Here is a 72,089-nt window from a genome sequence, read left to right as displayed (position 1 = left end):
GCTGTAGATGGAAGATATACGGCTACCACCTGTAGAGGCTGACATTAAATTCTCAACCAGAGATTTTTCTGGTAGTTGAGGGAAACTAGGGAAATGAGTCTTAACGAAATTGCGAAGTTGAAAATACTAGCTGTTGAAAATACCTGAATAAGCCTGTAGTATGTAGGTTAAATTTGGACATAAGATTGGTGAATGTGGCAAAAGAATTATCAATAAAAAGATCTGAAAAACAGGCCATCCCCTTATCTTGCCATCTCTTAAAAGTGTGATCAATAGATGATGGTAAAAACAAGTGATTATTGCAAATAGGACTTAAAACAGATAGTGATTCCAACCGACAATGTTGTCGAAATTGTTTCCAGATTTTTAATGTTGAGAGCACAATAGGATTTCTAGTATAATTGGAGGGACGCATGGATACGGGGGCAAAGATAAAAGCAGATAGAGAAGAAGAAAGACAGCTAGCAGCTTCCAGAGTACACCAGTTAACTTCCGTGGCATTACACCACTGGAAAATCTTAGAAATATTGGCGGACCAATAATAAAAAAGAAAATTTGGCAGAGCTAGACCTCCATCACGTTTGTTTCGTTGCATGATAATTTTACTCACTTTAGGAATTTTGCCAGCCCAGATAAATGAGGAGATGATTTTATCTAAGCTTTTAAAAAAAGATTTAGGTAAAAAAAGAGGGAGAGACTGGAAGAGAAATAAAAGTCGTGGCAAGACATTCATTTTAATGGTCTCCACTCTCCCAACAAGAGAGAGAGGAAGGCTGTCCCACCGTTTTAAGTCTAGCTTAATTTGATCAACCAGGTTTGTAAAGTTATTCTTAAGGAGAGAATTGAAAGAGTGTGAAATGTTTACACCTAAATATCGAAACCCTGAAGGAGAAAAATGAAAAGGTAGGGCGCTTTTCTGAATTTTTTTAGCCACATCATTTATGGGAAAACATTCACTTTTGGTAAAGTTTAATTTGTAACCTGAAAAGGAGCCAAAAGTGTCGAGCAAGTGCATAATCTCGTTGGCACAGCCAACTGGATCCTGCACATACAACAACAAGTCATCGGCATAGAGAGAAACACGATGTTCTGTGCCTGCCCTCTGGATCCCGCGTATAGACGTGGATGCTTTTAAGGCGATGGAGAGTGGCTCAATAGCTAAAGCAAAGAGCAGAGGAGACAGAGGGCAGCCTTGCCGTGTCCCACGTGAGAGGGGAAAGAACGATGAACTATCAGCATTAGTTTTAACACATGCAGAAGGAGCTGAATATAGGAGGCGAATCCATGAAATAATATTGTGTCCAAACCCAAACTTTTCTAATACAGTAAATAAATAATTCCATTCCACGCGATCGAAAGCTTTTTCAGCATCAAGAGAGATTATCATTTCAGCCGTCTTAGACAGAGATGGACTAAAAAGTATATTTAGCAATCGCCGAATATTCCAATCAACTTTTTAATCAAAGTACGCTGTTCTTCTGAGCAATATCTTGAACAACCCATTTTCCTCAGCTTTCAAATGCATGTTCAACAAGTGTTGGCTTCATCCTTAAATAGGGGCCACCTGATTCACACCTGTTTCTTCACAAAATTGATGACTTCAGTGATTGAATGCCACACTGCTATTTTTTTGAACACACCCCTTTCAACTAATTCAACTAATTGCCCAATTGCACAGCCTTAAGAGCGTGCATATCATGAATGCTGGGTCTCATTTGTTTTCTGAGAATCTACTGAACCTACTGGTAACTTGTTTGCCACGTAGCAATAAAAAAAATATACTAAAAACCTTGATTATTCTGGTTAGTCACATTTTACTGCTATTATTTTGAACAAGACTGTAAGAAATAGGTATGGGTGCATTATGTGTGTATTTTACCAATTTGCAATCACGAGAAACACATACAGTACCGCTCAAAAGTTTGGGATTACTTTTTTTAATGGAAACACTCATGAGCTTGTCCTGCATAGAAAATATAGCAAACATACATATAAACCTATCCCCCAATCAAGTGCTGTTCACAAGGTATGGTGTGGGTATGGGCTTTTTGTTTAAAGTATAAAGTCATCATGTCAAATCTGTCGGTACGGTCATGATGGTTTGAAACTATTATTATCGTTTATTATAACATAGTCTTATATTTTTCAGGAATGGACTAAATCAAACGATGCATTAAGGACCCCTCCTTGGAGTCCCTTGTGGTCAACAGGTCCAGCTCATCTGACGGAGACAACTTCTTTTCTAGCTTGCAGGGTTCAAAGACGCAATAAAGCACCAAACAGTTAGATGCATACTTGGCCTGTTCAGCCAATAACATGGACTTGCTCAAGTCTTTTCCAGCTGTATGCAAGTTGTCTGTTAAGCTAAACACACCTCTTCCAGCATCAGCAGCCTGCAAGAGGCTTTTTAGTATCGCAGGTTTAGTCTTTAGCCCTAGAAGAGCAAGACTGGATGCATTAAATTTTGAGAACCAACTACTTTTGAAAATAAACAAAAGATTTCTAACTTCCTAAATATTACTGCTTTATGCATACCAGTTTAAGAAGGGAATAATTTGTGGAGAAAAAGCAGGGAAGAGAGAGGAGGGATGCTTTAACGGGAGAGGGGACATACCTGTTCTGGTTGTTTACAAAGAGTTAAGCCCAGTGTTTTTAGGTGCTGTATTCACTTTTTTTTGCTGTATTTCATTTTTTTACATAAGACATATTTGTATGTGGCCTATTGGCCTTTGAGATCTTGAAGTTGCCTTAATAAGTTGAGAATGAAAAGAAAATGTGTATACTTGATGTAATTGATGTTTACAGAGAGTTCAGCTCCGAGTTTTAAGGTTCTCTTGTACATTCCTGTCTTTGTACTGCTGCTACAGCCAAAGGTATTCTGAGTGTCCTTTAGGCTAAACATTTGAAATAAAAACAATATGATATTCAAACTCATTCAAACTTTTCTTTAATAACTACATAACACAATACTTGTACTTTTACTTTCAGTACTTGAGTAGTACATTTTAAAATAAACTACTTGGAATACTTACAAAACATGTTTAATACTTTAGTACTTCCACTTAAGTATGGTGCTTAAAGAGCACTTCAACTTCTACTCAAGTCACTTTTTTGATAGAGCACTTGTACTTTTACTCAAGTCTGGGTCCCTAGTACTTTATACATCTCTGGTCATGGGGCAAACTTGGACCTGGGTCATGGGGCAGGCTTGGACCTGGGTCATGGGGCAGGCTTGGACCTAGGTCATGGGGCAGGCTTGGACCTGGGTCATGGGGCAGACATGGAACTGGACCATGAGGCAGATGTGGAACTGGGCCATGAGGCAGACATAGAACTGGGCCATGGGGCAGGAATGGACCAGGGTCGTGAGGCAGGCTGGGATCTGGGTACACCTCGGCCTCCTCCTCGGTATTCTCTGCCTCCCTCTTGTGTCTGGGTACTACACTCCCCCAAAAAAACTTGGGGAAGCTTCCGCTGACCAGGGTGGCGCTGGAGGCGCTTTAGACCCTCCAACTGGTGAAGTGGTTTGTTTTAATCCGAATATGGGTATCAAATACTTTACCATTATGTTTATATTTACCATTTTGTTGTTATTGGTTTTATGTTTTTCTATATGGATATAACCAGTTACTTTACCATTAGGTTTTTATGTCTTTCTATATGAATATAACCAGTTCAGTTATATACATTGCAGTTTGATTGCAGTTTGTTCAAAAAGTGCATGGGGTGGGTAGGAACAAAGGACCTACAGTCCCGGGAATGAGATCACCATGTGTTTCTGTATGATATAAACCATATGTTGCTTCATGTTACAAACCCATGGGAATAGGATTGCGTGCGAAGGCAGACTTAAATACTCTAGTACAGGGGAAAGGTTTTCAGTGAGTCTTGGAGATTGTGCAGGACTGCTCGGCTTTTATTAGTCTGGTTAATAAAAGTCTATCTTTTGAAAATGAAACCTACGGTTTGAGTATTTTATTCTTAAAGAACCCAAGAGGAAAACCACAACAATTGGCGCCCAACGTGGGGCTGGAAAAGAGCACAACAATTGGCAACCCAGATGGAACATGAAAAGAGCACAGAACCAGAGACCACAGCTGGCTTCTCGATGGGCAATACAATCAGGTGGCCACCTAAAAGAGGTAAGCGTTTTGCTTATTCAAAGATTGTATTGTTCACCTGAGATTGCTTGTGGTGGTAAGATTAATCACAATTGCTCTTCCAAATTTAAGAATAAAAAGAAGCAATGAATGATTATTAGACAAAATGATAAGAATAAAGGGTTTCATTTTCAAAGGAAATATGTGCATGCACTCATCTGTTTTGTTACTAACAGGACTTGGTAGTAGTAGAACAGATGATTATTTTTATTTTTTGAAATGGCTTTGATGATCGAAGTAAATCGAAGCGAATTTTTATTTTAAGTGAAGAAAACGCGTAAGAGTTATGCAGTGTTGGACAGGAAGTGAATCTGCATGTCTATTGTCTGTTGTGGAAGTGAATGACAATGGAGGTCTATTGTCTGTTGGGGACAATAGATGTCTATTATCTGTGGGGGAGGTGAATGACAATAGAGGCCTATTGTCTGTCGGGGAGGTGAATGACAATAGAAGTCTGTGCCTGTGGAGGAAGTGTAGGGCACAAAGGTCAATTTTGTGTATCAAAATTGACAGTATACCACCTTAAAGTGGTATATTTTATTTTTTTAATTAAGATCCACGTTGAGGAAGTGTAGTGGGTCCGTTGTTTTAGTTGTATAACCATGTTGAGGAAGTGTAGTGGTTGCGTTGTTTTATTTAGCAAGGTACTTTAGGTAAAGTACAGTTTTATTTTGTTTAATTGTATTTGTTTCTGTGTGAGAGTGTGTGTCTGTAATAGCATGAGTCTGTGAGAGCAAGTCTGAGATGAGGAAAAGTGGGGGCTGAGTGAGCAGTGGGTGTGTCTTTCTTCTGTTGCTCTGTAGAGAGCACAGAGAGGTGTTGTGTTACACTAAGTGGAGTGAACGATTGTTTAAAACTGTGGAGAGGGAATACAGTTTGTGAAAGTATGTGAATATGAGTAAAAATATGTATGAATATGAATACGATAGAATAAGAGACAGTTATAAATGCTGGGTACTAAAGATGATATTTGATAATATTGTGGAGTTATTGTAGCTAAAAGTATTGATTATTATAGTTACTAGAATCTGAATAATTCATTTAAATGATTGATTAAAATAAATAAGTGTACTCGATAGGAAAAGTATAGCTTGCACAAAAAAGCACAAAAGTGTGTGATGGAGTTTGACATTATTTGAAAGAATCTTGTTTTAAAGACACTCAGAATCTGATTAACTATTTGGGAAAATATATAAATTGGACAAATAAAAACAATAAGTTTGTGAAGTGGTTAGAATGAGAAATAATTATAAAATATAAGGCTTGTTATATTGCAAGAAAAGATCATGGCAGTCACATTAATGGAAAAATTAGGAATAAACAACTATTGTGTGGAGAAATGGAAGATAAGAAACTTAAATGTTCAAATAAGGAAACATTTGATGTGGCATTGTGTGAGAAAAAATATAACTAAATAAAAATATAAACTAATAGAATGAAAAAGAAGAGTTAATTAACAGACAAAGAAATGCATGAGGAGAGAGAGAGAGAGAGAGAGAGAGAGAGAAGGCGAAAAGTAAAAGGGAGGGGGTACTGATGATCACCAGATGTGAGGCAAAATCTGGCAGAAAAACAGAGGTGAAGCTTTGAAAGAGAAATAACAAATTAGAAAAAAAGAGTAAAGACCAAGTTATTAAAGGTGGAAATAAAGAGAAAAATAAAAAGGACAGAAAAATTATTAAAAGGTAAATGACAGATAAATTATACAAAGATAAATTATTACAAAATGAAGAGGAGTCTTCATCTGATGATGGAAGGTGGTCACAAAATAAATTTTATTTTAATTCAAAAGGCAATATTTTGCATGGGTCAAACTGAAACCTTGTGGGGCTGATCATTCCCATCCTTTGACATTCAAGAAAGTGAATAAAAGCTGGCAAGAAACAGACAATGAAAAACCTGTGTGTGACAAAGTGTTGGAGGAGCAAAGAGGAGGCAACAGTTTTTCAGCTGGACACGTCCTATATGAATGGGACTATATGAAGCAGTGAAGGGGGCACTGCACAGACCATTACAAAAAAGACTGAGTGGAGTCCAGAAGGAGACTCACAAAGACAATATTGTTCTTGGAGACAAGAGAAAAACTGGACTATACTTTTGCTTCTTCATACAAGCCTTTGGGTGAAAAGGTAAAGAGTGAAACAGCCGTCGTTCAATGTTTCGTTAGGACCTTATAACTATAGGGACACATACAATCTTTAGGTGAAAATCAGCTAGACAAATTTAAAGGCTGATAAAGAATTTATGTTGCTAGGTGTGACTACCTTTTCTGAAATCAAATCAGACTCCTAAAAATCTAATATGGCTTTAAAATGTGGTATACTACAGAGGAAGGAAAGGAAAAGGAAAATAAAATAGATTAAATAAATAAATTAAATAACACCAAAGGATATTATAAAAGGTTAACAAGAAAAAGCTGGGAAAATAGAGAAAAGAAAATAACTAATTATTGTGACAAACTTAGCATGACCATAAGTTAAGCAAATAAATCTAAATTGTATCTAGTCTACAGTTTGAGAGCAATTAATGACAAGAAGATTGAGGTTCCAAAAAACCACACTTTGCTGACAAATGGTTCTCCATTTGATAAACATTTTTACTGTGTTTTTGATTTGCATAGGAAATAGATACTTGTTTACATTTACGTATTTACTTATGAAGGAAAACATACAGGTTTAGAATTGATGAAACACCATCCAATATGCTGAAAGGGTAGTCTGGTTGATTGCTGCTAAAATGTAGAGTGATTTGTTTTCATTGAAGTAGGCTCACAGGAGAACATTTGATTTTGCCAGCATGGGCAAATACATAACAGATGTGGAAGCTAAAAGGGCCTCAGAGTGTAAGGAAAAACTATTAGATCATACAGAAGTGAAAATATCTCAGTCATAAATACTGTTATCAGAGATGCACATGGGACAAAGAATTGGAATAAAAATGTGATTATTGGTTTGTGATAAGAACGAAAATTTAATTGGTAATAAGAACGAAAAATTTGATTTGACTATCATAAGAATGAAGAATTGACTATCATCTACAATCACAAGTGATGGTAGACAAAATGGTATATAAAAGAAATCATCCTCAAAGCCATGCTTAACAAAGTGTGTGAAAATACTAAACTTAACTGGATTGATGCTTTACCTCTTGCATTAACAAGCATGTAAACTAACAACAGCACACCTTTAACACTGCATGAAATGTTCGCCGATCAACCTATGCGTATTGTAAAAACCATCTGGAATTAAGTGTTATATGAAGAAACTAATTGTCTATGTATTTGAGTTATTTGTGTACAGAAAAAGCTGAAAGGACGAGGAGGAGAGGAGACAACATGCCTTGTTGTAAGAGATGATCTAGCTTATCTGAGGGTCGAAAGGTCGGAGGGGCTGCAGGCAGTGGCGGCGCCAGGGAGGAGCTAGGTGGTGCTGTAGCTCCGGCTATAATATCAATAGCACCCGACCAGCACCCCCAAGAAATGTCTGTCATTTTTATATTTATATTTTAATGTCATGTTTGAATAGTGTTTTCGTGTTGTTAAAAAAGGGAGTTAAATAATAATTAAAAAATATATATTTAGCTAAAATAACATGACGCCAAAACATGTGATCTTCTTTGGCCAATGGGTGCAGCGCCCGGTGAACTTTTGACCTTAACGCACGGCAGTTTGTTTTTGATAGCGAGTTTAGAAATTTAGCCAAGTAAAATACACCAAAATGGATACACCAAAAACTACCCGAGGAACAGCGGTGGACACACTAGGACCAGTAATCAGGCACTTTTGGCTATAAATATGGAGAGAACGAGGACCCTTGACTGCGTCAACATCATTGATGATGCTGTTTTGATGTGAAGACGTCTATGATAAGTGCTTGATTTTCCCCTCTGTTGGCTATTACAAATTGAATTAATTTGTTGTTTAAAGAACAAATCTTGGCTCTGCATTGTTACATCTATAGGGTGCCCATACGTGTCATTCTTCCCGGACGCGTCCTATCCAGGATTTCGGTGTGTCTTCCGGAAGTCGTATTTGTTGACCGCATACGCCATTCAGTTAAAAACATAAGAGATACAATCGTAGTTTCATTCTTACCTTTAAATGTAACGGTTGCTTTTCTGTAATAATAATAATAATCCTCTATGACGTATGCGGTCGACAAATACGACTTCCAGAAGATGCACCCGAAATCCTGCACGGTGTAGCAGCCGATCCTGGTCCCCTCGGAATGTCTGTTCCCCTTGTCGCATTTTGTACACCCAGCTGTTTTTTCAGAATATTTATTTTATAGTTTTAATTGTTGTAAGCTGTATTAGGTTGTACAAACTCTGTAAATATGCTATACCATAATAAAAAGTTTAAAAAACATAAAAAACATGCAGATATTATTAGGACCTGCGTCTGCGCTGTCGGCAGAAACGCTTTATCGACTGAAGGGGGAACACAAATTCCAAGGGGAACAGGATCGGCTGCTACACCGGTAAGAATGGCACGTATGGTCACCCTATGATGCTCCAACAATAGAAACAATATTGCTGATTCATCACTAGTGTTGGTAACTGGCTGTGTGATTTCGTGATCTGAGCATTTTAAGCCGAAGCGTGCAGAGTGTCTGTTGCTGCGTTTGCTGCTCCGTTGTATCCAGGGCTAGACTGTGACAGATCTGTGAAATATTATTTTCAGAGGTTTACATTGGCAGGCTTATGTATGTTGTAACTATTGCCCTTGTGTTGAATACTTTTACATAGTCGTTGAACGAGTATAGGCTAGTTAATGCAGGCGTGTACGCGTGTATAAAGGGTGGTCCGATGCGACCTCCTTAATGAAATGCCCCAAAATGTAAAGCACCTTCTCTTAAGTGTTGAGCATCCCCATAGCACCTGCATCAGAAAATCTCTGGAGCCGCCACTGGCTGCAGGAGAATGCAGAAGGAGCAAACCTGCCAAAAGGGCCAAACACAGTCAAAGGGGGCTGCAGAGGGATGAGAGCAGCTCTATGCGGAAAGTCCAAGCTGGAGCATCAGAGCTCGTAGAATGGCAGTTGGAGAGGAGGAAATTACACACATGATATGAAAGAAGACACAGCAAAATCATATCAGATCAAATCAAAAGCAATTCAAATATACCGACGGACGGATGAACAAAGTTTTAAGCATCGAGAGGAAAAGTGGAAAAGAGAAATTGTCAACAGAAATTGAAAAGAACGAAGCTGATTACTACAGAAGATTTGCATGGCCACAGTCAATCAAACTTCTCGGCAATGACTGTTGCCTTCAACGAGGCCCAGTGAAAGATCTGTAACAATATCAAAGGAACTTAATCTGAAAGAAAGACTGAAAACATTAAAACTACACAGAGACATTGAACAGAGAACATAAGGTGGACATTTTATGGGAAACATCCCAAAGATAACAAATGATACAAATGGACAATATTTAAAAGAAATAGGTTTACAAAGTTGCTTTTTATGCTCTAAACTAAATCAGATTTTAATAAGGTAATAACATTTTCAAGTCCACATAAATATGATAGAGGTGATAAGTTCAACAAAAATTCTTATGGATTAGAGAAAAAGTTAAAATCAACCTGTCTGGATAAAAATTAAGGTCTTTTTGGGAAATTCTAAGTTGAAAGATATATTTTGTAGGCCACAAGTTGGTAATTTTTGTCAATGTTAGTATGTCAACAAAAACATTAACATAGAAAAAGGAAAGATAGAGATTTCAGAATGATACAGTACAAGAAAATGTAAGCCTTAGACTTAGAAAAATTCAATAAGAAATGCTTTATAACAGAAATTTTCAACTACAAAAACTCTAGATCTATTATGAAGACATCAAAGAGGCTAGCGTAAGGCGTACAAGTGAGAAGAGAAATGGTATTAGAAGAAGACTATAATCAAATCATAGCAACATATACAATGAAGATGTTTGGAGAATTATTTTAGATTTGTAGAAAAAGAAAATGTCGTCATCATTAGGATGGAGAGAAAAAGTATTTAAATATGAGGGAGACATGTAAATCACTACAATAGAAGGGAATTTAAAATCCTCATTACATGATGATCAAAACAATTAATCATAAAATTATATGTAGATTCTGTCGATCAACCAAATGGGTGCCAAATTAGATTAAGGTATGGGATTAAGCTAAATAAGGAATTTAATAAAGTTTGTCAGAATAAAAATACAAAATAAATAAACTATGTAAAGTACTACAATCAAAAGTAGATTATTAAGGTTACCAATAAGGCATTAATTTATCTTAGGATACCAACTAGATGCAGCCAGTAGAAATACATGACAACATATACTGAATCAATTTTTAGAGGTAGAGGTTAGAGGGTAAATAAGTTGTAGGTGTCTTTTTAGAAAACCAAATGGAAGTTAAAATATCAGGATGATGGAGAAATTAACTTGAAATTAACAAGAATGTTATTAAATCTTACGTTACAAAACAATATTGAATTTACAACTGGGAGATGGGTATTCAAGTACTTCTGATGATGATGATGATGAAGACGAGGAATAAGATGTACTTGTATTGAAACAAATATTTCTTATTTGTCATGCTTTCTTTTTGTTTTTATTTTTAGTAATTTTTGTTTTATTTGCTTTTTGGGTTTCTTTGCTTTATTTTGTTTACTTTTAACTTTACAATATATTCTACATAACTGGGACAACCAACAGCAGGTGCAGAACCAATTACACACACATTTTTTAAACTGTTAATAAAGAGGGACTTTAAGTTCTTTTACTTTTACATTCAAAGACAAAATAAGAATGGAAAGATGTTTGCTCTTATTGTCCATAGTTCGAAGTGCAGTGGCATAATTTGGTAATTGGTAATGTACAGTGGCTTTCTTTAGTCACAATAAATAGTAATAATTGAGACACTGAGTTATGAAACGGCACTCCGGATTAAAATAAATAAACAGGAAAACTGAGGCTAAATAAGCCTCAGAGCGGGGAATGAAGTGGTTTGTTTTAATCCGAATATGGGTATCAAATACTTTACCATTATGTTTATATTTACCATTTTGTTGTTATTGGTTTTATGTTTTTCTATATGGATATAACCAGTTACTTTACCATTAGGTTTTTATGTCTTTCTATATGAATATAACCAGTTCAGTTATATACATTGCAGTTTGATTGCAGTTTGTTCAAAAAGTGCATGGGGTGGGTAGGAACAAAGGACCTACAGTCCCGGGAATGAGATCACCATGTGTTTCTGTATGATATAAACCATATGTTGCTTCATGTTACAAACCCATGGGAATAGGATTGCGTGCGAAGGCAGACTTAAATACTCTAGTACAGGGGAAAGGTTTTCAGTGAGTCTTGGAGATTGTGCAGGACTGCTCGGCTTTTAGTCTGGTTAATAAAAGTCTATCTTTTGAAAATGAAACCTACTGCTTGAGTATTTTATTCTTAAAGAACCCAAAAGGAAAACCACAACAATGGAACATGACATGAAGGTGACTCAGGTGAATCAGGTGATCCAGACGACTCAGGTGAATCAGGTGAACCAGACAACTCAGGTGAATCAGGCGACTCAGGTAAACTAGGTGGTTCAGGTAAGCCAGGGTATTCAGGCGATTCAGGTAAGCCAGGCGATTCAGGAACTTCATTTATGATGGGAGGTGCGGGGGGCTCAGGTTCGGACCTTCTAGTCGTGGTATCAGGTGCAGGAGACACAGTATCGAACCGTCTAGTCGTGACAGGAGGTGCCTCAGATGATTCACACTGAGGGGCTTGAGGAACACAGGAAACAAAAGAGCAGAAAGCAGACCAAACACACCACAGGGCCATGGCAAATGCAGGAAGCACAGAGTTCATTAGATATACCTCAGTAGCAGTAAAGATCATAGAACTGGATACAACTTCAAGTGAGATCCAGGACATCCGTACTGACACCATCTGGGTATCTAGTAGACTAGATCTCACTCGTCGGGTTAAGGGGTAAACTGGAGAGGTAGGTGAGGCAGCCATTTTGTGCAGTGGCTCTGGTGCAGGTATGAAGGCCATCTTGATGGCAGGCGCAGGGTTAACAACAGCCCACTTTAATGCAGGTGTGGTGGTGATGATGGCTCTTTGGATCACAGGTGCAGGAATGGTGGTAGCCATCTTAGAGACAGGCATGGTGGCGGCCATCTTAGGCCCTGTCCCAAATGGCGCACTTCATGTGGACTTTCGGTCTCGTGGCCTTAAATTGCGCGTGCTCGCTTAGTCCACGAGTCCGTAGGGTGTCCCATCTGTCATTTTTGTGCTCTGAAGTGTGCTCATAAGTGCCTCCTTTGCCCCCTTGATGCGGTCTTCAGCGAAGCCCGCACTGCAGCAGGCTTCGCGCACTTTGCCAACCCAGAAGTCCTTGCGAACGACCAATCACACGACGTATGGGAGGAGTTGACGCTGATGAGCAAGCAAGCATGTCAGAGCAGAAATTATTTAAGTGTAAGTAACATGTACAGTTTGTAACTGTGTAACGTAACACGTCAATAACCCTATTTCATCGTTTGTACAATTGATTGTTATCGCCAACATGTGGTTACACTGTATTAGAATGCACGCTGAATAATACGAGAGCATTACAGTTGTATAAAGATATACAAGCAATAAATTAGCCTAAAATTAAAATTTCAACGTGCCAAAAAATCTTACAAACACTCACACATTGTCATTGTTTAATTTGTAGGATTGTAAGTTCAAATGTAACAGTGAAGGCTATAAACTGTAATATGTGATGATGTGTGTGCTTAATAGTATGATGGCATAAATCTCTTAAAATAGGAATTGTACAGAATGTAAAAATAATTTTTTGTTACATAAAGTGAGAAAAAATGTTTCTATTCTACTCAAGGGACAGATGATATGACATTTCTGTTTATTCGGCTGCGCATGGAGAAGGATAAGGTGTTCACAGGGATGAGGAATTCATCTGCTCAAGGGTTTGAGTAAGTGTAGAATGTACTCTTTGCTTTTGGAATTAAGATACTGAACTGCTTATATTCATCGATGTTCTGTCTGTTAGGGAGATCGTTAAGGACATGGGCCTGCAAGGGTAAGTCATTTCACAGCAAGCTAAAAAAAAATGGGAAAACCTTAAAAGAAAATTCAAAGTATTTTAAATACACTCCCTACAAATAGCATTCTATTATACATTTTACACCAAATAAGCCAGTGCAGGCTGTAATTCATACAACTGTACATATGTTAATTTGTTTATAATACTGTTGTAGGATTTGTGCCTGCCCAAGATAGGATCTGGAACCGATGAAGGGGAGGTGACTGCAGCATCATGGCCTTTTTTTGAGGCCATGCATGAAGCTATTGGCCAAAGACCAAGTGTAATGCCTGTGGCTACCTTTTCTTCTGGTCCCAGTGCACAGATTACACCAGCAGTCATGTCAGGTCCCTCTGGTGCCGTAGCGGCTGATGATGTGCACCCTGCCTGTAGTCCTGCTGAAACAGAGGAGCAGGATGTTGCCAGACCAGGGCTATCAGGGGTGCATGACAGTGTAGCGTCCTCAACAGCAGAGGAAATTCCCAGGCCATAAAACAGGGCAAGTGGAGGGAAGGGGAAAAGCCCCAGAAAAAAAAGAGGCAAAGTGATTTGAGTTCTCTGGAACTCATTAAGGAAATGGCAGAGAAACAAGCCCAGCATCAGATGGAGGCAGATGCAAAAGAGGAAGAGCGGTTTCAGAGGGCAGAGAGGCAGATGGAAGAGATGCTTAGTGTTTTAACTAAACTGGTCGATCATGTTACAAAAACATAAGTTGAGCAACATGTATATCACACCTGTTTAACATTTTGCAGGAATTAATTTTGGTAGAGCCTCATGTTGCATTTTGTAAGTTATTTTTCATTCAGCTGTTCTACTGTTTATACTACTGTTTTGTGTTTATATTTTTACATGTGTATATAGTTAATAAATGTTCTTGATACTTCGAAATGGCTTTGTGTATACCTTACATAAGTATTTTTTTAAGAAGTTGCTTTAAATTTTCACAATGAAGATAATACAACATAATAAAATGTAAGTTTATAACACTTAGTAATACACCAATCACTATGAAAAGATATGTAGATGAAAAATAAACAGTAAAGGGTACTGAATAAACCAAATTATTGAAAATTCTTACAATTTACAAAAAAATATAATCCACATACACTTTATTAGTAAAGTTTTTGTATGTAACATAAGTACAAATTAATGTTTATACAGTATACTTTGTTATGAAGAACAAAAGGATTTCACCAAACTGCACCTGAAGGTAACAAAATAAATAGAATAAATGTAGCACAAACAGTATCTGTTGATCAGTCAGTGTCACCTGCTAAAACAATGTTTTGTAGTTTCAGTACAGTGCAGTACAGTGAACAGTTTTTAAAGTCCAATACAAACTGAGGTAATACTTTTTTTCAGCAGCATTATCACTCCGAAGTAAACAAACCCAAAGACAAAACAGTACTTGTAAATTTACAAATAAGGTCAGGCAGTGTAATATTGAATTTGTGTAGTACTTTTTTTAAGTGCATAACATCAAATGCTCAAGTACAACACAAAATTAAGTTCATATACGTTAAGTCTTATAAATAAAACGAGCTAACAATAAAAGTACAGTACCTGGGCAGCAAGGAATTTCAAAATTCATTAACATCACAGTGTGTAATCATGTTCCATCAGTGGATGCTGCACACCAAGAGGAGCCGAAACCCGTGCTGCCAGTCTATCCCTGAACTGGACTGCAGACCTATCAACGGGGTCCGCTGCATCAGGTGGTGGTGGTGGGCAGGGGGGATCAGCATCCTGTGCATCGTCCGGCTCAAGCACATCACCATTCGTTAAACACACATTATGCAGGAATGCACATGCGATTACCACCTGCGTACAGAAGCCGACTTTTACCTCTAAAGCAGAGAACAATGTTCTCCTCCACCTTGCTTTCATCATCCCAAAAGCTCGCTCGATTACTATTCGGCCTCGTGAATGGCATCGATTGAACCTTTCCTCCACTGGTCCTTGTAAGGGCAGCTTATATGGCGTAACAACTCGAATTGGCCTATCAATACTTGGATACCCACCGTCACCTAGAAGAAAGTAACCAGCTGGGGGATATTCAGCATTGTAATAAAGTGGACTGTTCTTAAAAACACGAGTGTCATGAACAGATCCAGGGTAGCCCACAAAAATATTAAGAAATCGACCTGTTGAGTCACACACTGCCTGCAATGTGATGCTATAATACTGTTTGTAATTGAAGTATTCCTCTTTATTCCGGCCAGGTGGTTTAATTCTTATGTGGCATCCATCAATTGCTCCCACCGCGTTTTGGAACGCAGGATGCCGTGCCAGTTGCGCAAATCCAAGGCCAATGGTATGAAGTTGTTCTGGACGAGGAAAACAAATAACCCAGCCTGCTGCCACTGCATTCTTTATTTCCCTGGCGTTTTTATGCACAACTCTGCACACGGTTGATTTGGGAATAGAAAAGGTACGCCCCGTGACTCTGTAAGACAGTGCGTGTGCAAGCCAGTAAAGAAAAATAAGGACTTCCAAGTGTTTTCCCCATCCATGGTCATGCGTGTCATGTCCATAAGAATTTGAATTAGACTGCTGACTGACTTTCTGTTTAGACGGAAGTCTGGACGCATATCTTTTTCGGCATCAAAATAAATTTGGAACACGGGCATGGACCGATTTAACCCCGTATATCGAAACAGTCGGCTGACCTGTAAAGCAAAATAAATAAATAAATAAATAAATAATCAACTTAATGCACTCGTGACTTCTGACAAATTTAACGTATAATTATAATTATAATAATTATATTTCCTAGTCTACCTCTTGCTCTGTGTATGCCACCAGCATTTGAATAAATGAAAAAAAAACACTCTCTTTTGCGACGTTGGAGCTGACGACGGCGATATGGCTGCATTGATAGCCACTTTGCAAGCACAAAAGTAAAAACAACTACAGGCAACATATTTCTCCCACCAGAATTGCAACGCTTATCTGAAACCACAACTATTTCCGGCATGACGCTCAAGTCTGTCCCAAAATACGACTTCGGTGCGCCCTCTGGACTCGCATCAAGGGTCCCTAAAGTCTGCACTCTATGATGTCATCAAAGTGTGGACTCTGAGGAGGACCACAAGTCCGGAGTGTGCCATTTGGGACAGGACCTTAGAGACAGGCATGGCTTGAACAGGCTTGGGCAAAACAGGCATGACTTTGGCTGATATTATCTATTGATTTTCTGTGTTCTCCGCTACAGTCGGTTTAGGGTTAGATTTACATAATGACATCCCTACCCAAACCTAACTCTAACCCCAACGCCAGGTGACAACTGTCGTACCTAACTCTAACCCCAACGCCAGGTGACAACTGTTTAATTTCGCGTACACTGTTTAATTTTGCGTAATCTAACCCTAAACCGACGCGAAAATGGTAAGAAAATAGGAAAGAGAATGCAACGGACGTAATAGTATTGAAGTCCCCAGTTCGTCAAAAAATGACGCGAAAGGTATACCCTCCCCGTCACATATTGACGAATGGTCAAGTGTCGTCAAATATTGACGACATGGGGTGAGGATGTGTTGTTTTCTTCTGCTGCTTTGTCTTCTCTTTGTGGTTTGTTCTGTCCTTCTACCTCTCTCTTTGCTTCCAAAACTGCTAAAACGAGCAGATGTTGATGCTGGGGAACATGAAGCTTGAGCAAATGTTTGTAGATGAATAATAGCCTCACCCAAATCTTCATGATCATTCCTATTGCAACAATATAGTACAAACTGATTATACAAAGTAAATGTTCTGGTTTTGATTTTGATGTGTTACAATAAAAAAGTGTACAGATTCAGTTTAACACCAGAAGGGTCAGTTTTAAATAAGAGTTGGTGTAATTCTGCGGAGTTAAAGCGACACCATGTAATATTTCAACCTTCATAATACATTTTCAAGCCCCTTGTGATAGTACATCGACTTTAAATAGGTTGAATGACATGTCTGCCATAGCCTGACGGGGTATGTATCGCTTTTACTCATACTTTAAAACTTAAGGTTTCTGGTAGTAACCAGCGCACAAAAAAAACCCTACAAAATTCGACTGCTTTACGGCATACGTCACTTCCTCCACACAATTTTTTATTTACGTGAATTTTGCTGGAGGCTACTGAAGGAGTGTAGAGAGCAACTTCTATTATGTGACTCTGTGGCACCGTGTTAGTGTCATGTACCTATGACACGGGCGATTCCCCTTTAAGGCAATTTTTTATATAAACTCACAATCTTGATTCATACATAAATGCGATCTTCTTTATAAATGACGGCGATTATCTTGCATATAGTTCCCTGTATTCAGATGCTGCGTTCACGTATTTACCTTTCTTTTACTGTCTATGGTATTTACATTACAATCCAGGATGCTATAGCAGTCAAACTCACACAGTGTAAAACCAAACCCTATTCATTCACCAATCAGATCAGAGCGTTTCTCTCTTCTCTCTTCCTCATTTGCTGCGTTCCGCTGTCACTCGCGTGACGTATAACAAAGCGGCAGACCTAAACACATCGGTTTACTTGGATTTGGAGCGACAATTTTCACACAAAAAAAAGGAAAAACGAGCGCCATTGCGGAAAATCCTGGTGGTGAGGGAGAGAGAGAGAGAGAGAGAGAGAGAGAGAGAGAGAGAGACGATGCAACAATATTTGTTTCGAAAAAGGCAAGGAAATACTTCTGGTCGTTTCTCAATTGGAAGGCTGCAGCCTCCGGAGGTGAAATATGTAGGCCGCATACGTCATCAAGCCTGGTTTATTAAGGTAAACTGAGCATTACATTACATTACGCAAGTCATAAGCATACTGCAAGAATTTACGATTAACTAAGTATAATAGTCAACTTTATAATTGTTAATATTCTGAAATAAGACAGTCTTGATGACGTATGCAGCTTAGAAATATGACATCCGGAGGCTGCAGCCTTCAGACTGAGAAATGGCTTCTGCCACGAGTTCCTCATCAGAAAGTTGTAACATGACGGCATTTCTCCCTGATGCCTCAAAATGTTGATCGTTTAGCGTTTTAAAGGTTTAGTTTTTAGTTTAGTTTCAAGGTTGGCCAGTTCTTTTCCTTTGCGACAGTGCTGCGGCTCTTGTGGCCTTTAGGGGCGCTAGGCGTGAAAAATACATGTATAGCGCCCCCTAGTGGCCAAAAAGTTCTGCGGTGTGCCTTTAAAAACCTTAACTCTGGTTTGAAGTTAACCAAGGCACACCTCCGTTTACGTGCTAACGTCCTTCAGACCAGATGCCACGCCATTTTCTTTCTGTGGAAGATAATGGTAAGTTTGATATTTTACCCTGATGAGACAGTTGAAACGGATAATACATTTTTAATATTAATTGATTAATTGGTATCTTTTTATTTCAGTTTTTGTTGTTTGCAAGGCCAAATAACTAATAATTAGTAGCTTGTGGGCTCAGATAGATAATGTAATAGCATACAGGATGTTAGTAATGTGAACATTTCCTTGGTCATCATGTCTCAAGCACAGAGATTTTTACAACTAACGTTATTTCTACATTATGATAATTCTCTGAATGTTGTGTTTATTTCACGCACATGCTTGAAAGGCACATGTGGTTATCAATACACTCCTGTAGGTTACACGTGTGAAGCATGTTGTCCGTCATTTTTTTGGATAAACTGTTAAGTGAAAAGCTTTGTATTTTAAATGAATTGGTAGCCTGACGTTGCCATACTCAATTCTAGTCAGAATTTGAGTCTGATACGGCTCCATTGAGCTATAATTATGAGGCGTGTCTCAACCGAAAAATGCCTCTGCACTCAATTGGATAGACCGTCGACCAATCAGAGCAACCGAGTGTGTAACGTATGTTGAAATTACGTCTTTGCAGCCTGACCGAACTGGTAGTTATTTCGCTACAATGACACTAACATTGTGATTATACCGAGTTAGCGAATGTACATCAACACCTATTATGTTTACAACATTTCGTTTATATCACAACATGAAGTATTTACTAAGTCATAGAGTAAGACTATCTCTTACCATTTGTACGTTAGGTGAACTTCATCCACGACGATACCCATTACGTTTGCTTGAAAATATTGGAGCCTAGCACGTCCCTCCACTTTTTCAGCAACCACGATTCCGGGCTTCCGAAAAGAAGCTGGCAACGGCCGCTAATTATATCCATCTCGTCGTGCACGCTGAGTTGCATCGCCGTGATAACCTTAGCCATTTCACTTGCGACCAACTTTTGCCGAATAGGACATCAACAAATGCCCTGCTCGCGTTTCTCTGTTCCTCTTTTAAAATCAATGCTCTGTCGATATCTTTTAGTATAGACTCAATGTCAGAATCCACACATCTGAACTCTACAGCGGCAACCATTCAACACACGCGCTCTTTGGTGACGTGGTTCATTACGTTACTGTTGATTATCTGTCCATCATCGTATAAAGCCCGCCCTGACAATTTGATTGGTTTGACCAGCATTTGTCCTAAAATAGTAGCTCCTCAACGCAGAAACCCCAGACCCATCTTCCCGTTTACAAAATCTTGTGGGCGGGGCTAAGATGGGCTGGCACCCAGGCTAATGAATTGGCCAAACTTTTTTGAATCATTATATGTTTTCAGTAAAACTTGTGAGGATGACAGTTGTTGTCTAATAAATTCGATGGAAACACACTGGACATGTATGTTCCTTATGTCTTAACATCACGAAAGTTTGTTGAAGGTACTAATTTTTAAACACCTGCGTTCATCATAGTATACAGTACAAGCTCGTCGTTGTCTTTTACATTGCACAAGTTTGTTCAATATTATGCGATGCTACATTTAAAACAATGTCCTTCGCCATAGTATCCCTGATAGCAATGAACTCCGGGGCAGATCCGCAACAGATCCAGACCGGAGCTGCCAACTTCGGAGCGGACCCACGGAACCGCCCCGGAGCCTATTGCTATCACGTATGAGCTCGTCTCTTAAATTGCTTAAGTTTGTTAAATATATGCTGAAACTTACTTAATTTAAAACACCTTCATTTACCATTGTATACTTTATGAGCTCGTTATCTTCGTAAAGTTATGTGGTACTACATAAACAGCAGCCTTCACCATAGTATACTGTATGGACGTTGTCTTTTATATCAAACAAGTTTGTTTAGTATATGCAGTACTACGTTTAAAACAATAGCCTTTACCATAGTATACTGTATATGTTCGTTTTCTCTACATATTTTTGATATTGTGTAGTGCTGCCACGAATAATCGACGTAATTGACCATGAAAATTTGTTGACAGCAATTTTTTTAGTCAAGGTGTCGCATATTTATTTTTCTCCCGTCTCAAATGGCCCACTGTAATTCATTGTCTCCCATTTCTAATGGCTCAATGTAATTCACCTCCACACCAGTCTGTGCACTGTGCATGCCCTGCAGGACAATCTGCTATGCTATCATCTTTCTTCCCTCTACCCCTGCGTTTACTGCTTTAATTTTGAAAAATGGCGGTGGCAGGTGAGTCTATGGAATTAGGAGTCTGAAAGTATTTTAAGCCAAGTTGTGATAAAAGAATGGTCTGTTACACTGCGCTAAACGTTGCTGGCTTATCACGGGAGCGCAACGACAATGCACGAGCATCTCAAACGAAAACACTCAGGAGTTATTGACGATGCACCCACAGAGAAGAATAGGACAACGTAAGTATATGATTATTAATAAAACGGCGAGCTAGTCTGTACTGTTTATTAACTCTTTTGAGAAGTACAAAGACTTTGTCTTTGGATGTTAAAGGCGATCAGTGTTTCCCATACATTGATTTGTTTGTGACGGCCCGCCACGGAATCAACATGCCACAAATAGATTTTTCATGATTCCCATTTACATTTTTATTTTACTATTTTCAACGGCTCAATTCATTGTTGCCAGGGCTCAGTGCGTCTCCCCCCCCTCTCTCTCTCTCATTGCGTGCAGTGCCACGACAGCGCAAGCCACTCTCTCATGTGACAGTGAAAAGGTGGCAGTGTTTTTAATGTGCGTTCCTCCGTATACTTTCTTTTTTGTGTAAACATCAACATTTAGGGATGTTACTGACAAAGACTACTAATCGAATTAACATGACTTGAAGATTAGCAGTAGTGTGAGTGTGTGTGCGTGTCTCCCTGCATTCCAGTTCATTTTTTTATGACCTTCTCTCGCTAACTTCCCTTAGTCTCGTTCACTCGATTGTAACGTCATTGCTTACGTTGTATGAGTGCCCACTACTGCTGGAACACTTGAAGTGGGTTCAAATGGATCGCCCTAAGCCCTTGATCACATGGAAAGAGGAGACCGTCCCCTCCATCATTTGCTGCTGAAGTGACGTCACAATTGTGTTGCATTGTGGTATATGAAGCTGCCTGAAGTGTACATATAAAGTAGACTCGCTCTGTCCATATAAACTTAATATGGACAGATGAGGGTCTGTCCATATAAACTTCCCTCATTCACTTGAACTCGCTTCAAAATGGCGACAGGAATTCCCCCGAGGAGAAGTGTTTAGGGAAGTTTGCGAGTGTGTGTCTAAAACTGGAGTGGAACACAGCCTCTGAGTATGTGTTCTGTAGTCTGTGTAACAACAACAGTGTATTCTCTCATATTTCTGAATTTGCACCAGATTGTCTGCGTTATATCACTCACTTCTTAACACGCACCGGCCCGGCGGCGGGCCCTAGGGGGCGTTTTTACGTGTTTTTGTACTTTGTTTAACATCAAATATTCAATCAACAATCATAAACTTTGCATTATTTGAAAGTTTAAACACTCCAAATTCATGTTCTGAGCTTATTTTTGCAATCAATACACTGGTGTGGAAAGGATTAAATGAAATGCAGATGGAATGCATATAAAAATGGTTGTGGGTACTCACATATCTTGCCATATGGTTCTGATAATTTCTGACAATTCCCAAAAACTTCAACGTACATTGCAACGTAAGGGTCCACTCTTCAAAAAGCATCCCACGTTTGAATCCAAAACAATGAAAAATAGTGAGAAATCCAGCAATATCCTCCTTTGTTTACATCCGCGCATCCGCTAAGTATGACCGATCATGTTTATTTTCTATCAAATATCGATTTTTATCAGTGAAAATCCATCTCTTCCTGCTTCCTTAGACTGTTCCAATAAATATCCCGCCCTATTTTTCTGTTTTGTCCAATCAGAAAAGGTTTGACAACTCAAAATGCCATGCGATACCCGATTTGCTGAGTCAGATGTCCTTCAGCTCACCATAGGCTTTTGACTGGATTACGCCAAAACGAAGCCAGCCAATGCATAGCAAGCAAAGTTTGAAGGGCAGGGGTACTAACCAATCATGAAACGATTACAAGGATTCAAACTAAAATCCTCTCTTGCTTTGTGTGTGTGTGTTGTACCAGGTCTTCAGCTGACACAGAGAGGAGGACTGGAATCTGGAGTGCATTCATGAGCGACCACATTCAAAATAACAAGTATTTTGTTATAATGTGCAAATGTTTTTTTCTGAAATAGTTTTTTCTATGTGCTTTGGTGGGCAGAGAAGTTCTGAATTGATATACATCATGTAATATGTAGTCCTGACTCATTTTCTTTTGATAATCATGTCATTTTGTTATTATGTGTATATTTGGAGTTTCCAAGTGCACTTTTTCTGAAAGGACGCCTGGACTTTTTTTAAATAAAAGCTCACAGAAACAAAATTTTTGGAGTATCATTCTCAAATTTGAATCACAGCATGGTCAGACATTCAGTTCACCTATATGGTGTCCCCAGGTGTCTTACATGACCATTTCATACCTTTTTTGCTAAGTGAATGTTATTTAAAGAAAAAACGGAAGTCATGTAATGTAAATTTTACCTTGTTTTACTCTGTTTCTTTACTACTCTGAGTTGTTATGATTATTAGGCAACAATATGTCAAGTGTCTAGTTTCAAACAAGACCAGAATTATGAATATAGACCATAGGGTTTAAGAGCTGCAGATGTTTTAGTTTGGGGTTGTCGTTTTTCAGAAAATGCTCAAAAATAGAAGTGCTAAATGGCTTAAAACACAACAACAATTATGAGAAGAGCAGCAGCAGTAAAGCTTCAATGTAAATGTATAGTGATTTTGTCAGATGATGTTGCATATCTAAATCAGTAGTGTTTAGTCACTATTTTATAGTCTACTCGTTTTATGTCTGACAACAGAAGAGATGATATGTAAAAATAGCATTCAGTTGTGATATAATGCAATATAATGTGATAGATCAAAGAGTAGAAGTGAAACATTTCATATTTCTGTTAAGCAACTACTTTGCACTGGAAATGTTTTATTATTATTTATATTTTTTACATTGTATTTTTATTTGGTAAAATTTAAGTTATTTATATTGTTTATGACACCGGTGAGTTCAAAATAAAATGGACAAAATAAAATAACAAACATGTGAGTTTTTTTTAAATTAGTCGTTTAGAATAGTCGACTAATCGAAAAAAAGTCGAAAGATTAGTCGTTAGAGAATTGGTGGTTAGTGGCAGCACTAATATTTTGCTTGTTGTTTTGTTAGTCCAGCGTCACGTTTACATTATTAAAATTATAAAAATTAGAATTATTATTTATTAGTATCTGGAGAGATTCTGCATAAAGGAATGGTCTCTAAACTCTTGTCAGGTGTTCTCCAAACTCATAAGGCATTATAGGTGAAGACTCAGAGCTATTCTCTTGGGAAAAGGAGGTTGCAAAAAGAATTGAATAAAAGGGTATGATTAATTGTGAGCAGTGTGTATTAGAGAAATTTCAAAGCTCGCTTACAAAAACATAAAGAGTGACCAATAATAATGAGTTATGACAATGAAATTCACAAAATATGGAGATACAAGATTTCGGAAGGACAGCGACGATATCACTCCCCTTTGTGCACCAAACTAATGTTAAGTGTTTGTTGCTGAAAAGCAATTTTTTGTTTTATCTGACCATAGAACATTTGAAAAGTAACTGACACTACTGGAATTTCAAACGGGATGGGTTCTATGGTCAGATGAAACAAAAAAAAAAGCTTTTTAGCAGCAAACACTTAACATTAGTTTGGTGCACCCAGGGGTCAAATGTACCCCATGTGTACATTGAAATACTGCTGTATCTTTAATTTTGTGGGCCTATTTTTCGGCTGGAGGTCCTGGACATCTTGATCAGATACATGGCATCATGGATTCTATGAAATACCAACAGATAAAAAATCTAAACCTGACTGTCCCTGTTAGAAATCATATAATGGGCCATGGTTGGATCTTCCATCAAAAGTGAGTCACTGAGCGCAAAATTAAGCTTCTGTCATGACAATCCCAGTCCCCTGACCTGAACCCTAAAGAAAATGATTGGGATGAACTGAAGAGAAGAAGCATCAGCATGGAGCTGAAATCTGAAGGATTAGAAATAAGCGCTATATAAACGGGACGACAACGCAGGTTTGCTTATCACATATAAATGCTCAGTAACACAAAAACACTTTTCAAATATAAAAGATTACAGGATTGAAATGTAAAAGATTATTATTGAGTCTCTTGGACATAAATGAGGACTAATTATGAGACGTTAGAAGGCGCAAAGAGCTGCTTCACCTGTAGCCTGGCAAGTAAATAAAGGCTTGGTTTTAAACAAATGCATCTATTTTTAAATGTTTTTTAAATGCTACATCACAAATTTATTGTATATGATGACTCTGTACCTGTGGATATGGTGAGATGAGAAACATTTTAAGTAATGCTTTGTAAAAAATCCCAAATGGCGCTGTCCCAGTGCTGAAACGGCTCTCCGCACATTTGTAAATTCTTTACCTCTTGTTTGTATTTTTAGAGTACAAACCTTCTCTTGCATATTTGCAAATTATTTTAAGAGATTACAATGATTATGTAGGATATCAATACATTCACAGCAATTAAAAGCCTGCTATTTTTACTTCTATTACTGAAAGAAAACGGCTTTTAAAAGTTTTAATCAAAAACATAAACATTTTCAATAAAGATGAAAACAACAAAACATTTTTTTTAACATTATTCTTAAACTGGGGGTTTTCTTCCTCCGCTTAGTTTTTCAGTTTACATAGTCTGTCATCTAAATAGGTATTAGACATAGCGCCAGCGCAACTGGCTTTTAAAGGGGATGAGAGATAAGACTCTCATTGGTTTAATACACATTACGCCCAAAACACACCCATTACTCATTACTAGAATGGGTACCTTTTCGATCGTGCGCTTGGCACACAAACCATTTTTCCCGTCGTTAAATAAGCATACTCATTTAGACCGTGCGCCATGCACTTTAGACAATGCGCTAAGATCAATAAAATAGGGCCCAAAAGATCAAAAGTATTAATGATGCAGATTTATTTTCACAGCCTTCTTTGGTCATATTTACAAAGGGTATAAATAATTTTGAGCATGACTGTATGTGGTGTAGGTTTGTGTTAATTGTGTGTAGTGCTTTGACAAAATTGTGCTTAAGCAATCGTAAAAAAAAAACTGTACTGGGTTTTGGTTAAGTAACTGCATTTTAATGTCACCCCACAAGTTTTCAATAGGGTAGAGATCAGGGGATTGAGTGAGTAACATCTGCCTGCACAACCAGAGGCTGCTGTTTCAGGACCGTAGTTGTAGGAGCGCAGTTCTACGTTTCCAACGTCCTATGTCTCTTCTCCTGTACTTAGTGAGGAAACACTTAACGAGATGGTGAACAGCCGGTGGTTTGGTGAGGATAAAAAGAAGGTCTGCCTTGATCTGCAAAACCTTGCGAATGCCAACCATTTACCTCTGTCTGTATACTCACAAATTGGAATCCCTCAGTCCAAAAAATACATATCTGTTTTTGAGCCAACTGTTTCATATTACAGTCGTTTGGGAAGAGTCATGGTGTCGTATGACACAAAAAAGAATTCGTGGCACTGCCCTTGTGCAAGGACAAAGAGATCATGCCAACACAAGTACATTGCAAAATGGCACTTGTTTCAGACTCACCGTGAACTGTTTAGAAAAGTCCGGTGCACTGAAGAGGTAGAAATCCAAACATCAACAGAGGATGGAGACAGTCATGATGAGGTTGAGCTGGGTAACATTCCATATCCGCCAAAAGATGTCCAAAAGTTCAAAGCCTTGATTGAGTATATTTTGAAGTTCAAACAATTACCTGCTGTTCTGCCAGAACATTTACGACATCCATTATTGGAAAAAGAATACCCAAGGCACCTAATTCCACTGGAGATGATGTGCCAGCAGTGCCCTGGCAATGTGCCCCTGAGTGACCCAATCCTCATTACAAATAAGGCTAAAATCCTCACCAATTTGTGCATTGTTGAAGGTAGGTCAATGAAACTATTTATATCTGTTGACCATCCACTGTGGCAGATTAAACAATTGAATGTGTTGTAAACTGTATTGTAAATATTGTTGAAACTTCTGATATCTAGACATCTCTACCTACTGTAAATATTGCCATCAATGCGGAACCCACTACCGTTACCAAGAGTGGAAAGATGGCCTACACAATTTTAATGACCGGATAGTCCTTGATCTGTCTTTATGCTTACCATAAGGAACATGATACAGGTAAAAAATTAATTTCAATTAACATATAACATGTTAATGAATCTTTTTAATGGGTAAATGTATGAAATTTAAACACGGCTGCGTTCCTTAAAACCTTCTTAGCTCTACGTCGTTCTTAAGTTGTACCTTAAGCTGTACCTTATCGTTAATACGTGTTTCCCGAAACGTTCTTAGTTATGTATCACTTCTGTAAGTCATACGTTCGGAAGGTTGGTCTCTTAGCTGTACCTTGTCCCACGTGACTCCGCTGGGGGCCATCACTGTGATAAAAGCTTGTGTATATTGCAGTCTATATAACTAAATATTTGTAAAAAAAAATTGAAGTACACTCCGTGTTAAATTAGGCATTTTTTAATTTAAAGAATAAAACATTCACATAATTAGACATCATTACACTGATGGTTGATTTTTAATTATTTTTTTCCAAAGGAACATCAGCTGTGAACTATTATTACAGGCTAAAGAAACTATTAAAAAAAAGATTTTGTGTGGAGGAGTTGGTGAAACTATGGCAGGCAGCTATACAGGGAATCTTACTATTTCATTTGTGCATTTCATATCCATTAAATCTTTAGTTTACCAGCTATCTTAGCTGCAAATAAAACAAATCAAGAAAAAAAAAACTCATTGAATTTAGTTGTTTGCAATTTGACATATTTTTACAAGATATTCCTAATAAATTTAACTTGAACTATTTCTGAAATGTTTCTTTAGATATAAAGAACACCGCTATCTCATAACGCAGTGAAACCTATTACATAAAGTGAACAATTGATTGTCGAGCAATCGATATCAACCTATTCAGCACCATCGCCATGGACAGCACCTCGTAACGTCGTACATAAGAAGGAATACCTTAAGAAACCCACTAAGGTATAGTTTGGGAAACACGCCTAGAAAAGGTATACCTGTAGTTAAGGTTTAACTTAAGAGTCTTCTTAGCGTGCTAAGAGACAACGTTATCGGGAAACGCAGCCCAGAACATTTTCTGTATGTTCACTAAAATGTCCTTCAGGTGCATACTGCAGTGAGCAGGGTGGTAGAATACTTAGAATTGACTACAGGGGTAAAGTTTGCCTCAGCTAATACAGTTCTTCATGGGTATCTTCATTTCGAAGCACTCACTGATCATGGGGGCTGTTTACACTTGGTATTAAGATGTGTTTTCATTGATCGGATCACAAGTGGACGAGAGAGACACATGACGTTTACACCTGGTATTTAAATCCGTCTCTTTTGTCCACTTTCGACCGCTTCTGTGCTGAATACTATGAGGGGGTGGTCTGTGAGACGGTGGGCGAGTCTCTCTGCTGTCATTCAAACCCGAGCGGGAGTAATTATGAGTTTATATGGACGCAAACTAATATAATGTCGGAGTGCACTGCTTGTTTAGCAAGTAAACATGCTGCACAGTGTTTTGTACATGAGTATGTAAGAGCTTTCTTTGAATTTTCAGCGCAATTGATGAAATAGGATCGCGCAACTTTCAGACGCTTTCAAAACGAAACTACGGAGATCAGCCGCTTAGTTTTTATCAATGAAAGGCTAAAAATAGTGTGTTCACCGAATGTTCACGCCAGAAGTCAAAAAAGACGTGAAACATGTGTTTAATACCTCAGATTAGATAAATGGGCGGAGAGAAGGCGGTCGCGTGTGGCTGTTCAAACGCATTCAACCACATGTGCGTTCCGCAGCTCCAAATCGATCCGATCGAAAGTGGTTTCGACCACCTCTGGAAGTGGTTGAAAGTGGTCGAAAGTGGACGAGCTCAAAACGTTTTGAACACCGTTTACACCTGGCATTAACGTCGTCCACTTGTGATCCGATCGACGAAAACACATGTTAATGCCAAGTGTAAACAGCCTCATGATTACAATTATTCCTGTGTAAGGGCTCAGTCACACCAAAAGCGCTTTAAACGCTTGCAAACGCAAGGCGTGACGCACTGCCTTTTTTAAAAAAGAGCAGTGCAATGCGCCTTTTCATATTGCTAAGCAACCACCGAGTCAGCTGTCTTGTCAATCAAATATTGAAGCGTGAGCGCTCTTTTGCTGTTAACTGTCATATTAGCAGAAACTTTAAAAAGAGGGCGCTTGCTCTGACCTTGTTTGAGGATAAGAGGAGCACAAACACGCAGGAGAGAGTGAGCGAGTGGAGTCCGGTTCTTCAAAGCAACTGTAAACTTCCCTCGCCACAACGTAAGGCCCGCCTCTCCCCTCATTCGATTGGACAATGGAAGACGCGAATGACGTCAGGTGCTCCTTCAAAAACGCGTGCGCGGCAGGCGGCAGAAAACCGCAAGGCGCTCGGCGCGCATAAACAGCGCGCAAACACGCCCTGCCCATAGAATATCATTCAAAAAAGGCGCCTGCAACTGCCATAAACGCTTTTGGTGTGACTGAGCCCTAAATTGTGGTGATCATCCTCCGGTGGTCATCATGGACCTCCACACAAAGGGAGCCTTCCATCTGGCAGGTAAAAATGTTTTTATGATACAGACCGAATTAGATGTCAACTACTGACCAGGTTACTTTCAGATTTTACTATTTGTATAATTTTTTTCACATTATTTCTTTAGTAAGTGACTTCGCACAACCTCCAAAGGACTTCAATGGAGAAGTTGATATTGAGCTTTTTTGGGAGGCACTTTCTATGGAAAGGATCAGTCGAGGATTTGTAACAAGTAATACAAGCCAAGATTAATTCAACATCACCTTTTCAATGACTGAACAATTTTGTTGCAACCTAATTATCAAACTAAAACATGTTACATAACATGTTTACAATTTTCAAGATGTTTTAATATATTTCTTGTGTTTTGGTATTTTAATAAAGGTGACCTACACAATCCACTTAAAGTTGCACCATCTTTCCACTTCTGGCCGCCGTGGCTAGGCCGAAGCACATGCAAGTCAAACCGTGTTCTTAATACTGAGTTTGAAAAAGTGCGTCTGCCAAAACCAGCTGAGGTCTGCGAATTAACAGTTTCTGAAGACCGCCTAACAGAGGAGCTGTACAAGCAGAAGGAAAAAATACAGTTAATTATATTTGTGTTTTTAGGAGTGATTTACAGGCCATTATTTTACCTGAAAACATGCTGCTCCTCACACTTTTTATTTTATTTGACAGGTTCAAGTTGTTAGGGAATTATGCAGGGAGTGTGGGTTGGATTCCTCTTGAGACTGTCGAATGAATTAAAGTCAAGGCACACTTATGACAAGGTCTTCTAAAGGATTTGGGCTGCGTCAGGTAAGCAAAACTTCACAGTGTACTGTTTGTGTAAGATACTATTATTGATAAGGTTTTTCACCAGGTGGAATAACTTCAAGTGGTGTTACTCTTTGAAAACTTGTTAAAGTGATTTCACATACACATATCAATGAGGATAAAAAACTTTTTAGTGGAATTAACAAAGGTTAGAGCTGAAACCCCATGTGACTTCACAGACATGCTGCTTTCTTGGAAATACTTGCCAAATGTTGTAATATACGACTTCGCATGTGAATCTGAGAGAGACAGAAAGGTTGCCGTTCAACCCATTTGAAGGACAATTGAAGGCCCCAACTCCAGAAAACATAACACTAGCAAAAGAGGGAAAACTAAAGGTGTCACTTCCTTGGTTGAAGTGCAAGAAAGTGGTCCCAGACTGCGATGGCCATCCCATAACTGGGTTAGCAGAGCATTATGCCCTGTATGATCGCTTTCATGAAGATAATACTAAGGATGCTCGTGATGCCCTGCGGAAGCTTGGCCTGGTCCCGCAACTTGCAGGAGTAGTCAACAGCCAAGTTGCGGAACAACTGTTTGCAAAAATGAAAAAAAAAAATTACAACTTAAACATGGCTTTGCCTACAACTTATCTATTTCTCATGAAGAATATCATTCACCACTGCAACTGTCAGAAAAACAAACAACGATTTGGCAACATAAAAAAGGCTTTCGATACCAAGATAGCTACAATATGAATATCCACAGCCAGGCAGTGTTGGGTAACTTTTACAATTTTATATGCAAATCTATCACAGATACAGCCCATTATTATTCACTGTTTTGTACAGTTAAAATATTTATTTATATTTTTAGAAATTACTGTCATAAAGACATATTCAACTGCTCAACCTGGTGCATTGGACATTTTTAGGCCAGAACACTTCTTTCTATGTGTTAGGGAATGTTACTGTTACTAAATACTAAATAGTACATGTATTGGTAATTAAATTGATAAGTTCATGTGTATTCCAACAAAGTGAACAGCAGCTCTACTCTTATGACTTTTGAACTTATGTGAATGTCTTTAACCATTATTACATTATAGATCATGTAGCCACTTCTGAGAGAGATCCTCTTTTTAGACTCGCAGTACACATTGCATGAGTCTGGGTTTGGTAAGGCTGAGTACAGAGCCATATTTAGGTCCACATTTGAGACTGTTTGCTAAGTTCATATAGCAATTAAATTTTTTTCTATGTTCCTATCGCCTGTACTGATATGTTTTGGCTACGTTCCTATAGCCTGTATGTATATGTTTTGGCTACGTTCCTATAGCCTGTATGTATATGTTTTGGCTACGTTCCTATAGCTTGTATGTATATGTTTTGGCTACGTTCTTATAGCCTGTACATACATATTTGGCTATGTTCTTATAGCCTGTACTGATATGTTTATACTGATAATGTTTCTGTGGTTGTCACATCTACCTGTTTCAAATTATTTGTATTTTTTATTGTATACAGATCTTGCTCAAAAAATTGATCCTGGGAGCTGGACTGAAAAGACTGGACATGATATTGTGGTGAATAATATATTGCTTAATTTGATATTCTAATGAAATATGATTGCAATCTGCATTTTATACAAGACGTGTGATGGCAGCTTTGATCTACCAGTCATGTATCACTTATCTTACCTTATTTTTTGTTGATTATAGGGCTTTCCACGCCAGATCTGTGGAAATTACTGTGGGATTTTTATGCTTATGGTAGTGTCCCGTGTGTGTGTGTGGTAAACATCCGCATGTTTCTGTCAACATAGTAAATAAGATGTTTTACTTCTCTGTTTCAGTATACACTCTCCATTGTGACAGACACAGGGTTTGAATTCCAGGAGGTGAGTTGATTAAAAAAAATTGTATTAGGATGAAATTGATTCTTTAAATGATTCTTATATACATAATACTGAAGTGCCAGAGACAGTGGTCCACTTTGATGAAACTGAAAGTGAAGATGACAATGAACCAGTATCAGCCTTTGCTGCCGCCAGTGAGAGCTCAGATGAAGATGACCAGATGGAGCCTGAGCCTCTCTCAGGTTTGGATCATCCCTCTCTCCCCCCTCACAGAAGGTGCATAGCTCACACCTTGAATCTAGTGGCAAAAGATACGGAAAAGGTAACTGAAAAACGCTACAAAACAATGTCGAGGGCTGTTTTTGCAAAAGCATCTGTTCTGTGGAACCTGGTTAAGCGAAGTACAAAGGCTTCTGATGCTGTGCAGGAAAAGCTTGGGATTGGCTTTGTTGTGCCAAATTACACAAGATGGAATTCAGGTTTTTTTGCCATGGAGCGACTGTCTCGCATAGCAACACTAACTACCAAGGCAGAAATGAACATGGCTGAGGTAACCTTGGAAAATGATGCCACTCTCCTACATGGCAAGCTGATTTTGCACACTGTGAGTGATGAGTTTGGCTTTCGCCGATTCTCTCCAGAGGAAGTCAACTTCATACACAAGTTTGTGGATGTGATGAGGCCTTTAACACTTGCACTAAACATCCTCCAAGCAGAGAAGAACATCCTTCTTGGCTACCTGGCTCCAACCATTGTGCAGCTGCAATGTCATATGAATGACCTGTTGAATGAGAGCATAAAGCCCACTGCAGCAGAGGGTCTCATTGCATGCCGACCCCTCATAAAGAGTATCTTGGAGGCACTGAGCACAAGGCTGGCAGGTCTGCTGGAGAAGAGGGACCACATACTCTCCGCTATGCTGGTTCCAAGATTCAAGCTAGACTGGGTCCAGGATGAGGAGAAACGTATGCAGTACAGATTGATGCTGAAAAGAGAATTTCAAACCCTCAACTCTGATGCATTAGCTGCAAGAGACTCAGGTCAAGCCCAGTACAGTGGTGAAAGTGACAAGAAAGATCCTGCAGCGTCATTCTTCAGATTTAACACAAAACCTCAGGTTTTACAAAAATCTGAAGTGGACACCTATTTGGATGCCCCAACCACAGATGGGTTTGATGAATACTTGCAGTTTTCAAAGCTCAGAAGGCTGTTCATAAAATACAACACTGCCCTGCCCTCAAGTGCTCCAGTAGAGAGGCTCTTCAGCATTGGTGGTCAAATATTCAGGTAGGAATAAACTGTGATTATATTATATAATTATTATTCTTTGCTATTAAGTACAGTAAGTACCCAGCCTCAATTTTGGTGATATTATTTTAGTTCTGGTTTTCAATCTAAAACGGTTCCAATTATTTCAGTGATTGCCTCAGTTCACAATTTTTGCCATTTTAATCATGATGTTAAAATTTCTTGTTTTCTCATTCAGACCCAGGAGAAACTGACTGGGAGATGCCAACTTTGAAAAGCTGCTGATCTTGAATGCCAACAAAAAGATTTAAAGGTATATTAAATATTGATGTGACCACTGATCAGTTTATTGGGCTATAGAAGTACAATGTATTGCCAGTGGCTATTTCTATATTGTTGTGCAGAGGTTAGCTGCATGAAAATAACTGAGCATATCTTGTTTTATAGGAAGCAAAAATCAGAAGATCCACCAGGGAGAGACCACTGTGACCAATAACAGGATCATCATTCAAATAAGGTTTTCAAGCTGGACAAAAAATAACACTGTCCTTGGCCTTGCACACTTTTCATTTATGATATTATCATTATTATTTTAGTTATTTATGTGGACTATAACCAGTGAGAGATGTTTATCCAGTTAAAGGGATAGTTCACTCAAAAATGAAAATTCTGTCATCATATACTGAACCACATGTTTGTTACAAACCCGTATACATTTCTTTGTTCTGATGAACACAAAGGAAGATATTTTGAGAAATGTTTGTAACCAAACCATTCGTGGATTCCATTTACAGTATTATTTTTTCCTACTATGGAAGTGAATGGGGTCGAAGAATGTTTGGTTACAAACATTTCTCAAAATATCTTCCTTTGTGTTTATCAGAACAAAGAAATGTATACGGGTTTGTAACAACATGTGGTTAAGGTATTTTCACTCACTGGACAGAAAGTAGAAGCACTGTTCATGGCTGTGGACTCTTTTCTTTTAAGTTATTTTTTACTTCTTCATTGGGCAGCAAGCCAAACATTGAAAAGTGACTTAATAATGTTTAAATGTTTTGCACTTTCAAGTTCAACCTTAATTTCCTACCTCAGCCTGGTTCCTACCTCAGTTTGTGTTAGTAAAATGGTCTAAAGGTGTTTACTATTCATGTAACTTGCTTGTTGAACCTGCCTGGTATATTTTTCCAGTATTCCTTTTTAGTATGTACTGAAATGGAATTTAAAAATGGAAAATTATTAAAATTGAAAAACATTTGAACCTTAAGCACTACTGTCCTGTTTTTCTTTTAATAATTCATCATAAAAATGCAATTCGAGCAGCACATGTTTCCTCGTGTTTTTGAGAATATATTGTAGGGGTGAAAGCTGCATCTGCAACTAGTGATGACTAAACAGACAGCAACAAAGCGTTAAAGCAACAATGGGAAAATGCTGTCCCCCCAATGTCACGACAGGGTTGTAAGGACAGGACGCAAACGCAAGGTTCAAAATAAATAACATTTAATAATAAAAACACGAGGGCAGACATGGTGAATGCAGGAACACAGGAACAGCAACACAGGAAACAGACAGGGTATCAATGACAATAATCCGGCAACAAATACAAAGACAATTAAACAAATGACAGGTGTGGTGTATTGGCGTAATGAGTCAATGAAAGTCCAGGGCTGAATCCGAAATCGCATACTGCCATACTATATAGTAGGCAAAAAGCAGTAGGCGAACGAATAGTATGTCCGAAACCTCAGTATACGTAAAAGGGTAGGCAAGAATTAGTGGGATTTTGGACTATTTCTCGCAAGATTCAGAGGCACGTGTACTTAAGTATCGTCCGAAACCGCCTACTTACTGAAAATGTAGTAGGGGAAATGGCACGTGAACAGAGTAGTACGTCCGAATCCTCAGTATCCATAAAATCAGTAGGCGAGAAATCCCCGGATGCCCTACTGAGTCCGCCCCTATTCTGAAGCGTGCATCGGATGGACACTTCTATCCCAGCTTTCCCATGATGCCACGGGAAAACAAAGCAATCGACCGGAGACCAACCAATCGGGTGATTTAGATATGTTAGGGCCGTTCCTCAGCACCCTGACTTCATGCACAGACCCAGGATATACCACAAAGTGCTCAGCTGATTCATGAAAATAAAGCTGTAGAATTGTCACAGCTGTGTTGAGCTGACAGTAAATATGTGATGGTTTGTTAGAAAAATACATTTGAATAAACTTTTGTTTCATATGGGAAAGTTTATTGTGATGGTTTTATTCATTCATTTTTTATTCATGTTTCCTGTCGTTTTAAGTAAATACAAGAGATTGCTTCACTAAAATGTATATCATCACATTGGCTGCATTGTCTAGTTTGTATTCAAGCACAGCTGTCATCTGACAATAGATATTAAATTACAATCTGCTTGTTTTACTTATTTTGTCCCCTACAAAATAATGTGTAATATATCTGTAACACTGTTACAGATCAAGTTACTTATGCAATCAGGTGTTAGTGCACCTGTCCCTCATACACACGCATACGTTTTCATGTCTGTTATTAGGTTTGTTCGAGTTTATGCACCGCTGTAAGAACCAACAGCTGGATGACATCAAAGCACCGCGAGAGCGACTCCAGAAATCACACGGAGAACTCTGATTTCGAGTTGCTCTCGCGGCATTGTGATGTCAACCCCCTGTCGGCCCTTGTGGTACCGCATGAACTCGAACAAGTCTACTACGTCATATGTCACATGATAACGTCAACATGGCGAATGCTGTACATACTTAACGCGAACGTACATACTGCCTTAGCGCACGTTAAGTAGGTACCCAATGAAATTCAGTACCTACACAGTAAGTATGCGATTTCGGATTCAGCCCAGGTGAGACGGATCAGTGCAATACACAAAACATGTCACGGACTAGCCGTGACACCCAATGCCTATGTAAGCCCTGGTTGGAAAAGGATTCAAAGTTGGATATGAAGATGAAATCTGACATCTGACACATAGCTTCAGTGTTAAAACTGATAAAATAATTGCTGTCTGGGTTCTATATGGGCTGTGGCAATATTTTTGAAAAATAATAGCTCACAGCAACATATGGAAAAAAAACTATGAACTAGTTAATTTTTGGAAAAGTGAACTTAGTTAAAATTTTTGAAGTATGAACTATAAACTGAACTAGTTCATTTTAAAATTTGTGAACTTAATTTTGAACTAGTTCATGTGGAAAATGAACTTTCCCAACACTGCATAATGGTTTATCTTAAAGAAAATTTACAATTTATAAACTAACGACTATCATTATCACATTTCTTTCAGATGGACATGCCTTTGATTCGGTAGTGGTGGTGTCTTCTTCTTATGGAGCGTTTTAAAATTGATGGGTATAAAAGCCCTAAACAATAAGTGTATATTAACCTGATGACTAAATCAAGTTAATATTATAAGTAGACAAATATGTTTTTTTTTTTTGCTATATTCTAGATTAATCTTGTTATTAATTTTTGAAAGGCATGGCCAGAGGTTTGCCTTCTGGACTGATGAGGCCAGAAGCTTGTTACAGGGAACCCTTCAGCCAATATACAGAATGCCAAGAAAGCGTGCCATCACTGAGGAAATTCCAGTCCACATGCAGGCTGTCTTTGACCGTACTGCAGAGGAAAAGAGACTGGTGGATTATATTGTACAGTCACCGGGGGCTGAACAGCATTTGGTGGCACTTAGACATATTCATCATTACATACTCACAGTAAATAAATCAACCAGGGCTTTTGTGAAAATGATTGTCAACTATGTGCCACATTTATTGGCAGTCACAGGCCAATAAAAATCCTGTCTGTGCCTGTAGGATGTACTTAATGGGAAGACTTCAAAGTGGTATCCTCCGAAGTCCTTTCGCCAGGTGCCTGTCTACCTTGACAGTGAAGAACCACAGGACAACCTTTGTGCTTTTCTGAAGTGTGTTCTATATAAAACACCTACGAAACTGAGCTTCACAGATGAAGTGCAGTTAATCTGTGATGTTCTATTTCCAGAGGTATGTATAACAATACAATGTATTGTGCATGTTTCTGCCCTTTCAAACTGTACCGTATGCTGCTTATCTACAGACCATATTTCAATTAGCAATTTTCTTTGATAGGCCATCATATATGGCCTGGCTGGGCTTCAGAATCTGGACGCTGAGCAGGCCTTCCTCTCTGGTCCACATTATCATCGCAGGTAAGTGTAGAAAATGTAATTGTTTTTACACAATGTCCAATGTATCCTTTTTTAACAGCATTTTTGTTAACCAGTCATTATGTTCCTTATGTACTATTTCAGTGAAGTGGAGGAATTTAATCGAATCATAGACAAACAATTGAGAAAAGAGGGGAGAGCATCCAGTTGGTAGTGCTGCTGCATACGTCACAATGTGTGCTTTAAATATTTATATTGATCTTTCTATATTATTTTTTCTCTGTTCAGATGGGCTTTATTGACATGAATGTTTCAAAAACCTTTGTTCCCATAATAAAATTAATAGTATGCGATAAGATATGAACATTACTTGGTATGAAGATTGAAATAATTTTGTATATAATGTGTGCTCTGTGGTGACTAAGATCTTTAATATTTAAATAAAAAATTTAGAGAGTTAAAAATTTTCAACTAAATGTTCCTCTTTTCATTAATTTCTTTATTTTTCTCTCTAGGAGTCAGTGAAGATGTCCATGCAGTTCTTCCTATGTTGTTCATGTCATGAACAAATTTGTTTTTGTGTATGTTCAAATTCACAAATTCAAGTTCTGTTGCAATATATAATTTTATAAAATATACACAAATTTTAAATCTACATCCAGAGTCATCCTTGTGTATTCCCTCTGTACTTGAATATGTGATTGACTGAAAAGGCTATAGGCCTATCATGATTCCTTGTTTATTTTATTTGACAAGTTATTAAATAATGCAACTTAGACCCAATAATTACTCATCATTCTTAGAAACCAGATTTAATTTCAATAAATAAAGCAGTATTTGAGTACGGTGTAATAATCCTTTAAAAACTTTAAAATGAGTTAAAACTGGGTGAAAATTCTGCTTTGGTGGCACATTTTTCGAGTAGCATCTGCTGGAGTTTCGCTAGGTGGAGCTGTTACAAAAAAAACTAGGGTCCTAGAACTGCGGTCTCCGGTTGTGCAGTCAGATAATGTTGGATTTGAGCTGGGCACTCCATAACCTCAATACTTTCTGTCTGGAATCAAGATTTTGCCTTATTGCTTGTGCGTTTGGGGTTGTTGTCTTGTTGAAACAGCCATTTAAGCATTCGCTTCTTTTGGAAAGGGCAACATAATCTCTACAAGTATTCTGATATTTAAACTGATCCATGTTAACTTGTATACAATATATAGGCCCAACACTGTAGTATGAAAACATCCCAATACCATGATTAACTGTTTTTACAGTGTACTGTGGCTTGAATTCAGTACCCAGGAGTCACCTGAGGTTCTGTTGATAACCACTAGACCCTAAAAAAAAAAAAACTATTTGAATTCATCAGGACACAAAATGCTGCTTTACTGGGGCTTCTTGCGAACAACTTATCTTTAGTCAGATGTCTTCTGATCGTCACAGTACTTAAAGATCATTTTAGATCATCTTTGATCTTTCCAGAGATGATGAAAAGCTGAATCGTTGCCATCCTGACTATTATATACTGTTTTACAGTTTTTTTTACGATTGCTTAAGCACAATTTTGAAAACAGGGCCCGGTTTGTCAAAACACTACACACAATTAACACAACCCTTCACCAAAGTAGCACAACATTTCTGATCATTTGCAAAATGGAACACTTTTGTCAAAACTATACACAACTTTATAAAAACAATATTTTGTTACCATAAGAAACACACACATTTCAGAAAAATTCAATTTTTTTGAACCAGTTACACACTGCTGCTGCTAACCTAAAACACTTTTAGCAAGTCTAATTCTAAATGATTAGAGTACTGCAAATGAAGTACAAAGAGAAAGTGCTATAAATATAATTGATTTCTCTCCATACCCAAATTAGTCAACATGGAGAATCACAACAAAACATGTCCCAGTCGTCATGTTACTACAGTAGTGTGCATAACACTGTTAGCTCAGCAAACAACAGACAAATATAAAATACTGTATCCAGTACAGGTTACAATTAGAGTAAATAACAACAACAACAAACATAAAAAATAATTGAAAAAACTGACAATATTGTAAAGAAAATACTACGGTCATCCCTGCTGGAAAAAACAGCATACCAGCAAATTGTGTTTTGGTGCTGACCACCAGCATTCCCATGCTGGTCCATGCTGGTTTGGTGCTGGTTTAGCTGGTGGTCATCAGCATACCAGCACCAGCATCCCATGCTGGTCATACCAGCAAGACCAGCATATAATGTGTTTTGGTGTTGGTATGGTGGTGACCATACCAAGGTATAGTACGGTCAACTGTGGATGGTGTTGAAACCAGTTCTTGACTAAAGCAGAGCGGTGGAATGACACATTGTCCCAGATGACAGTGTATTGTATCTGGTGCATTTCATACTTGCTGTGACAATGTGGTGCAATGGGTCCAAAAATGAGAGAATGTGAGGTGTGTTCTAAGGGCCCATTTTGGCATGATGGAGGAGAACCGCATGCTGTGAAATACTTTCACGTTGGCCTGGGACATTGATTATAGCCCGGTGGCCAATGATAATTCTGCCTCTTCTTCTTGCTTTTGTGATTTTGAACCCTGTCTCATCAATACATATGAATTCATGCAGGACCTGCTGCATTTTTATAGTGCTTAAACCTGATTGGTGTGTGTACAATTTAGCAATCATGTGTTTGTGCACCTGATGGCTGTGTTTAACAGATTGGCTCATAAGTGTGGTCATTTGACAGTCAGTGCTTTGGAATTGCAAAGAAGTGACATCCTGACAGACTTCTGTGTCTTATGTATACCAGTGTGTTTAATGTTTTGCAAATCACTGTGTGTAATGTTTTGCAAATAGTGTGAAGCTGACAATGTGCTTGCAGTTGTGCAAATCCAGCCTTGTGTTTTGCTCCTTGAGTGTTAGGTTTTGCCAATTGTGGGAAAATTTTAATTATAGTGTGTAAGCAATCGTAAAAAAATGTAATAGTAGTTGCTTGTTTTCTTCTTTATGTTTCAGGTTTTTGTTGCCATTTTAAAGCATTTGAGATCATTTTAGCTGACCATCCTAAACTTTGATGCATTCCTTTAAATGTTCCTTTCAATTTGTTCCTGGAACGGCCCATTTTGCTTAGAAATTCAGCAGCAGATATATTTTATAACAATGGGTGAAACATTTGGTTCCCCTCTTTCTTAATAATGGACATAAAGGGGTTGTATCACAGAATTAAAACATTTTCTAATTAAACTTCACACTGCTTTTATTTGGATCACCCCACTTTCAATAAATGAGTATAACTCAGAACAAGTAGTGTGGATATCATATCCAAAAGCTCTATTGTTTTTATATTACACTGCATTTGTAAGTAAACCATTTCCCATGCAGAAATATTACTGCTACTAATAAAAGTGGTTTATCAGGTTACTGATGTTGCACTGCTATCTTTTTTTCAACACAACTGTATAAAAGATTAAGAGCTCATATAAATGTTTGACATGTTTTTTTATTTTGTTGTTCTAAAAATCATTCTGCTGTTAAATGACTGGAACAAAACCAGCCAGTCATAAAATGACCCAACTACATCATCTACCCTGTTTCCACAAAAGTGGTCACATACAGAAATTCTTCTCTTCTGTCTTGCTGTACTAAAACAGTTTTCTGCTATTTGCTGCTGTTGTTTATTTATTTAAAATTCAAAGATTGGAGTAAGAAAACGTGCTTTAAGCATCCAGGTTATCAGAATGAATTTTATTTCTATTAGAACGTTTCGCACAACTTCCCAAAATTAACATTTTAAACTTACACAAGTTTGAAGGTACATAAAGCACATATGCACCTGAGATATGAAGCATTAACATTAAAGGTAAATATCGCTATATACAAATTCAAAACTTTACAGAAATGATTATGGTTATGATTAAGTTTTTTTATTTATTATCAAAAAAGTAAACAATCATGTTTGCAGCATCAGCAGTGATCATGTGAATGTAGTTTGGAGTGTGTGTTTGTGTAACATATTTAAGTAGGAGAGACAATGAAGTAAATTACAAAGATAAGACGCAAGAGGATCTGAACACTGAGAAAGATCTGAACTGCTCTGACCAAAGACAAACAATCAACATGACTCTCATGTGTTTCACTGTAGGCTTAAATTAACAGAGCTTAACTGTTTCACCAGAGGAGATGATGTATTAAAATTATATTAAGTATACAGTAAATTGTATATTACTGTAACATCAGTATGATTTAGCTGTCTGTTTCCTCTGTTACAGATTGCAGCTGTAATGTGTCAGTTGAGTCCCGGCGAAGCTTGGTTTGATATTGAAAATCTGCAATGCTTTTGTTGTTCTTTGCTTTTCTGCATTTTCTTTGTTTCAAAGCAGCTTTACATGAAATAGAAACAATAAACAACTGTAAAAATTTTAATTGAATTTCTTCGATGATTGACGTTTGTGTTTGATGAGGGCTGGAACTGAACAGGACAGGAGACACACCCTGCCACCCTCAATCAATTCAACTTATATCAAATGAACAGTTAAATGAATTTTTATTAAACAATCTATTGATGATCAAGCACAAATAGTTTATTTAAGTGCACAGCTACAAAGAAAAATGATGAATCATGGGAACAAAATGGTCGTTGCTGTAATGATAACCCTCAAATTCTCTACCTGACATAACCTGTACCAGCAGAAATGACTGGATCAGATTTTACAGCAGCTGATCCAGGGGTAACGTTTGGTCCTTTCATTTAAAATTACTAAGTGGCCCACTCGTTTTGGTCTTCGGGTAAAATAGTGATATTTTTACTTTCATTTATACAGTGACTTTATCAGTCAGTCACAGATGTTTTTCTCTGCGCTCAACAGTAACATTCGCTCAGAAACAATCTTCTACTTCACTGTCTTTAAAAGCTCAGATCCCTGTCCTATACTCTTCTCCTCCTTTCACTCATACTCTGCGATCAGCACCATCATTCCCACTCCAAACAGCAGGGCCATAATCTCCAGCATGGACTGGCAGAAGCTAGAGCGTCCGACCAGCAACTCGGGCAGAACCGTGACTGTGGCAATATAAATGAAGCCTCCGGCCGTGAAGGGAAGAATCCAAGCGGTGGCCGCCGCACCCACCCCTTCAGCCAATAAAGAGCAGGCTGTTCCAGCTAATGCACCAATAGCAGTGAGAAGCTGTAGACACATGGCCTAGTAAAATGAAGAAGTGAAAGTCAACATCAGGGTTATGACATATTACAGAAGTTTATGAGATGATAATACCAGCTGAAATCTTACAGGTCCTGCCAGACAATATTTTTAGATTTGGCCCTGTGATCACACAGCATTTTAACATTCAGCTGGACAGACGTGTGTACCTTTCTTTTGGTGCAGCCTGATTGGACGAGAATAGCGAAGTCTCCAATCTCATGTGGAACCTCATGTAGAAGGATGGTGATGGTGGTCACGGCACCAACTGCTGGGTTGACCAGGAATGACGCTCCAATTGCGAGACCATCTGTAAAATTGTGCGTAAAATCTGCGGCCAGGTTCAGATATCCAGACACTTTAATATCTGCAGAGAGAGAGAGAGAGAAAGAGAGAGTTGTGCATGAAAGTAAAACAACACAAATCACATGTTCGTCATCTGTACTTCCTCATACCAGAAGTCTTTTCTGTCTTCTTATTAGAGCGAACCTTTGTGCCCGTCTTCTCATCTGTCTTCATCTCTTTTCCATCACTGTCTTTTGCTTTTGAAGGAGCTGAAAAAATAAAACCATTATTTATTATTAAACAACCTTAAACCCCAAATTTGAAGTGGATACTGTAACATTAAAGTTACTTAATTGAAAGGATCTTGTTTTATTGTACGTGATGAAAGAATGGTTGTCAAAACATGTTAATTATTATGTTAATATGTTTTTATTGCGCTACTTAACTGTATTTTTTTAATTATAAAGGCTTAAATCAAAACAAACCAACTGCAGTTTGATTGATGTTTTTTGGAATGCACACTGTATTGAAATACGTGATGAGTTATCTCGTTTTGGAACCAAGCTCTTTATATGTATAAACATGCAGTCAGAACAAATGTTTCTCTATAGAAATTAGGCATGGGCCGGTATGAGATTCTGGTGGTATGATAACCGTAAGCAAAAATACAACGGTGTTGCGGTATTGCCATTGTAACACTAAAATGTGTTATTTTCAAATGTTGCGTATAAAAACAAACTTTTCAACTATACACAATACATTTTATTTTTAAGCAACATACAATGTTTATGCCAGTTAAAAGTAAAGCCTTTAAATTAAAATATTCTTTCAAAAATATGTATTAAAATGTAAACATGAATTCAATTTAGAGGTGCACCGAAATTTCGGCCGAAAATGGCATTATCGGTTTCGGGCCGAAATAAAAATTCCAGCCGAAAATGTAAACCGAAAATTAATGTCAACCGCGCCACTCCCATCTGTGCGCTAGCGCTTGGGTTTCACTCACGGTGATCAGTCGTCTCCCACCCCTCCCACTCACGGTCGAACTGTTTGCACGCGTCTGCAAAGATTAAGCATGTCTTGATGTGTAAACTTTAGAGAGAGTCGCGCTAATGTGTACAGTAAATTTAAGTGGTTTTGAAACCTTGACTCTTTAAAACCTCATTATACCTTGAAACCGGTAACTGGCCCATGCCTAATAGAAATCAGATGTGACATCTGCAGCTCTTTGTCCCCTTTCTTCCTAAATGTGTTACTGTACTATAAGAGAACAACAAAAAGACCAGCAGTGCGCGCTTTATTGATTTTAAATGCATGCAATAGGTTTATTATGGATTGCTTAAGACGTGACATGCAGTCTTTTTTGTGCAATGCTACTTAAACTACAGCAAAGGGCAAGTTATGAATTTAAAGTTTAGATAGCTGCATAGAGAGAGAGAGAGAGAGAGAGAGAGAGAGCCAGAGAAAGAGAGAGAGCACACACTTAGGGCCTGTTTACATTAGAGCATTTGCGTTTTAAAATGGCATTTTAAATGAAAACGATCCTCGTTTATACTGGCATTTTAAAAAGTAATCTTTATTGACACTATACTAGACCATAAACGCATGAAACATGACCAATCACGTAACTGGGCATGCGCAAAAAAGTGTAAAGTAACTTATTACTCTAATAATAGCTTACCTTTGCGCATTTATGCAGCCTAGGGGTGTGCGATATTGACAAAAATTCATACCTGGATCCTTTGCCGTCAACTATAACAGACACTATTTTTGAACCTATAAAAATGTTTGGGAAAGTCTTATATTGTTCTAGCTTCCCCCTACAACATATTTATATGATTTATAGGTTAATGTTGATGTTATAAACCAAACAGAAAGGTCTTTATGATTTAAAAAGGAAGCATTCATTTGAACAGTACTAAACAGTAGCAAACTTGAAGCAAAAATAAATTTCAGCAAATGCAAACTTCAATCAAACATAATAAGAGGTGAAGCTTTAGCCTACCAGAAATGCTTATTGCTTTAATGTAGGGAGTTCCTCTTCAGCCATTTCACGCTGTTATATTTATAATAGTTCAGTGCGTGTGTGTGTTCCCTCACACGCGTTCTCTGACAAAAAAGCATGGCCGGCTAAAGTATTAAAAATTAATATGACATTCATTTTTAAAAGTGTGCGAGGTCCGTGCACATCCTCCGCTAGCAATACAGAAATAGCAAAAAGCCCAATCGGCTAAACGAGCATTAAATATTAATATGACGTTGATTTTATTGCTTTATTAATTATATTCACAAAATGTATCGACAAAACATCGATTAAAATTAAGATACAAATTAAATGAAACGAAATTCATTTTAAAGTAGCAAACAAAACTTAAATTAAACTCAAAAATAATGTCTGACCCATTACAATTCTCCCTTCATATTGGCCTTTATAACGCCCTTTATGGCGTTTAAAATTACAGTCTATCTTTCGTAATAAGGTAACTAAATTTAACATAAACAACATTCAATATTCAAACTCAACAATACTCAAACATAAATATAAAACAGACATTGTCTATAAGGATACGTGTTAAAACAATCTGATACAGCGTTTATAATAGCTGGTTGGTAGACGTTTACTATTTTTGGCAAAACCTCAGTTGCAAACCTCCATTTACCTGAATAAAAATAATTTGTACTTTGAAAATGATGCGCTGTCACGTTAACATCAACTGTTCGTTTACATAAGCCATCTACGTTCATTTACACTGCAGCGCAACGTCTGAGTTCTCAAACTAAAACAGGGTCTGCAGCGTTTGCGAACGAATCCGTTTATGAGGGTCGAAAACGGTGGCGTAGTGTAAATAAAAGGCGTAAACGTAGCAAAAGTAACGCATTTTAAAGGATAAACGCATTAATGTAAACATAGCCTTTGTAAAGGTCTGCAGATGGGTAATATTTGTCCCTGCAGCCTGTATAAGTATAGTGTCTTTGTAGCTATGGAAGCACTTTGTTGTTATTAATATTATTTTCTAAACTATTATGGTGTTTGCTGGTTTTCTATTGTACAGGGTCAATCCAGTGACATCCATGTGGCCAGTTCATCCAAATGTGTGACCTTACGCTGTGGATGGCAGCTTTTGGCATCACAAATACATGATCGTACTGCTCAAGCAGTTAATAGCATTCCTGAGAAGCTTCACACAAATGGACCCTGGTACAAGGAAAAAACACAACTAAATACACAACCTCAACATTTGAAGTGAATCTAAAAAGTGCATCAAGAACAGTTTTATGAAAAGGTATTATTAAGGCTGTGTATCGGCAAGAATCAAATGATGCGATATGATTCACGATACATGTGTTCCTGTGCAATGCAACAATACATTGTGATGCTGTCAGGTGAGGTGATATATTGGGATATTTCCTATTTTTGGAATATAATATAGGATATAACTTTAGAAAAGCGGTCATTAACAACGCACAAACCTATGCTAGTACTTTCTGTCACTGACTTAGTTCAGAGACAAGAAGAGTGCTATCTAGTGGTCGGATGTAAACTCTAGGGCTGTGACGGTTGTCATAACCATCGCAACACCGTGGTGGTGAAGTGCGACCCGCGATGGTGTGCATGTCACAAACTATGAAAAAGTACAATCTCACCTAGCGAGATGTCTTCAGGTTTATGTGAACGCAAATGGCCAGCGGACTCTTTAATGTGCTATTTGCAAGAGGAGGCAACTGATATCAGTGATGACACACTGACTTGGTGCGGAACAATGATGTAAGATATAATAAAGAATAAAGTATCAATGTGCGCTACAAGTACACCATCAGAACACATTTTCAGCTTGGCTGGAAACATTATAGCCCCAATAAGGTTCCCTACTTGAACCTTCTGTTGTTTCAAGGATGGAAGTGCTACAATAAACACACACATAGACGCTGATCCTGTGGGTGCTACGGGGCTCGATTCAAGCACCCACTGAAATGGCAAAGCACATATGCTCAATTGCTTCACATTTCATGTCTGAAACCACATGGAAATTGTGACCGCACCACTTTCCTCCTTTTCAAAGCACTTCAGAGAAGTGCTGGAGGTATTATATTACAAGTAACGTGCATTATGTAATAATATTACGTTTCTGAAGTAATGCATTACTTTATAAATGTACACATTAATATTGGAGTTATTTTTTTTAAAACATAATGCGAGTTAAAAAGTAACTTAAAAGTAACGCAAGTAATACTTTCCATAAAAAGTAACCAAGTAACGCAACTAGTTAATATTTTTGGGGAGAAACTTAATATTGTAATGCATTACTTTTAAAAGTAACTTTCCCTAACACAGCTACAGAGCGTTTGCGGTTGCTAAGTAACCTAAACACTGCTTGATGTAGTGACGAGCACTCACTGGCAGAAAAAGAAATCGGTGCCTATGAACACGCACATTTGTTGAAAAATTAATATTTGATCCTTGTTTACATTTTTCAAAATATAGTATGCATTATATATAAGCTTATATGCATCAAAACACGTGCATGCCCACACACATTCTATAACCACCGTGATGGATTGGTGCATTATCACAAATCACAGCCCTAGTAAACAAAACAAATGCCATTAATTATTTATATATATATATATATATATATATATATATATATATATATATATATATATATATATATATATATATATATATATATATGTAAGCAATAAGGTACGAGAGGCTGTGCTGTATCGTGAATAAGTAACGGCTGAAGGGCGTTGTTAGGCACGACGCGAAGCGGAGTGCCTGCAACCCCTTCAGCCGTTACTTATTCACGATACAGCACTTGCCTCGAGTACCTTATTGCTTTTATAAAACGGTTACCACACAATATTAAAGTAAAAAAAATATTAGTGCAACTTTCATGAAGTTAAATTAATAAAAGCATTCCTTCCGCTAGAAAAAATAGTCCCTGACTGCGAAAAACAACATGAAAGTTCAAATAAAAACAACAAACTGTTCTCAGACTTTGTCTCATTATATGTTTATGTGTTGCTAAGGGTGTTGCTAAGGGCGCAGTGATATTAAATAGAACCGTTGGGTGAAGCGGTCATATCAGTGTTTTATTGCGAATAAAGCACACCTATTGACCAATCAGAATCAAGGATTGGAACTAACCGTTTTATAAATACACTTCAAAAAATATGTGATATCGCAATTATTATTATTGAACCGATATTGTGGAAAAAATACTGCGACGCTCACATGTATAGATATTTACTTGGACCTCTAGTTTTGATCAACTTTAAATGTTGACTAGTGTAGTCTATTTATCATACTTACCATGAGAGTGAGAGTGAGAATGTCCTCCCTTCAAAAGACGAACAAATTTCTCAACCACGAGAAATGCAACAATGCCGCCCAGTACCCACAAACCCACAGACATCATGTGACCATGGGCAGCACCTGTGACACACAAAAAGGATGCTTGGACACTACAAACAAATGCTTGTTATTACTGCACTCAGATGCTCTTAAACCAACAAAATAGCGACAATATTTTAGGACGGCTTATCACCTACCATGGGAATGACCATGTGACTCCCCGCTGTCTTGTGAGTGACCATGTGACTCCTCGTCACCGTGTGATTCGCCGTGGTGAGAGTGAGGTTCTGTGGTGGGAAAACCAAAAAATAAAAAAGTATGAAAATAAGAAGATAAGATGATGAGAATGGAAGAAGTCATTTTACGGCACGTTGTAGAGCTGAGGATATTCAGTCATCATTAAGTTCTTATTACTGATGTTCAGTTTTGTCAAGACGATTCTCATTAAAAAGCGAGTCCCCCAACAGTTGGACTTTTTATGTACTGTAAAATCAGATGTTAGCCATAAACTTAGCAAAAGTATTCGGATTCATTATGAACTGACATTTTAATAGCTTAAACATAGGCCTGTCGCATACATATATACATCATTGGAAAGATTGAATACCTTGGAAAGTACATTGACCAAATATTTTAGAATTGTATCTGTACTTGGAGGGTTTTGCAGCTAAAGACAGTCAAATTTGTTAAATACTTATGAAAATAATTACGTTTTAAATGGTGGACGGTATTATCACATTGTTAAATTGCATTACAAAAACAGGTTGAAAAGTCAAGCTAAAAGTTCTCACTGTACTCACTGTTAAATATTGTTCTTAACATACAGAGCCAAATGCATGTAACTTCATGGCTTGATATTATAATTGGTCATTATTTACTGACACATCACTTAATTTTAAATATTGTTTCCAGACAGCAAGCAGTAGGATAGCTAATATAGCATAACAGACATCAAAAAACAGCACTGTGCAGCAAGATTGTATTGCTTTCCATCTTTAACTCAACATCAAAATAATTGTCCTGTCACACTGCCGTTATTAACTACACAACATACTATTAGTGGATTACTGTATTTTAATTGTTACATTACAAGAAGCAAACTTTAAATTAAAAATGATAATCATTTATGTTATTTGGGCATCTTAGTTGGGGGATAAATAGTTGGTGTTTTGATAAAAATCATCAATTTAATCGCATAATGAAATATAATGACTAATATACAGTATAACTCCGCCTCACATGAGCACTCTGCACAGTTGCGAGAGTCCGTGCCTCCATGACAAAATAAAAGTTTCATTATTATCAAGTGTTATTTTTCAAATTATTCACCTCGCTTTCCGAGTCGTTGATACACGGTTTGTTGTAATTATACCCAAGCAGCACACAAATGGCACTTTTCCCATTGTCACCTCAGCTTAGACCTGCGGCGTACTTTCAGCAAAGATGCTTATATTATGAAGATTTCAACATTCCATTGAAAACCCGCAGACTTCCCTGAAGAGGGTCTTTGCTTTCAGAATCCTAATCGTATTTGCATTTTCTGTATCGTACCCTTTCAGATCCACTGCGGATGCCATTTTGTTGCATTAGCAGCCAGCCTCGTCTCGCATGATATTAAAAATCCCAGGTGTGTGTCTGTCATCGAGCATCATTGTGATCATGGCTAGTTTAACTTCTGTGTGCTTGTTTCATTTTTTTCACCGGCTGTATGTGCTTTGAGCAGGTGCCGCACACACATGCTTGCTTTTTGAACAATCGTTACGTTTTAATGATTTAATTCTTAGAAGATCGGTTAATTGTCGATTAATTAATCGAAGATCAGTTAATTGTCAACATCCCTAATTTTAAGTGATCAGGTCAATGTGACAGGACATCAAGACTCACCTAGAGCATGAGGGATGAGATGAAGGAAGGCATCACCCAGCAAACCTCCAGATGCAAAACTCAAGAGCACTTTAAGGAGGTTCTGGTGCTGGTCGGTGTTGGATTCCACTGGGATGAGGAAGAGGATGAGGAAGGGTGCTGCACTGATCAACAAAGTCGCTCCAACTGCCTGCATCCAGTTCAGAGGAGAGTTAAAGAGAAACCAAATAAAAAGAGAGCCGATAGAGCCCCTATTTCAGAAAGGAACAAACAGAACCCCCCTGATCCCAGAAATCTACCAAACACTTGCTAAGTGTCTTGTCTTCTGTGTAGGGATGTGGATAAACATTGATGCTGGCTTACTATTGTGATTATTTTTTCATGATACTGTATTAATAATGCAGCCTCTAGTTTTAATATATTTTGGTGCAGCGTTCCTCAATAGACGGCCTGTGGGCCACACCTGGTCGGCTAGCCACAAATATCATTGTCAAGAATTGCAACTAGGGCTCTCACGATAATGAAATTTGGCTGACGGTTAATTGACTAATAAATTGTGACGTTATGACGATGCTTGTTCATGAAATAATTTTCACACGTTGTGATTATTTTAATTAAATATTTTGCAAGGTTTACCTAGCAGTTAATATTAATAAACATAACACATATTTAAAAGAAATTATTTAATGAACATATCTTTCAAAAGCTCAAAATTCTTCATAAGAAATTAACACAACAAAGTGTCTGGAAAATAACTAAAAATAAAAATGCTATCAAAATAAACTGACTATACTGTACCAGAACAGGCCTTAAATAGTAGCCAAATACGTCTGTAGTGGCTGCAAAAAAATAAATTCCTTACAGATCCTTAAGAATAGCATCCTTTCACTTCCCTAAATTTGGAATTGCTGTTTTGGAAATGTATATTTTTATATGCTTATCAAAGTTTTGCAGCATTTCTTTAAATGCAGTTTTTTTCCTACTGTATTGAATGGGTTTGCAGTGTTTCCCAATCCTGGTCCTCGAGGCCCCCCTCCCAGAAAGTTTTAGATGTCTCCTTATTTAACACACCTGATTTAACTTATCAGGTTGTTAGGGAGACATGTTTACCATTTTGGAAGGAGGCTGATAAGTTGAATCAGGTGTTTTAAATAAGGAGACATCTAAGGCTCTGTTTACACGTACATGGTTATTTTTAAAAACTGAGAGATTTACCTTCGTTTGTGCCCCTCGTTTACACGCAAACAGAGAACTCGCCTCTGAAACCAGCCAGAGTAAACTGAGACAAACGGATGTTTAAGCAGGCAACGTCACAGAGTAAGCTCTTACCTACGTCAAAAGTGCGACCTATGTTTACATGTGATTGCTACTCTGAACGCTTCCAAGATCACATTTATGCTCGTGCAAACTCGTTTCGTGTGTTTGTATTTGCAAATACAGCTGCTCCATTATATCGAGGAGCAGAGACGAGTGCTCAGAGGTCAGCAATTTTACGCGTGTTTGACTTAATGCGGCGCTACAAGAACCGACAGACGGATGATGTCAAAGTGCCGCGAGAGCGATTCGAAATTAGACCTCCACGTGTGATTCCTCAACTCGCTCTCGCGGCACTTCGACGTCATCGATCACCTACTGCAACAACTCCTCCCTCCAACATGAAGAACCAGTTTGCGTCACCCCCAGCGCTGCTGGCGATTGGCTTACATGGGCTTGAGCTTCTCTTGACAGCATATATGCACGGGTACGTGTAAATGAACACTTTTCTGAAAACTGACATGTGTGCACAATATAATTTTTGAAACCGGAGAGGTTAAAATGTCCGTTTATGAAAATAGCCGCCCACGTGTAAACATAGCCTAATACTTTCTGGGAGGGGGACCTCGAGGACCAGGATTGGGAAGCATTGAGTTAAGGAGCGCCATCTGATACATTTTCGATAATACAGGCTCTGCAGCTCACCCTTGTGTTTTTTAGAGAGAGATGTGCAATCATTGTGGTGATCTGAAATCATCACAATGAAGTCAAACAATCGCAATGAGATGATTATTTAATCATTGTGACAACCATAATTGCAAAAGGAGAAATATAGCCCGAACATCACATGCATTAAGCTGTCCCTCCAGTTTTGTGATTCCACATCATAAAATTAACAAAATGTAGCATTTTTATTTGCAATACTGCATAATTTGACATTTCATTACTAATAATTGTAAGAATAAAAAAGGTCTTACAGAAAATATAAAAATGACCTAATATTATGTCATGATAGGGATTAGACAACTTGGTGAACATTATTTGCTCATTTTTGCACATATGTGCCAAAAGAGAAATGTTAAGAACATTCACAAATTAAGGGTAGAAAATAGGGCTGCACAATAAATCGCATGAGATTGTCACACGCATCTCGTCGGTAAAGCCGTTTCCTTGATTAGTAATAAATCACCATCAGAGCGGCATTTACTACACAGCCATAGTTCAATGACAAGTCGGGAAATATTGCATTCATAATCGCAGATGAATCGCCTGCGATTATGAATGCAAGATCGCCTAGCTTTTCAGTGTACTACGGCTCTGTGTAATAAATGCCACTCCTTCTGGAAGCAGCTGATGGTGATTTATTACTATTCAAAGAACCAGCTTTACTGATGAGATGCGCACGACAATCGCATGCGATTTTTTTTACTTGCATATCTCCTAGGCACGTGTGGAGTCAATGCAAAGGCACGAATGGCGCGGAACGTGCAAATTGAGCATTGCCATTGGAAACGCGCGAGTTGAAAAATCTGAACTTTGGCTGCACAAGGCAGCAGGCTGAGTAGAGGAGACACAATCACAGCAGTGATGATTTAGAGCTATATTACGTGACTCCGAGAGCAATATTGCTTTTATACAACAGTTCGACAGCACAAGTTTAAAAAGAAAACTAGACAACTCGAGTGTCATTAAAAGCCTCTTTGGTGAGGAACTACTTTCTTCCGCCATGGACTTGAAGCTGAGAATGACAGGTAACACTTTCAGCCCTTTGTTTTCAATGTCAGAACTCAATATATGTAACAGCTGTATCTCAATGTTGCCGTTTCTGGGTCAGTGTAGTTTTAAAATTAGTTATGAGATAATATATATGTATAACATTCAAATGTGCAATCAATTAGTAAAGATAGCGCCCATTCAAAAATTTGCTTAGAAAAATATCGGACTTGTGAGTTCCAGGCGCGACCAGCCTCAGTGTTCGCTTACCCGCTGACCACAGCCTGATCTCGGATAATTTATAATTTAGCATCCGTGTCTGATGGTCAAAATGAGATTTGTTGTCAATAGATCTAACCAACAGTCTTGGGCTCATGAATCTATTACTTGTTTCTTTTATTTATATAAAATCTCTCATTTGTTATTATCGTTTTGGCAGAGGTAAAAATATAATTGCTATAACTTAAATATACAAAATAGATTTTCCTTTTTTACTGTACGTTGTTCTTGTCAGTGTTACATAAAACAGAATAATATTTTTTTTATTGTACTTACCCGGTTTTTAAAAAATTGTCAGAGAGATAATGTTTCTGCGTGATGCTTATGGTTCGTCTTGCGTTTTAATACTCATTTTACCAGAAAATAAGTCATCAATTTACATTATAAACGACTCAAACTCATAGTGATTTTAGATTGATAAGGACTTCCTACTGATCACAGAGCTGTAGTACACGCACAAGCTGTGCATGAAACAAAGAATCTGAGCCTTGCGATTCAGAATCGATTTCAGGCAGGTCTTTTGAATAGGGAACGCGATGTATCGTCACAGCCCTAGTCCTTACCAGTGCTTACTTGAGATTGTTATTAAACTGCACAGTATGCGCTGCAAACGCAACCGGTGTAAAACCACAATGGCCACACGCAGCAAACGCTCTCTGCAGACGCGCTGCTCAGTGCTCAAGCTTGCGATGTGAAACCGCCGTTTGAATAAACTAGACACCGATTAGCTACTTGCTCTACGTTTCTTTAAAATTAACAGCAAGACAACTAGCAGTGAATGTGCTTTCAGGAGAGTTAGTAGATTAGCCATGGGAGGATTTTAACTTGAAAAGCGGAGTGTACCGACGCCTTTCCGCGGTAAAAACAACATTCCTTCTCATGGTAATTCATGTTTATTTGATGCTATAAATTAACTAGAAGCAAGAGATGATTTGAAAGGTGAGACTTTGTTTAATATGTTTAATCTCAAAAATAACCGACAGTAAACCTGGTCTGTCCTGTTTGTCAGCGCATTGTCAGTGTCTGCTCCGCTCTGTATTTTTCACTGCGTGAGAACGTAAGGGGGCGTGTAACACAGACTGTTAACAATTGTTTTTAATTAGTATTTAAAAATTCTTTATGATAAAAAATGTTTTTAAAAATATTTTAATAACACGGTTTTGGCGGTTATAGAGTTCTAATGACGGTGTTCAACTATAACCATCGGTCTCACGGTTATATAATGACGTCACACCTCTACCCTAAACACAACATTTCATGGGATTTAGGCATATTAAATCTGAACATTCATCTACAAGCAGCTTTTACCTGCATCCAGAGTTCGACCATGTTGCGTTTTCCTCCCTCTGCTTCTCTTTTCACTCGCTCTGCACCGTGTTCGTGGCCATGGCCGTGTTCGTGGCCATGGCCGTGTTCGTGGCCATGGCCGTGTTCGTGGCCGTGTTCGTGGCCATGGCCGTGTTCGTGGCCATGGCCGTGTTCGTGGCCATGGCCGTGTTCGTGGCCATGGCCGTGTTCGTGGCCATGGCCGTGTTCGTGGCCATGGCCGTGTTCGTGGCCATGGTGCTCCTCTTCGGCAAAAGGCAAATTAGCTTCAGCGCTCCATTTGCTCGCTCCGTGGTGCATCTTTACCCCACCGTGCGAGTGTCCGTGGCAACCACCTTCACCGTGGGCGTGTCCATGATGATGGTGACCATGTCCATGTTCATGGGAGTAAACATATGCTTGCTGGCCCACGAAGATCATAGCAATGACCAAACTCTGTAACCAAAGTGTGCGAAAGGACCACATTCCACCTACTGAAAAAAGAAAACACAAAATAATCAAACATAAACAACATAAATATACTAGGAATCTCATTTCATAATGAACATTTTTCATTTTACCTCCGGTTTTAAGGTTGCTGACAAATTATTTATATAATATATTTCTTGATGCATCAATTTTGGTGGAACGTCGCTAGAATCAAACGCCAGAGGGCGCACTCATGCACAAACTCCATATGCCCCGCAGACGAAGAACCATTACACAGGCAGCTCCAGGAAATGTGTAAGCATATTTAATTATATCGCTGTTCTTCAAACATTTACAGACATTTTTTTATGATAATAAAGAATATTGGATTATGATTATATTTGATGAGTGTTGCTTTTTCAAATGCATGTTATAAACGACTCAAACTAACAGTGATTTCAGATTGATCAGGACTTATTTAAGCAATAGTTAGTAGATGAAATAGTTTTAATATCGTCATTGCGATTCAAAATCTATAGCAGGCAGGTATTATAGTGTGTATCGCGAAATATCGTCACGCCCCTGATTTACATTCATACATGTGTCACACGACTTTATCCAAAGTGATTTTACAGTAACTTACAGTCGAGCTTTACATTGATCAGTAAGTTATGTGTTATGATAATCAAACCCCTGATCTTAGCGTTACTAACAAAATGCTCTACTAACTGAGCTAACAGTTACATAAAATGCTATTGAAATCACACAAGCTCCTTCAGTGAGCCTCTGTAGCTCCGACGTTTATAATAAAACACATTTGGTAAAGCAGTGCCATTCAAACACTACAGTAAAAAAAGATCATTACATCTAAACCACAAACTTATCCCATGTACAGCTGAATACACGCCATACGTGCACTACATCACACTTACCAATCTGATAACGTTATATGTACCAAAACAAATGTTAAATATTGCTTTTTATCAGTCGTCGATGCCGTAAAGATCTGTAGATCCTGCTCACACTCAAACCTACGTGGCGTTTAGTCAACGCACTGAAATCCCGCGAGAAATCAGACCGGTACGTTAAAAATGGACCTAGCGATGAAATCACGCGATATTACAATAACGCTTCCGGCCGGACGCATTGTAAAATAAAAGTATTATTATCAACTCGATGAGAAAAGCAAAACAAATATAACAACGACAGAGACATAGACAGAAATAAAACAACAAAAAGGATAGGAGGAATGAAATACAAATTAGTGTTTGACAAGTTTTGAGAATGACAAAAATCACTGCAAACATTTATTACTTTAAAAGCGTCACTCTCCTTAGGCAATTTAATCAGTGTAATAAATTGCTGATATTTTTAAGACACTAAAATTAAGGTTTCAAGTTTAATAATTTAATCTGTGCATGAAATTTATTGACCAATATAACTAGATTCATTATTTAAAATGTCCTTTTTAGAAAAACCAAAGCCCAGAACTACATATTTCTAATAAAATTTACATTCATTGTATTTTTAATCCTAATACATCTCTCAGTTTTTTTCTCCAAAGCATTTTAGCAAATAGAAATTTTCTGGAATATTTGTTCATTCTTTTTTGATTATTAAGAAATTATGTGGAAACATCATTGCAGTTTTCAGCAGAAGTAACCTGCATTTATCACAGACTGTACTGCAATAATAATAAGGGACTGATCAGTGTAATACTGTACCATGTGCACCATCACAAGTTTAACTACAGTACTAGAGAAGAAAAAATATATTTCACATAGTAACCTGTATGTTTAAGAAAAGTATAAAGCCTGTGCACATAAGTGATATTTACAGCATCTGTAAATCCAAAGCAATTGCACTTAATTAAGAATAGAAATACATTTAAGATATAAATGCTGCTATTACTAAAATTGTTAAATTACTTAAGGATAAAACAGCTGACTATAATAAAATAATAATTACTTTATACTATTTAACAGTAAACAGGGCTCAACATAAAGGACTGCCGGGTGGCCCGGGGCAAGCGTGAGAGACGTTCGGGCCAGTTAAAAGTATTGTCACTTGCCTGATCGGGCCAGTGCTTCACCCCCACCTTCAATATAGTTTCATCAATGTATATTACTTAACATCTTGGAAGCAGACATTTACTTGGGTAAAACACGACGAAAGAAACAATGCAATATTTTGCACAATTTGCTGTCAGTTTAAAACAGAAAAATTGGGAGCTTTTTTCGTTGGAACGTGTCTGTTGTATATGTATACAATTATATTTGACTTTTGAATTATTATTTTTAAATATGTGACACTGACATTTTTTATTGGGGCCAGTAAAAATGTTGGCAGGGCAAGTAAAAACCTGAACGGGCCAGTATAAAAAATTATTTGCATTGAGCCCTGGTAAATAATAATAATAATTTATATATTAAAATAAGGTTAAAGTCGCAGTAAAACAAATTAAAAACTGTTATTTATTTTGGAATATTGTAGTAATTCTTCACTTATTTTTGAGCTTTATAATTTTTTTTTTAATTCATGTGCCCTCATAATCTTGAACACAAAAACACAACTCACCTCCCCTGTGTGTGTGTGTGTGTGTATGTGTGTGTGTGCCTGTCTGTTTCTGTCTGTCTGTCCTGTCTCTCTCTCTCTCTCTCTCTCTCTCTCTCTCTCTCTCTGTATGTCTCTCTGTGCCTGTCTGTCTATGTGTCTGTCTGGGTCAAGAGATTCAAAGATCATTGAAATTGAGTGTATTTATGTCAATGACTGAGTTTAAACTGTACCTCAACCAAACATTCCAAACTGTCTGCACTTGTTCTTAATTTTGTTTTATTGTTGAGATTATTGTTCGATGTATTTAAGTTGTTTTTATGTTGTCTATTGTGTGCTGCTACCTTGGCCAGGGCTCACTTGTAAATGAGATATCAATCTCAATGTGATTTTCTTCCCTGGTTAAATAAAGGTATAATACAACCCCAAAACAGAAAAAGTTGGGACACAGTACAGTAGAAATTGTGAGTAAAAAAGGAATGGAATAATTTACAAATCTCATAAACTTATATTTTATTCACAGTAGTATATAACATATTAAATGTTGAAGGTGAGATGTTTTGAGGTGTCATGCCAAATATTGGCTCATTTGTGATTTGATGAGAGCTACACATTCCAAAAAAAGTTGGGACAGGTAGCAATAAGAAGCCATAGAAGTTAAATGTACATACAAGGAACAGCTGGAAGAGGACCAATGTTTAGGAATAGGAATGTTGTCCCATTCTTGTCTAAAACAGGCTTCTAGTTGCTCAACTGTCTTAGGTCTTCTTTGTCGCATCTTCCTCTTTATGATGCACCAAATGTTTTCTATGGGTGAAAGATCTGGACTGCAGGCTGGCCATTTCAGTACTCAGATCCTTCTTCTACGCAGCCATGATGTTGTAATTGATGCAGTATGTGGTCTGGCATTGTCATGTTGGAAAATGCAAGGTCTTCCCTGAAAGAGACGACGTCTGAATGGGATCATATGTATCTAGAACTTGAATAAACCTTTCAGCATTGATGGTGCCTTTCCAGATGTGTAAGCTGCCCATGACACACGTACTCATGCAACCCCAAACCATCAGAGATGCAGGCTTCTGAACTGAGCGCTAATAACAACTTGGGTTGTCCTTGTCCTCTTTAGTCCGTATGAAATGGCGTCCTAGTTTTCTAAAAAGAACTTCAAATTTTGATTCTTTGGACCACAGAACAGTTTTCCACTTTACCAAAGTCCATTTTAAATTAGCGTTGCCCAGGGAAAACGCCTGTGCTTATGGATCATTTTTAGATATGGCTTCTTTTTTGACATACAGAGTTTTATCTGGCAACAGCGAATGACACGGTGGATTGTGTTCACTGACAATGTTTTCTGGAAGTATTCCTGAGTCCATGTTGTGATTTCCATTACAGTAGCATTCCTGTATGTGATGCAGTGCTGTCAAAGAGCCCGAAGATCACGGGCATCCGGTATGGTTTTCCGGTCTTGACCCTTACGCACAGAGATTGTTCCAGATTCTCTGAATCTTTGGATGATATTATGCACCGTAGATGATGATAACTTCAATCTCATTGCAATTTTTATCGGAGAAACTCAGAAAACTATTTTTCGCTGCAGCGTTGGGGGAATTGGTGATTCTCTGCCCATCTTGACCTCTGAGAGACATTGCCACTCTGAGAGGCTCTTTTATACCCAATCATGTTGCCAATTGACCTAATAAGTTGCAAATTGGTCTTTCAGCTGTTCCTTGTATGTGCATTTGAGTTTTCTGGCCTCTTGTTGCTGCCTGTCCCAACTTTTTTTGGAATGTGTGGCTCTCATGGAGTCCGGGATGGGCCAGTGTTTGGCATGACATTTCAAGGTGTCTTACTTTCAACATTTGATGTGTTGTCTATGTTCTACTGTGAATAAGGTGTAGGTTTGTGAGATTTGTGGATTGGTCCATTCCTTTTTTGCTCGCGGTTTCTACTGTGTCCCAACTTTTTCTGTTTTGGGGTTGTAATAAAATAATAAAAACTTTCAAAATTGCTCTATTGGCATGACTGTAAATAATACAATATTGCCAAAGCATATAAACATAAAAGTAAACAATAATAAAACATCTGTATAATAGAAGAAAATATGATCAATTATTAAATTCAATAATTATTCAATTAAATTATAACATGACTTAAGCTCAAATTAACAGCGTAATACATTAGAACATGTTTGAACATTTGAAATGACTGTTTGAATAAATACAAACACATACTGAAGGTCATTGTGTGGACAGTAGGGAAACACAGAGGTCAGACACGCACGCATGCACGCACACACGTTACGTTACATACATTAAACTGTCTCTAAGGCTGTGGCACATCCACACGTATCTAGCAGCCAGTGCTGTGTGTGTGTGTGTGTGTGTGTGTGTGTGTGTGTGTGTGTGTGTGTGTGTGTGTGTGTGTGTGTGTGTGTGTGTGTGTGTCTGTGTGTGTGTGAGTGTGTGTGTGTGAGTGTGTGCATGTGTATCTTTCTGTCTTTTTGTCTGTCTGTCTGTCTCTCTCTCTTTCTCTCTCTAATAAATTCAAATACACTTTATTGGCATGACTTACAGTACAGTATTGCCAAAGCATTAGTCATTAGACTTTTAAGAAAACATTCATACATAGTAAAACAAATCAGTGAGTAAACAACAATGCAAAAACAAATAAACAAACAATTAAGTAAATAAATAAAAAAATAAATCTGTTTTCTTTTATTCACTGCCTCTCTCTCTCTATGTTTTTGGGAGGCTGTTATATATTTAGCTCCTACTGTTATCAAACTGTTATCTGAATTTGGTAGTGTGATAAAATTTGGTTCTATTTTCTGAAATGTGGGTCCTTTTTCTATAGCCAAACAGTGATCACTTAGTCTGTATTTACTTACAGTTTTTCTCAGTCGCGTTGGTACATTTCTTAGATCAGAATTGAAATTCTCAAAACTACCTGTTCAATTCTCACATCATTGTGTCACTTGTGCACATCAAAAAGCAGAACAAGTTGCAAATGCTTTAGTACATCCATGAAAATGATTCTGTACAATTCTCTGCTATTTCCTGCATTATCGATTGCTTATGTCATGTTCATCAAAATATATTATAATGGGTCTCTGTTGAATAGCCTCACCCCCTACAACACTTAGTCACAAGTTCATAGCATAAGTCTTTACATGCAAAATGGTTGAAAAAGTTATCATAATATGTCAAGCATATTTCTATACTTTCTATATTTCCATTAGATTTTTTTCTAAATCTGTTCTGAATTGGTAAATTGCTCCCAGGTGAATCTTGACTTTCTCTAACGAAGGTGCTTCTCATGAAGCATTAACTAGCTGGTATATATATAGCCAACAGAATGTTACAATGTTTGAGAATGGAAGGACAAGGAATTGGACAGGGTCAACAGCCAGAGAGAAGAGGAAGAAGAGGAGTGAGGCTGCGTGGTGGAGGAGTTGGAAGGGAAAACCGAGGAAGAGGCTGAGGACATATGCGCGTTCCTGATGAGATAAGAGCCACACTCATAGACCACGTTCTCAGTCATGGGCTTACAATGGCCAAGGCTGGTCAAGGGTTCAGCCAAATTAGTCCTCAATTATTCAGACTTTTTGTCGACAGAATAGGTATGTAATCTAACAATATGCATTGTACACTGTACTTTCATTACTAATTTTTTTCCCCACTGCAAGACAAATTCACAGGGGTGGCAGAGGGCCCTCTTTTCACACGTGAACAGGAGGAGGCCATTTGCACCATGGTAATAGAAAACAATGCAATAAGACTAAGGAAGATAAAAAGTGCCATTATAGAGGACAACAACATCTTTCAAAACATCCAAACAGTCAGGATCTCAACCATTGATAGGGTGCTTAAAAGACACCAAATGAATATGAAACAGATCTACACTGTTCCGTTTGAAAGAAATGGTAAAAGAGTGAAGGAGCTGCGTTACCAATATGTACAGGTAAAACATGTATGAGCATGCAGCAACTGTACCTCAGAGTAAACAGTACAACATTGTATAGTGATATACAGTACAGTAAGTGTGAACTTTACACATTGCATCTTCTTTTCAACAGCCATAACAAATATATGCTGTATACATTTGATGTAACTGTATCTTGCCCAAAATGAAAATGCACGTAATTCATAAAACTCATTTTATGTCTTCTGGATATAGCGTATAATGGAACTGGAAGCAAGTGAGCCACCGCACAACTTCATCTACATGGATGAAGCTGGCTTTAACCTAACGAAACGCAGAAGGGGTGGTCGAAATATCATCGGCCACAGAGCTACAGTTGATGTGCCAGGCCAACAGGGCGGGAACATAACCATGGGTTCTGCAATCTCTGAGAATGGCGCGCACACGCATATTCCCATTATTGGGCCATAGAATACAGAGCGTCTTGTCACCTTTTTAGACACTCTCTACAGGGATCTCATCCCTGAACAAGAGAGGGGTCAGATTGGAGATGACCTCCCAAAGTATGTGATCGTTTGGGACAATGTCAGTTTCCATCATTCCAACATAATCAGGCAATGGTTTGCTGCCCATGGCAGGATGCTGATGGAGTTCATCCCACCCTACTCTCCATTCCTTAACCCCATTGAGAATTTTTTCTCAGCATGGAGATGGAAAGTATACGTTCGTCAGCCACATACACAAATGACCATTCTGGTTGCCATGGATGCAGCATGTGACAACATCACAGTAGATGCCTGTAGAGGCTGGATAAGACACTTAAAAAGATTCTTTCCACGCTGCATTGCAAGAGAAGATGTTTGTTGTGATGTGGATGAGAATTTGTGGCCCAACAGACAGGATCGTCAAGAGGTGTAGGAAGATTGTAATTCCTTAATGTAATGTCAACAGCACCGCATGTACAGTTTGTCCTATGTTCACATTTCTTCTTTAGGTTTTTTGTGTGCTATTCAGTGCTGTCTTTTCATTTCTGTATCTCAATGACATGTTTTGTCAATAAATTACAGTACAAACAGTAAATTTGAATCTTGTCCATTCTCTTGCAATTACACTCACACATACACTAAGGTGTAACCTACAATTGACAATAATTGTCATCAAAACTTTAGCCATAGTTTACATCAGAACATCCCTCCAGAGTAAACTGTTATATCGACAACACGACTAGACAATTTGACTGTCTTATCCGTACACAATGTTCTGCTGGTGGTATTGAAGGGCTTGAGCTTGATATGAGCTTGGATCACTGCTTTTCAGGCGCCTGTAGAATTTCAGGGCTCTGTTCTGGATATTGGTCAGTAAGGGGTATTGGCCTAATTCAGCTCTGCAAGAGTTGTTTGAAGTGGATCTGTTCGCTTTTAGGATGCTCTTACAGATTTGAGTATGCAGAGTTTCAATTCATTATTTTCCTATTTAGAAAAGTCTTGATATTGATGATCATCCGCAATGATATACAAACCCGGTAAGCCCTCTAGTGCTTGCATGAGTTTCCTTTGGAAAACTTCCAGAGCTGGGCTTATGCCCATTGGCATCCTGAGCCAACGATACTGTCCGAATGGGGTTGCGAATGTCACCAGGTCAGGGCGGACCACTAACGTCGTGAGTAGGGTTGGGTATCGTTTGAATTTGAATGATTCCGATTCCAATTCCGATTCCTTGTTTCGATTCCGGTTCCTATCGATTCTCGATTCCGAGGCAGGGTCAAAAATGTTTAGTATATTTTAAATGAGCTAGCTAACCAATGGTCTTTCTGAAGGAAATAGTATGACCTTCTCCATCAATTTAAATTTGATAAACTTTTGACTTTTTATGAACTTTACTATTTCTCACATGGCTGTTTTCAACAATATAAATATAAAATCTATGAACTTGAATATAAATATTATAAATTATGAATATATTTTTACAGGGGTACACTTTCCTCAAGAGAGCTTTATTTTTGAAAACCTCATGAAAACACATTTACACATGAGTGTATGATGCTGCTGCAGGTACTTGAACATGTTACCGTGCTCCCATTGATGGGCTAACTAACATTCGCACTCTTAGCTCGTAAATTGTCTATGAAAAAATACATGGGCTAATTTGTTAGCTCAATGTTGGCTCAAGGCATTCTTTTCAGGGCTCGCAAAATCGCTAGCCCGACGTCCCGGGGCTATTGTGAATTCCTGTCGGGTTACCAAAATAATATTTATACTCCTACTATGTCTGACTTGGAAGTAACTTGTTCCTTCGAGTTCTCCCTCCACATGGCACTGGGATGACGTCTCTCCGCCTGTGGATTCGAGGTACCCACAGCTCGACACACAAGGCTCCTAGAGTCACAAGGAAATGACAAGGTGAGTATAGTCTTTTACCTCGGGCCGATAATACTCTTTACCAGTGCTGGATCGTTCTGTTCTGGGTTTACAGGGCTTACGGAGTAAGTATACTTTGGTTCGTTTCAGGTGATGTTCTTTATCGTCGCTGAAGCGTGCTGTTCTGGACTTACAGGGTTTACGAGGTAAGTATAGCTTTTAGCTAGGTTCTGGTGATATTCTTTATCTCGCTGGATCGGGCTGTTCTGGGCTTACGAGGTAAGTATAGCTTTTAGCTCTATTGCAGACAACGGGTTATATCATCATTGTATCTTGGCTCTAAGGTTTCAGGCCTGACAATGAAAACATGGACAGGGAAAACCATACGTCACCTTGGCTTCATTCAAGGGCGAGGGAGGGCGGTCTTTACCAATTTCCAACTGCTACTCGTTGGACCGAACACGGCCGATGTTGTCCCGGGAGAGGGGTTTAGATAGAGCCGCCACACTGAGTCCGTGCTGTCAGACTAACACGCCCGCTTCTCGTTCCTTCCGCGGGCCAGACAGACACCTAGATCTGAGGGGCGGACAGCTGAGCTCCCTCCACAGTACAGGACATGCACACAAACGGCTAAACTTGTTCGTAACGGTTTCACAACTCCCCTTTTACAGTATGGTTTTCCCCACAATACCTCACTCGATGTGCTCACTCGACTTCCTTCGGAATTGGACACAAGGGCTGGAGTTGTAGGTGGGTAGGTACAGAATGGTGGTCTTCCGTCACAGCAGCTCACGTAACGCCCACAGGGATTTGCTTGACCTAGAGGCGAGTACAGACAACAGGAGACACGGCACAGCACTGCAAGACTTCAGGTGTACACACGTCAAAAAGCACACTCACCCCCTGCAAAAAAAAAACACACTTTAGTGACTTGTAAGGCAAATACTCCCCACTAAGTCAAGGTCCGCCCTGAAGGAAGAGTTGGGGCACGGGCAGTGGTACTGGTGTTTCTAATACCCACACTGTGGTATGAGTTGCCCTTTAATCCTCCGGCTCGCCCACCCGCTTTGTTCTCCACGTTGGGGCCGCTAAACAATGAATAACACTCCAACACAAGTATTAGTCTCCATTTTCCGGTGTATCAATGAAAGTACGGAAGCTGTAAGTACAGCGGTTTTGCTAGTGTTTGTCTTCCCTCCTCCTTATCACTCTTTCTCCTCGGACAGTTCTCCAAATGCCCAACAATGCTGTAGCATTTCCACCCTGGGATCGTCTCTCTACACAGCCTTTAATACAACATACACACACTGGTAAGTATTCCACCCTTTAAGTTTCGCTTTCCTCAAACCTGCTTTGGTTATTGGTCTCCAAACGCTTCATCCGTTTAGCAAATCCTCTCGAATGCCTCTGCCTGTTTGCCTTGCTTCTGTAACAGCGCACACACACAGCCTCACCCGCAGTGTTTCCTTCCAAAACATCGACTACTTGCTGTATCTTACACGCTTCCTTTATACTCCTTCCAGCGTGTGAACTGCCGAGTCAGCGATCGCCACGTCATCGTACACACCTGCTATGCATTTACGCTTGATTTGGTTGCCCAGGGTTACCCAGAAGTGACGGGTGTTCACACAATTCGGTCCGGGCGGAACATTTCCTCATACTTTCGGTTCTGCCCTGGTAGTCACTCCGTGACACGAATGTGGTGAGGTAGCTGGACTCTTCATCCAGTTTGACATGCCATGTTTTGTCTGTATATTGTGTTTTCACTATACTATCAATCGTCAGAATGTTCTCATACTGCACTTTGATCAACTTCATGGCTTCGCTAGCTTTTCTTCCCAGTAGTGGGATCTTGTCCTCCTGGTCCACCACTTGAAACTCAAGTCTATATAGTTTATCATTTCACGGATTTCAGAGTTTGACTTTACATTTTCCAAGTGGTCGTAATCTGCTTTTTGACAAGTATTTTCTCTGTGTTATCCAATTGTATATTTGAGTTTAACAGTTGCACAGGGATAACATCAAAGATGCAGCAAAGTGGTTCTCCTTTCCACATTTCTTACACTTCTTTCCATAGGCTGGACATCTGTGTTTATTTTTCTCATGTATGTTGCCACAAAAGTTACAGTTAATCTCCTCCTTTTTGTCTCTCCTTGGATTTTTCTTCAATGCATGTATTTCTTCCACCGTTTTACCTTGTATTGTTTTGCTGTTCTCTTTTGACAGTTCAGTAGCTCTGCATATTTGCATGCACTTATCCAGCATTAAGTTTTCTTCCCTTAACAGTCTTTCCCTCTATACCCTTGTGTAAAAGGTCCCGTTCTTTCTGTGTTTTTAAAGCTTTAATTGTGTTTACAGTGTGCAAAATAACATGTGTTTGTTATATTAAAACACATTATTTTTTACACAATGTATTTGTCTCTATAGCGCTGTTTTGACCTTCCTTAAAACGGGCTGATGTCTTCCTTGTTCTATGAAGTCCCTCCTTCAGAAATACGTATCGAGTTCTGATTGTGTAGCTTGTTTTGTGTGTTGTGATTCGTTAGCAGCTTAATCTGCATTTAGACTAGCAGGGACTAGCAGTAGCAGAGCGATGCCATCTCATTGATTTCAATGGAAGCTGTGCGAAATCAGTACGCAGCAGCAGGGTCGAGAGAACAAATTTGGAGGTGGGAACATTTTGAGGATGCTTTCTCCGTCACATTTATGAGAGTGGTAGCTACTTGCTCTTTCTGGACTCTCAGGTCATTGGTTCCCATGTGGATAATAATGTGACTTGGGGTTGTTTATGTAACCCTGTCCATTTTCCCCAATAAAGTCCTGAAATGACCTTTAATGCAAACACCTAAAACTAGAGTAAAGTGCAATACCTAGTCCACCACTAGGTGGCAGTGCACAATGAAACATTCTTCTTCTGCTGATTCTGGCATTTGTTTTGCCTTGGAAAAAGACTGAAAAAAAAACGGGATCTAGAGCAGAAGTAAATTTTAAGATTTAAATTGATTTAGAGAACGAAATATATCCTCGAGGATGAACTACATTGAAAATTAGATGACACCTGTTGTAAACAATCATTTTGTGTTGATTAACTTGAAGCTAAAATAGTAAAGTGACTAAAAAGTTTACATTTCAACGTTACAGTGGATTAAAAATAGGGTGGCCATTCTTGCCAGTTCCGCCGGACACGTCCCGAACATGTTTTCGGGTTCGTTCTCCGGAAGTCGCGTTGCTCGACCGCATACATCATCGAGGTTCTCACATTTCAGTTAAAATACATTAGAAAATTAAGATTTATTTCTTTTAAGACATACAATCATTGAAGTTTCATTCTTACCTTGAAATGTAACGGTTGCTTTTCTGAAATTAAATCTGAAATATTAAACCTTGATGACGTTTGCGGTCGACCAACGCGACTTCCGGAGAATGAACCCGAAAACATGTTCGGGACGTGTCCGGCGGAACTGGCATGAATGGCCACCCTAATTAAAAAACTATCTACAGTAGCAGTGGATGTTACCCCACCCACAGGTACATTTTGTTGTATATTCTAATCTTGGTACAATGAAAAATGCATTTTGAAAGGAAATGATTTTGTTTTGAGTCAAGTATTTCAATTTTGAGTTACTATGCTATATTGTACTTTTGTTTGTAGAGATGAGGTACGGATAAAGCACTTCTGCCGAGTGCGAGTATTATACGAGTAATACGAGTTAATATCTGTGCTCGGATTAAATGAAAATCATCATTGGGTAGCTGATTGTCTTAGCGTTCTGTGATAGGCTAGTAGTAACAGCGCCCCTCCCCTACACACATACAGATGTATTGTGTTGCTGTGTCCCGCTCTGCTCGCTCACTCACACACAGAACAGCTCTCTGTCTCTCTCCCTCAGTCACTCGGGTTCGCAGTTCTTTTCCATTAACGTTTAGGGTTTCTTCAGCTTTTTACTTCGGGTTGTAACGTTAATAATACGTACTTACTAACCAGCAGAGTTCTGGTAAACGGAGGAGGGTCTAGCTGCGGCTTGGGTGTTCCCGTAATGACACAAGAACGCCCTTAGCGTTTCATCGACCAATCGCAAAGAGTTTGGCGAGCCCCGGTACAGTAGGTGGCGGTATATGGCGAGTGGATGCTGAAAATTCAAAGCCTTCCCAGCAGAAGGAAAAGGAGCAGCCTTCTGTCGCTGTCAGTCTGTGTGAAGTTTTGAATGGATTTGATTGGGACTGCAGACGAAAGACCACACTGTAAAAAATAATATGCCCCATCTACTCAATAAAATTGTGGCAACAGATTACAAGCAATATCATTAATTACATTCAACAAATCAAAATTGATTTAGATTTACTCTATAAACTCCTTAATATTTACATATTCAAAAAGCCAAACTGCAATTTGCAATTAAAATTTTTATTAAAATTTAAACAAAAATATTGTGTATACTAGACAAAGATCTAACACTATACAATAAAAATATTATGCCATATCTACTCAATAAAAGTGTGGCAACAGATTACAAGCAATATCATTAATTAAATTCAACAAATAAAAATTGTGTTAGAATCACTCCATAAACTCTTTAATAGTAACCCATTCAAAAAGGTAATCTGCAATTTGCAATTAGAAATTAATTTAAATTTAAACAAAATATTGGGTATACAGGACAAAGACCTAACACTATACAATAAATTCTATTCAATTATACTATTTAAATTTAACATCATCCATTAATATTTTTATTAGTAATGAGTATTATATCTGATTTCAGAATGACAGACAAAGATGAATCAATTCATATTTTATTGCAGTCAAAAGAACAGGAAAGCATCTAATTTTAATGGTGTATTTGTAACAGTGTACACTTCAAAAAGTATTTTACAGTCTTTAAAGAAAACCGTCCACATTTCCCGACGAAAGGTTCCATGTTTGTGTTCTGTTACATTGATTCACACCCAGAAAATCAGACAGCAGTTTAGACTTACTGTACTGTAATCAGTTCATAAACTTTGAAGAATCCAGCTCCAAGAAAAGTTTCTGAAACACCTGAAAAGATGCCTGGGATACTGGAGATTCAATGCATAGATCCAAGGATAAAGCATGCCCTGTGAACACCTTTAAGGCCTCAATAACAATTCCAGCATCCTTTGGGCTTCCACTCCTAGAAGATCCATTCTTTACAATTACAGCCATCACAAAAGCTGCTCAAGTCCCGCCTCTTTACCTTTATCCTGCAACATTAAACAGCAAATATGTCTTAAAACCTTTATAAATGTATACAGCTTTAATATTAAAATAATCCACACATTAAACTTGTATATTAAAATGTTTTAAAGAAAACTGGAAGATATGTGCAATGGAGTTCATCTGAGTTTGTGGCTTATTAGGTATGTTTGAAATGTGCAATAATATTGAAAACTGATAAAAAAAATTCTCATTGGAATTACAAATAATATCAAAAAATGTTTGAAAAGATATATAAAATATATATTTATAATTAGGGCAAATCTTTTCCCTACATTTTTTCTGTCACACGACAGTCACATATTTATTTGTTAACCAAGTTATACTCACATGTGTATATATACACACACATACACTATATACACAATATAATATGTACAATATATTTATTTAATAATATTCCTCACCTTTTGTTGTGAATAAAGTTGTCCCTCAGCAATGTTTCACGTTGCCTGCAGGAAGCTGCAGTACGTTACAGGCCTTCATGAACACACAATTTAGATAATAGGTCGCGAAATTAATAATATTAATACTGAATGTTCAATTTACATTATGAAAAAGACAACTTATACATTTAATATCTTACTCACCTTTTGTGGAATTAAATGAATAATGTTATATTTCCCCTCAGTAATGATACTGTACTCGCGGGAAAATTCAACACAGGGCGTCGCAATTGAGCACACAATTAATTTACAGCTAAGAATAGTTTTACATTACCAATTTATTCAAATACTTTGTGGATATAGTTAACACAAAACTAAATAAACCGAAAAAGACCGCAGTAAAGTCACATTTATTTTTATAACACGAACCAAGCGAGCGAGCGAGCGAGCAGAATTTGTCAAAATAGATACATACATGATACATATCTATGAGAGTTAATGATAAGAGAACCCACCCATTCAGAGGAACAGTATGATTGGTCAGTTTTTCTGTCACTCAAAATGAGTTGCATCTGGACCACCAATCGCAGCATGCGAATCGACGGATGCATCCTAGATATGCAACCTCCTGGGTCCTAAAGCTGAAGTTACGTACAAACCCAGTTCATATTAATCCTTATTGTAATTAATATTTACAAATTACAAACAAATTATACAAAGAAACACTGCTTATAGACTTATAAGACTAAAGATTGCCCGTTAAATTTACCCGAAATGAATTTTATCCACAGTTTAAACACTACATTGACGTCACAGCCAGCGGAGATTTTCAGCGACACTGGCCGAGGTGAGGCGACGTTGTCCGGTATATTTACGCGCGGAGCGCCCGCTGATTATCTGGAGCTCCCATCGCCACAAAACTCGAAGGAAATGTTTAAATAGGCGATATCTTTACCTACTGCAGATTCTTGTTTAAAAAACATACATTCTCGACTGAAATGCTTTCAAAACTTTGAATTTTGGCACAATAACAGAAATATTTCCTAAATCCGTCTGCTCAGCGCTCACGACCTGCAATACAACCCGGAATGGTTTTTGATTTAAAACAGCTTATTAACATTACGTTGGATTTATTCAGTATTCGCTACATGCGCAGATACACAATAAGAATAGCTAAATCCTTCACAAAAACAATACGTTGTTTTTATTCCAGTCATTTTTAAAGAATTTTAACACAAAAAAATAACAAACTACATGAAATTAATTTTATTAAATAAAGTTTACATATTCAATTTCATAAAATCTACAAGCCTGCAGAATGACTTTTTACAGTGCAGCGGTGATGTCACGGCTATTGCATGAAGAATCGTTTACCGGACGCGACGACGGCGCATGTTCGAAATTTATATAAAAATGTACGTGTACTAAGCGCATCTAAACTATGTACGTCGCCTTATAACACGCCTGATACATAGGTCGCCACTAAGCAAGTGCCATCCAAACGTCATCGCCAAATAACTGTGTGGTTTAAAGTGGTTAAAACAAGTTTTACTGTTATAGACCGAACTGATTGAACTTAATTTCCAACAACAAAAGGACACTAATGCAAGGTGGACAATAATCAGAGGGTGAGTGACCTACTGAATGTGCCGAATGTGAATAAAGTCCTGAACTTTTTTGTGCAGTTTAAGACATCAGAACTGGTTTGAAAGTTAGCAGATTTGCTAATATAGTTAAAGCCACTACATATTAGCTTCTGATAGTTTTTTGTGTGACCACAACTGTGTTGATCCTTTATTCTAGACTCTAGAGGAACATCAGTGTAAGTTTAACAAATCAGCTGTCTTTAGTATTAAAGTTCATTTTAAGATTATTTTTGTTTTTATTAATATAGACTAACCAAACTAATTTAACTCGGGCAGTTATTGTTCTACTAACTACTGTGGTAGATTTAGTCTGTAATCATTCAATGTGTTGTATTTATGTACTATACAGTCTTCCTCTTTGGCCCAGTTTACCATCACAAGAAAAATGTTAAAGTTTTTTCATGACCGGTGTACACCTTTCATGTGTTTCAAATACTTATCCTTAACAGTGATTGTTTTTTCTGTTTATTAATTCAGTGAGGTAGGGGATTTAACAGAGTGTTTACTAGTTCACCTGCCCATTTAGTCTTACTTAACTTTGCTTTCTGTCCTCAAAGGGAGTTGTGAACCTGAGGCCGAGGCTTGAGCCCAAATCCCCCGTAACAGAACTGCAGAGAGGAAGAAAAAATCAGTGGAGGAGATGGAAAGGAGCTAGGCTTGGAGGCACAGACTGGTGCTTTTATTATGTTCTTGATGATTGACAAGCCTAAATGATTAGGCTTCTCTAGAACCATACAAACAAACAACTGAGAAAAGAGGGGGAAAATCTTAACAATCAAAGGTTTGAATATTTAACCTCTTAAGACCCGAGCTTTGCTTTCATTTTTATTTCAGATTTCTATGCAAATTAGGAAGAACCAATTAATATAATATCCAAATATTTTTCTTTGAACTTGAAGCAGTGTAATTGTCCACATTTGTGTACAACATGTTCCAGTTACACAGAATTAATTATTATGGTGCAAACAACAAAAACATCTAGGTCAGAGGAGGTTAAAGGTCAGTTGAAGACATATGTCAACAACTTTATTTATTGAGATGATACTAAGTTATTTAAGT

General features: G+C 38.1%; 3 protein-coding genes and 3 long non-coding RNA genes across 6 annotated transcripts; 5 read left to right on the top strand and 1 right to left on the bottom strand.

Moving 5' to 3' along the window:
• The first annotated feature begins 12,824 nt into the window (after positions 1 to 12,824).
• On the top strand, positions 12,825 to 14,111 carry LOC141351314 (uncharacterized). Its single transcript, XR_012359525.1, has 3 exons — positions 12,825 to 13,113; positions 13,191 to 13,278; positions 13,399 to 14,111. It is a non-coding gene; the product is annotated as an uncharacterized lncRNA (long non-coding RNA).
• An 11,557-nt stretch (positions 14,112 to 25,668) lies between these two features.
• Positions 25,669 to 27,910, top strand: LOC141351313 (uncharacterized). Its single transcript, XR_012359524.1, has 3 exons — positions 25,669 to 26,531; positions 26,641 to 26,779; positions 27,795 to 27,910. It is a non-coding gene; the product is annotated as an uncharacterized lncRNA (long non-coding RNA).
• Positions 27,911 to 29,185: 1,275 nt separating this feature from the next.
• On the top strand, positions 29,186 to 29,800 carry LOC141351312 (uncharacterized). The gene is made up of 3 exons (XR_012359523.1): positions 29,186 to 29,254; positions 29,358 to 29,462; positions 29,615 to 29,800. It is a non-coding gene; the product is annotated as an uncharacterized lncRNA (long non-coding RNA).
• A 1,887-nt stretch (positions 29,801 to 31,687) lies between these two features.
• LOC129454709 (PWWP domain-containing DNA repair factor 3B) lies at positions 31,688 to 37,793 on the top strand. Its single transcript, XM_073858260.1, has 8 exons — positions 31,688 to 31,757; positions 31,841 to 31,885; positions 36,408 to 36,472; positions 36,600 to 36,804; positions 36,937 to 37,125; positions 37,231 to 37,310; positions 37,413 to 37,478; positions 37,784 to 37,793. The coding sequence occupies exons 3-8, from the start codon at positions 36,450 to 36,452 to the stop codon at positions 37,791 to 37,793; spliced, it is 573 nt and encodes a 190-aa protein (XP_073714361.1). The 5' UTR covers positions 31,688 to 31,757; positions 31,841 to 31,885; positions 36,408 to 36,449.
• On the top strand, positions 31,904 to 33,827 carry LOC141351311 (zinc finger BED domain-containing protein 4-like). Its single transcript, XM_073857947.1, has 3 exons — positions 31,904 to 33,130; positions 33,330 to 33,404; positions 33,539 to 33,827. The coding sequence occupies exons 1-2, from the start codon at positions 32,064 to 32,066 to the stop codon at positions 33,343 to 33,345; spliced, it is 1,083 nt and encodes a 360-aa protein (XP_073714048.1). The 5' UTR covers positions 31,904 to 32,063; the 3' UTR covers positions 33,346 to 33,404; positions 33,539 to 33,827.
• A 3,982-nt stretch (positions 37,794 to 41,775) lies between the features above and the next one.
• slc39a7 (solute carrier family 39 member 7) lies at positions 41,776 to 56,024 on the bottom strand. The gene is made up of 8 exons (XM_055219272.2): positions 55,864 to 56,024; positions 54,506 to 54,996; positions 49,973 to 50,141; positions 48,286 to 48,375; positions 48,047 to 48,169; positions 42,900 to 42,998; positions 42,615 to 42,811; positions 41,776 to 42,447 (listed from the first exon to the last, which is right to left on the bottom strand). The coding sequence occupies exons 2-8, from the start codon at positions 54,986 to 54,988 to the stop codon at positions 42,193 to 42,195; spliced, it is 1,416 nt and encodes a 471-aa protein (XP_055075247.2). The 5' UTR covers positions 54,989 to 54,996; positions 55,864 to 56,024; the 3' UTR covers positions 41,776 to 42,192.
• Between the last annotated feature and the right edge of the window lie 16,065 nt (positions 56,025 to 72,089).

Source organism: Misgurnus anguillicaudatus, chromosome 20, assembly GCF_027580225.2.
Source record: "Misgurnus anguillicaudatus chromosome 20, ASM2758022v2, whole genome shotgun sequence".
NCBI classification, from domain to species: Eukaryota; Metazoa; Chordata; class Actinopteri; order Cypriniformes; family Cobitidae; genus Misgurnus; species Misgurnus anguillicaudatus.
This window is presented reverse-complemented; position numbering and strand designations above follow the sequence as displayed.

Bases quoted from the DNA above. Each gene is read 5' to 3' on its own strand.
- LOC141351311 (XM_073857947.1), top strand. From the start codon at position 32,064: ATGGAGCCTGAGCCTCTCTCAGGTTTGGATCATCCCTCTCTCCCCCCT.
- LOC129454709 (XM_073858260.1), top strand. From the start codon at position 36,450: ATGGAGCGTTTTAAAATTGATGG. The intron at 36,805-36,936 runs GCACTTAGACAT...CTGTGCCTGTAG, and splicing joins GGGCTGAACAGCATTTGGTG to GATGTACTTAATGGGAAGAC. The intron at 37,126-37,230 runs GTATGTATAACA...TTTCTTTGATAG, and splicing joins GTGATGTTCTATTTCCAGAG to GCCATCATATATGGCCTGGC.
- slc39a7 (XM_055219272.2), bottom strand. From the start codon at position 54,988: ATGTGGTCCTTTCGCACACTTTGGTTACAGAGTTTGGTCATTGCTATG. The intron at 42,999-48,046 runs GTAAGTATGATA...TTATTTTTTCAG, and splicing joins TTCTCACTCTCACTCTCATG to CTCCTTCAAAAGCAAAAGAC. The intron at 42,448-42,614 runs GTACACACGTCT...TCATTTTACTAG, and splicing joins CAGGCTGCACCAAAAGAAAG to GCCATGTGTCTACAGCTTCT.